Source organism: Argentina anserina, chromosome 4, assembly GCF_933775445.1.
Source record: "Argentina anserina chromosome 4, drPotAnse1.1, whole genome shotgun sequence".
Classification (NCBI taxonomy): domain Eukaryota; kingdom Viridiplantae; phylum Streptophyta; class Magnoliopsida; order Rosales; family Rosaceae; genus Argentina; species Argentina anserina.
The window spans coordinates 3343599-3415687 of NC_065875.1; the positions used below are offsets into that span (position 1 = coordinate 3343599).

At 38.6% G+C, this 72089-nt stretch overlaps 3 protein-coding genes and 1 pseudogene across 7 annotated transcripts; 2 read left to right on the top strand and 2 right to left on the bottom strand.

The window, feature by feature from the left end:
- Window positions 1-1628: 1628 nt before the first annotated feature.
- On the top strand, window positions 1629-3984 carry LOC126790436 (auxin-responsive protein IAA13-like). Of its 2 annotated transcripts, none has more exons than XM_050516665.1 (5): window positions 1629-2115; window positions 2769-3076; window positions 3210-3327; window positions 3422-3507; window positions 3603-3984. In XM_050516665.1, exons 1-4 carry the CDS (start codon window positions 1766-1768, stop codon window positions 3495-3497), a joined length of 852 nt encoding a protein of 283 aa, XP_050372622.1. In that variant the 5' UTR covers window positions 1629-1765; the 3' UTR covers window positions 3498-3507; window positions 3603-3984. The 2 variants fall into 2 exon arrangements, with proteins under 2 accessions (XP_050372622.1, XP_050372621.1); XM_050516664.1 differs by having other exon boundaries at window positions 3422-3483.
- An 11560-nt stretch (window positions 3985-15544) lies between these two features.
- LOC126792722 (3-isopropylmalate dehydratase large subunit, chloroplastic-like) lies at window positions 15545-19404 on the bottom strand (annotated as a pseudogene).
- A 711-nt stretch (window positions 19405-20115) lies between these two features.
- On the bottom strand, window positions 20116-24851 carry LOC126792721 (3-isopropylmalate dehydratase large subunit, chloroplastic-like). Its single transcript, XM_050519184.1, has 15 exons — window positions 24618-24851; window positions 24383-24511; window positions 24131-24301; window positions 23814-23966; window positions 23624-23692; window positions 23419-23535; window positions 22953-23027; window positions 22719-22796; window positions 22535-22630; window positions 22018-22067; window positions 21476-21530; window positions 21240-21371; window positions 21015-21062; window positions 20762-20920; window positions 20116-20527 (listed from the first exon to the last, which is right to left on the bottom strand). Exons 1-15 carry the CDS (start codon window positions 24699-24701, stop codon window positions 20387-20389), a joined length of 1557 nt encoding a protein of 518 aa, XP_050375141.1. The 5' UTR covers window positions 24702-24851; the 3' UTR covers window positions 20116-20386.
- A 31814-nt stretch (window positions 24852-56665) lies between these two features.
- Window positions 56666-61644, top strand: LOC126791058 (uncharacterized). Of its 4 annotated transcripts, XM_050517456.1 has the most exons (4): window positions 56666-56814; window positions 60071-60502; window positions 60858-60947; window positions 61392-61644. In XM_050517456.1, the coding sequence occupies exons 1-4, from the start codon at window positions 56752-56754 to the stop codon at window positions 61500-61502; spliced, it is 696 nt and encodes a 231-aa protein (XP_050373413.1). In that variant the 5' UTR covers window positions 56666-56751; the 3' UTR covers window positions 61503-61644. The 4 variants fall into 4 exon arrangements, with proteins under 4 accessions (XP_050373413.1, XP_050373416.1, XP_050373414.1 ...); XM_050517459.1 differs by lacking the exon at window positions 60858-60947; XM_050517457.1 differs by lacking the exons at window positions 60071-60502; window positions 60858-60947 and adding an exon at window positions 57559-57648 and having other exon boundaries at window positions 56752-57246.
- The last annotated feature ends 10445 nt before the right edge of the window (window positions 61645-72089 follow it).

Here is a 72089-nt window from a genome sequence, read left to right on the forward strand (position 1 = left end):
CGCTGCCTCTTAGCACGCTAAACCACAATAGTTGTAAATTGTAATATCTCCTATTTTGTTTGAAGTGTAAGGAGCAATCCTTATTCCTTAGCAGCAATATTTAACCTAATGGACTGATATAGCCAACGAACTTATTGCTCATCAACCAATTTTTGTCTTAAAGAATCATAGATGGGACTTAACCCAACAAATTCTTGAGCAGTGGCCCCCTAATTCCCATAATTCTTACTCATAAACAATGTCTAATCAAATTATGCTTTTGTTATTATTTTCATGAAGGCCCCACTATCCACTGTCAGTGCTTCTGTTTAGGTCTCAACTTTCTAAAACAAGGTTTTGTGCCCTTTGTCTTCCAAATAGTAGACAGCACATAAGGAGAAATATAAAGTGTGAAACAACAAAATAATATGCTTTATTTTTTTCTCTCTTTCTAAAAAGACTCAACCTTTAAACTTTAACCCTAAGCCGCTTTTTATACTTTAAGCAAAGGTTAAGAGACACTTAACCACAATTCAACAGTATAATTGTCAATTAGGTCTACAAGTTCTGTCTAACCTTTTATCTAGTTTTATGCTTTGTAGTTTTTATGACTTTGTAATCTTTATGACTACATATTCAATTCTTTTAGTTATTACATGACACAAAATCGCATTTGATGTCTTTTCACTCCATCTCTACATGTGTAGAGAACAAATATATGACGACCATGAATGTCAAAATTACTATTTGAACGAACATAATTGTCTTAAAATGTGAATGATATTATGGTATTTTGGTTGTATGTGTTGGTTTTTATAGCTAATTCATTTTCAGTTTCTTTTTCAGTTTGCCTCTAGAACTCAAATCTACGTTTACTCAAAAAGCACTGCGATAACTTTCTTCTACGCTTCATTCAAGACCTAAACAAGAAATGCTATAAAGAATTCTCCCGGACCTTCTTAGGTTTGGTTCAATGCTTTGAATATAGAAATGCAATACGACCCAAAAACAAGTAACCTTAGGCATTAGGCTACATGTTTATTTTTTTGCTTGTCTATGGAACTAGAATGCCCATCTTCCTCACTGTCCAAGTTAAAAGTTCCGACATACCAAAGTTTTAATATTATCACTAACCATCATACCAAGACCAAAAAGCCAAAAATACCATCATACTCTGCTAGGAACTTCAGAACTTGTATCATTTCCAATCTCCAATCTTTCATCATACCATTCTCCCCCCACTTATTTTTAATTTTACCCCATTAATCCTCTCCTAAACCTTATCATAATCCCACAACAAAGTAAAAGATAATCTTTGTAATTAGAGAAAAAAACACAAGAACCCCCAACTCCATTTTTATAATATGATGATTCTCTCAAATCTCTTACCATCATTTTCTTTCATATTAAAATGAAAAAATTTCAAGTCTTTTTCTTTGGTTGTTTTCTTTTACCAGCTCCAACACAGGAACGGATTCTTGAAAGATATGAATCATGTCAAGGAAACAACTCAAGGGTGGGTGGCGAGTTGAGAGTGCTATGCGCACTAGCAGACATAAGGGCCCACATCATCACTCTCTCCACCATCTCCCCCCAACCTACTTCTTTGCTTTGCCTTTGCCTCCCTTCATTTTCATTCTTGTCTATTTCCCTTCCTTCTATACTAGTCCTAGTTCTCAAACTCCCACAAAGAAAATCCCATTTACTCTCTTTCTTAGTTTCTCTATCTCTTTCTTAACTCCCAACTTCTTTCATCCTGTCTTGAATCATCTCTCTTCTGGTTTCAATGGAAGGCACTCTGGGATTACTTGGAGGTGGGTCTTCTGGGTGCTCAACTAATGAGTCAGCAATGTCAAAGGTGGATCATCAGGTGGTGGAGCAAGACTATGTGGGCATGTCATCTGAGGTGTCTTCTTACCCAGCTGAGCTTGAGCTGGGCCTCAGCCTCGGTGGTGGTGCTGCACAGAAGCCTAAAGGGTGTGCATGGGGTGAGCGTGGAAGAATCTTGACTGCTAAAGACTTCCCTTCCATGGTGTCTCATGGTTCTGCAAGATTCTCACAGAGAGCAAGCAATGCTTCCAATGTTTCTGGGAATAAGAGGGCTGCTGAAGAAGGTGGATCTCCCACTGCTGTAAGGTCAGATTATTATAACATCATGCAAAAGGAAGCTCCTTTTTTATTTCTCATAACTATTTCATTTGTTTGGTTGATGAGAAAAACTGAGGGAAAATTAGAAATTTAGTTCTTTGAGAATATATGGATGTTTTACTGACTGGAAGCTTGGTGGTATTGAAATGATTTTAGTCTTAATCCCCCACAGAATTTTAAAACTTTGTCTGAAAATTAAAGCAATTTTTTGTTTCCATATACCAGTTGATTGTTCTGCTGATCTCTGCCATTTTTGTCTGCGTTATTTTATATTCAACATTTTATTTTTCTAGTTGTCTTATTCCTGATAATGCAAAGATTAAATCTCTTTTGATTTCGAGTTTAATATTTCTCCATCTGTGGTACACATAGCTTTTAAGTACTCGACAAAATACAAATAGTATACAATCTGATGAACACTATTCTCTTTTTGTAATACACTAGTACTGTAGTATTAATGTGTTATGTTAGTCTATAATGTAAAATACACAAAATCATACATTTTATGTATTTGATAGAAAACATTCTCAGAGGAAAAAGAAAAACAGATGTTTAAAAATTCTGAGAATGAAGTGGTGAATACTCTGCCCTGTTTTTGGATTCATCCTAACATGTTTTATTAATTGATTTTTTGAATACAGTCAAGTTGTGGGATGGCCACCGATCAGTGCTGCAAGGATGAACAGCTTGGTTAACCAGGCAAAGGCTGCAAGGTCTGAAGATGACAAGACAAAGGACAAATCTAAGGACACTTTTAAGAAGAAAATGAATACTGGTAATAATAAGTCAACTGTGAAAGAGAAAGGTCATCTGGGATTTGTGAAGGTCAACATGGATGGGATTCCTATAGGGAGGAAAGTGGATTTAAATGCTCGCACTTGCTATGAGACTTTAGCTCAAACACTTGAGGAAATGTTCTTCAGCAACACTACTATTATGAATTCAATCGGTTAGTTTCTTCGCGTTTGGCACATATATAGCTCTTGAATTAATAGTAGTCATAGATCATATGATAATTTTATGCACTTCATGTATGAAGTTAGTATTCGTGTATGGCATTGACTCTGATGTGCTTATGTTAGGTGGAGACAAGGAACAAGCAACAAAACTCTCAAGGCTTCTGGATGGATCCTCTGAGTTTGTACTCACTTATGAAGATAAAGAGGGAGATTGGATGCTTGTTGGAGATGTCCCTTGGAGGTATGCTGCTGACCCTGATAGGTTTTGTTCAGAAGAAGTTTGTAGAAACACACCAAAACCAAAATGTGCTAATTGTGTTTGCTATGGTATTCAGGATGTTCATCACCTCAGTTAAAAGGCTTCGAATCATGAGGACATCTGAAGCCAATGGACTTGGTATGCAATTGTAAAAAAATCAAGGTTGCATTTTGCTTCCCGAATTCCAATTTGTCAACTTTGCTTCCCTAAATGTTCACTAGGAACTTCCTAATGCTGATTGATTTGTGAAATTGCAGCTCCGAGATTTCAAGAAAAGAGTGAGAGACAAAGAAACAAACCTATCTAAGACACAACTATATTTACAGTCCGGTAGGACGACAATGGAAACCTAGAGTTTGACAACAACAGAAGGAAGCAAAATCTGCTGGGACAGGAGTGCTAAGAAAGATTGGCTTCCGCTGGGCTTTGTTTGCTTTTCTTTCACAACCATCCTCTGGTTCATGCTGGTTTTCTTTTTTGGTTAGGCGATATTTCTTTCTTTCTTACATAGTGCTAGCATACAGGCCCTGCATACTCGGCTAATGCTGCTTTCTCATACTGTAAATATGGGAGCACTTCATATCTAGAGTGTTTTGCTGCAAAATCTAGTGGACTCGTTTTTCTTGATGATAGAAGAAAAGCTTGTGTGGTTTTTTTAATTTATTAATTATTTATTTGGTTTAAGTTGACTGCCTTTGTTGATTCTTTCTTATCACTATCACCCAGGTCCGACTCATATTGAAAATAATTGCCACAAATATAAAAAAGTGGCAACAACTGAAATCTGGAAAATTATGTATCCGGCAGGTTTTGTATTCACAGAAATCACCTGCTTTTTCATGACTACAAACTGGTCCAACTGTGACAACAATGGAGGGGGACCCCAATCTTCTGATTTCTTATCAGTCTAAGAACCCTAGTGATTGCACAATCTCATATAGATAAAGCCCCTATCTGGTCCATCTATATCATTCCCCGAAAGCTCAAGCTGTTATGAAATGAAATAGACCAACAATGTATATGCAAATACTTTCGTCAAATGGAAAAACATGCTTGTATAGTTTAAATAGTTTATAGTAAGCTAATTTCTTGACTAAGGTATTACAAAAACTACAAAAAAATTATGTCTTACACATGCCATATTGAAAACTCATTCAGAAACCCAAGTGATTTTCTTAAAAATTTGGATACTTGATCCATGAAGTAGACTACTGCTAAAGGAGTAACCATCACTCCTGCTGACTTTGGATTTAGCAAATCTGTTTGGAGTCATCCTTTGTTAGCAGCAATGCTCAGTGAAAGTGCAGAGCCTTCACATGAGAGGGTAAATCTTATGCAATCATTTTGTTTTTGACTGTAGATTACTACCCAATTGATGATACCGGCCAAGTGTGGTCCTTGTGGAAATCAAATGCCATTGGCATAATTAACTTCTTTCAAATAAATTGTGGGACAACTGTATCTTATTATTTCTGGCCAGACTCATGCTTTCTGATATGACTTGCATGGCTTTTCTTGCTGGTTTCCTTTGCATATCTTGTTGGAGAAGTTCCTTGGTGAAATTGAGTAACTAAAAACGGTTTTATATTATTTTCTGCGTCTGTCTCAACTTTAATTCCTTAATTTGGCTACATAATTGTTTAACTCAGTCATCATCATTAAAAGCTCTGGTTAGCTTTCATCAGAGCTTACTTATTATCATGTAGCCTAAAGAAGAGCACTGATATATAATTGCATTGGAACCCAACAGCTGGAAAGCTCTGAGGAATTACCAAATCCTTTATCTGGGTGGAAGAAAAGGATAGTCACATTTCTTAGCACTTGAAAGCTTGGAGTCCTGATGTTATATGAATTTGGTGGAGCATAAGTACATAAATTGAGGATCACAGCTGTGACCTGTGAGACCCCTAAAAACTGTTGGTAGCTTTGGCATGTCAATTATGTGATGCCTATTAATTGATTGTGATATTTGGTCTAATGGGTTCTTATAACTATTGAGACGTGTTTCAATACTCATATGTGTGAATCAAGGCATTCGCACTATCCCTCGAGAGCTAGGAGAGGCTTGGCACCCAAAGTTTAGGACCAAATCCCATTAGGAACATAATATATGCACAAACGTCAATCTAGCCGGGAATAATGAGGATTCCGACATGCCAACACGTCTAAAGACAGGTCCGAAGACAACAAAAACGTTTTAACATAACTCAAGTTAAAACCACATACAAAACAATCATCACATGTTATTGTCACGACCCCAAAATTTCAAGTATGAAACTTAAATTTCGATGTCATGAAAAACTCTAAAACAATCTTAATAATTCGAAATCATTTTAATGTCACAGCGGATCATTACTGAGTTCATAGTACAACTCAATTAAGTTGATTATTACAAAATAAATTTATAATTCATGCATTATATCAAATGGAAATGCAAAAATCCTCTCAATTCTCACCACAAGATAAAATAAAACAACTTCAAGGTCTTCAGTGTTGTCCGTCGATTCCTCTAATCCACACATGCGGAATTATCTCCTACACCATCGAATATGTGCACCGAGATTGTAAACACAAACCCGGTAAGCTTTGCAGCTCGTATGAGTAACATCAATCATAAATGCACTCATGAGTCATTGGACGACCCATCTGACTGTCCAATAATAACATAAAATATATATGCTCATGAGAAATCGGGCAACCCCTCTGTTTACCCAAATGCATTTATAATACGGGTACTCATGAGCACTGATACACCTCTGTTACCCCTCATGTTAGTACGCCGCCCGACATTGGGCAACCACTTGCTACCCAATATCCAAAATATAAGTACTCATAAGCGCTGGTACACCACTGTTACCCCTCATGTTAGTACCCGGCAGACAGACTAGAGCTCTAACTGTATCGTAACTGGCGCCCGGCCAAGGCTAGGTTCCGACATGCCAATACGTCCGAAGACAGGTCCACAGACCACAAAAACGTTTTAACATAACTCAAGTTAAAACCACGTACAAACAATCATCACACGATATTGTACAAATCAAAGTGACATGCTCAAATAAATAAATATCCATGCTATAATGAACTTATTCGCAAACGTAAATTATGACAGTATATAATATATCAAACCATATATATGTATTTATTTTACCATTTATACACATACACAATCCACTATATTATATACATATCTTAGTTCATTCTTTTTAATTAAGCGTAATTATGAATCTCTGCAAGGGTAGATTCGTCACTGTGAGATTTTACTCACCTTATATTGCTCAGCGTAAAATTTCCACGATTCCGAACCCGAATCCTTTACTCGTTGTGTTGATCACCTAGAATAGATAAGAAGTGAATTTGGAAGCGTTACGTAAAACCTTAAATGCCGAAACCGTAATAATGTTTTACTGTTTAGCAATTTCTGGTTTTTACGAAATTACAGTTCACATAATTACTATTCACGTCTTACTGTACAAATACATATTAATTACGTATTCATGTATGAGTACATACTATTTACGTATTTCTATGCATATACATACTATTTATGTATTCATGTACATCCATGTACTATTCCATTATAAATACTGTCTCAGTAAATAATAGTTACCGATTTATCCTTCAGAAATTATTTTTACAATTACTGCACGACCATCAATAGATGATCCTCTTGAAATCTAATAATGTTCTCAGCATAGAGACGTTAACATACCCTGTTGTCTGATTCACCAATCCCTTGCGATTAATAGGTTGTACTCACGTCATGAGCTAGCCCCTACCACTATGCATGGTCAAAAACTCTCGACATCTAACATGAGTCAAATCAATGATTAACAGATGCTTACTACTTACATCACACACATTGGTTTTCAAAGAAATCGTACTTTATCCACAACAGTATCTTCATGACTTCACCACAATGTATCGCTAGAACCACGAACCTACCATTCCGTCCAATCAACAAAACAATCTCTTTTCATGATCATCTCATTATAAATCACAAAAGTTGTCATGCGTGATGCCCACACAAACACCTCATTCGTAAAGGCAACATGATAAGAATCCTAACTCAATGAGTCCACGACCACAACAAAACACCACCTTGGACTAAGAATTACTCTCGAGTAGTTCACCAGAGAATTGACTAACACACACACAAGACAGATGAGAGCCTCTTCCGCCACCACAAGACAGATGCATCACGCACCCTATCACCCTCATCAATTCTTATAGTTGGAAATCAATTACAACTACATGAAAATTAGATGGACTTTCCAGCACAAATTCTAACACGACCACAACTGGGACATACCCTACCCCCTGGTTCATGCATGCCTCAAATGCATGACACATGGCCCCACACAAACACCCTAGTGACACCATCTAACGTATTGGTTTCCCCACTGTTGTAGTACTAAAAAGTTCAGTAACCACTTCAACATAAATATGATGTTGGGTCCACCATCTCTTCCAGACTCACCCAGAATTATCGATGCACTACCACTCTAAGCAATTGTTTCTTTACTTTCATGAAAAACCCCTAATGGCCACCTAATTATTTTGAGAAGCCAATTTCTCATGTTCAATTGTCAAAGCATTTGGCCAAAATAACTGCTATGCAAGCAGCAATTAAAGGATCACTCCCTTATTGTAAAATTTATCTATTGTTGAACTCTTAAGTAAGCAGCAATTAAAGGAACACTGTTCATAGTACTATTCATGCGGTGCCACTATTCACCGACCGCCACCAATGACCACCAAATTTAACCACCATAATCTAAATGACATTCCTAACAACTTCCTAGTTCACCACAAAGTCTAATTCTGAGCCTAAACACCTGAATTTAACAAAAACCGAAAAGTCCCAATTTAAAAACCTAAGATTTATGTTCTTTGATTCTCCTAGCACACAACGATTTGGGTTAAATATTTTGGAGGGTTTGTAGTATGGAAGGAGACCTTCAAAATGGGACAAGAATCTTACCGATTGGTTGCCGGAGGAGGGAGATCTGACGAGTTGAAGTTCGGCGAAATATGCTTTTTCGGGAGAACTTTCGGGTTTCACCGCTCTTAAATCGACAGGGGACGCAGCAACCTTTCAAACTTGACCAGTGTGCCGCTCTATGGTGGCCGGACGGTGGAGATCTGGCGGCCCAAAGTTGGCTGCTCGGGAGAGAGAATTTCTGGATTTTTTTCGGGGTGAACAGTATCTGTGAACAGTACCGATCCGAATTTCTGATTTTCTCCCCCTTTTTCTCTTTAATTCCCCTATTTATACTATTTTCCAAAAATGTCCAAATACCTTTTGATTCGTAACTTCTTCATACGAAATCCGATTTAGGCGTGCCGCGTGTCCACGAATTCGTATCGACGAGCTCTACGACTTTCATGTAAGAAGTTTTCTAAGAAACCTAGTGAATCAAAAGTCAACTCTTAGACTCGTCAAATTGAACGTTCCCGAACAATTAATCTTTCGAATTCTTTCATTTTCATCCTCGTGAAATAAAATTGGACAATGACCAACTTAATAATACCAAGGAACTCATTGGAAATTAGATGTGAATTTTCGAGGTATTACAATTCAACCTTGTTAAAGATCTTTTTTTTGTCTGAATCCTTGTTAAAGATCATAGAAGTGTAATCTATCGTTTCTCTTTAAAACCATTTTTTTAGAACTCATCAAACTCAAGTACATAAAGTGCAAATATTTGTTCGTTTTAGCTAACAATTTGTTACAATGTACGTTCAATCCCAGTTAGAACAGTACTTACTTTCTGTTAACCATATCAGTCTTTCTTCTCACAATCATGACATCAATGCAGCAAAGTCAATCACAAATCAAGAAGTAAATGCAGCACAGTCAAGCACAGATCAAGGATGATTTCAGGTTTCCTAATAAAAACGATCTGATTATGTTTTAGCAAGAATCATTGATTGTAATTGATCTTGTAGCTATGCAATCTCCAAAACTTCTGGATCTAAATTGTGTAATAATCTGTATAAATTTGTGCAATTCATGAATGAAATTATCAAGCTTTACCTCTCAATATTGAATTGTTCATGGTCATCAGAGCCTCTGTCTAACGACAAGCTTTTCTTTTTCCAATCCCATCCTAAGCAGTCCCTCCTCCCCAATGGCCGCTAACATCATCCCCCCACTGATTCCAATCCATCACCTCCTCCTCCTTCCGAAACACACACTGCTCACACCACCACTCCCACCACCACTCAGACCACCACCACCACCATCTCCAATTTCCTCACCATTAAACTAGACCGAACAAAATACTCCATATGGCTTGCCCAAATCACTCCTCTTTTGAAAAGTAGGAATCTCATGTGTTTTGTGGACGACACACATCCCTGCCCAACTGTGTTTTTCTGAAATCCCGATAGCACCCTGACCGATTGCGTCAATCTGGCTTATGAAGAGTGGCTCTCTACGGATCAGATGATCCTTGGGTGGATCAACGGGTCGCTCACACCCTCTGTCCTGTCCACAGTGGCGCGATCTTACTCCGCCCACACTACCTGGACCTCCCTGGCTCGCAGATATGCCTCCACAAATCAGAACCGTATCCTTCAGCTTCGGAGTCAACTTCTTCACCCCACATGCGGTGATCTGTCCATTTCTGACTATCTAGACATGATCAACCAAATTGCTGATACTTTGGCTCTCTCTGGACATTCGGTTGATGACTCTGATCTTATATCTACTATTATGAATTATGTTGGTCATGTTTATGAGAATACTATTAGTGCAGCACAAGCCAGGGATACCCCGATCTCATATGATGGTCTTGAAGCTCTTTTGTTAAGTGCAGAGACGCAGATTAACAATCAAAATGTTGCAGGTCTAGATGCTACTCCTACTGCTCTTGTGTCCCACCTACAACGCACCTCTATTGGTGGCACTCGGGGTCGGGGAAACACTTCAGGAGGTCGTGTCCGCCCCAATAATTCTGCTAGGCCCTCTTTTTCTGGACCATCTACTTACTCACGTGGGTCTAGTTCACGCACTCCATCCCTCGGTGGTTCGATCTTGGGTCCAACTCCATTTAATCGCACTGATTCTAAGGGTCCTTGCCAAATTTGTAATAGGAATGGCCATATTTCTTTGGATTGTTTCCAGAGAATGAACCTTGCATATGAAGGCCGCACTCCTACCTCTAGGCTTTCTCCCATGGCTGCTGGTACAACTTCTCCCCATAATTCTTCGGCTTGGCTACTTGATACCGGTTCCAATACCCACATCACCAACAACTCTCAGGCCCTTAATGATGCTCGTCACTATCAGGGCAATGATACAGTCAACGGTGTTGACACTGGTCAAGGTTTACAAATTTCCAAAATTAGAACTCTCACCCTTCCCTCATACTCATCTCCTATTACTTTGCATGATGTCTTTTATTTTCCTAATGCCTCTGCCAATATTCTCTCTGGTCACAAGTTATTATCAGATCATTCTTGCTATATACTAATGTTTCCAAATTTTTTCCTTGTTAAGGACATGCAAACCGGGATGACGCTTTTGGAGGGGAGGAATAACAATGGTTTCTATCCGGTCGTCTCTAGTCCATCGTCATCAAATAAATCCAGGGTTCTTCAGTCTTTCTTAGTCAAGCGGGTCACTGCCGATGTGTGGCACACTCGTTTAGGTCATCCATCCACCGATGTTTTTCGTCGTTTAGCATCTGGTCTTTCATTCGAAAATAAACGATTGCCTCATTGTCATGCTTGCCCATTAGGCAAATCACACAAGTTACCCTTTTCCTTGTCAGAGTCAGTCTCTCTTTCTCCATTTGAAATAATACATAACGATGTTTGGACTTCACCACATCTTTCACTCTATGGATTTAAATATTATGTGATTTTTATTGATGAGTTCACGCGATATAGTTGGCTTTTTCCAATGAAACGCAAATTTGAAGTCTATACCAACTTTGTTGCCTTTTCCAATTATGTGGAAAATCAATTCTCATCTTCTATAAAACAGTTCCAATCTGATGGTGGGGGTGAATTTAACAATCATAACTTCACCAAGTTCTTTTCTCATAAGGGTATTCATCATCGTCTTTCATGTCCTCATACTCCAGAACAGAATGGGTTGGCCGAACGGAAACATCGTCATCTTGTTGAAACCACTCTCACACTTCTTGCTCAATCTTCTGTGCCCAAATCATATTGGGTTGAAGCTCTCACTATGTCACTTTATCTCATCAATCGTTTACCCACACATGTCGTCCAATTTAGTTCTCCATGTGAAAAACTATTTCGGTGTCCTCCAGATTATTCCTCTCTACGTACTTTTGGGTGTGTCTGTTTTCCTTATCTGCGTCCTTATAATAAAACCAAACTTGACTTTCGTTCATCTAAGTGTGTCTTCATTGGTTACTCATTAAATCACAAGGGTTATAGATATTTAGATTTATCCACTGGTCGGGTCTATCTCTCTCATCATGTTGTGTTTGACGAGTCTTCGTTTCCGTTTCAGGAGTCAGTCGCTACTTCTCCTCCTCCGGCATCCTCACAAAACCTCTCCCAAACAATTGCCATCACCACCACTACTACATCCACACCAGTCCAACCTTCAGCCCGTAATCCCAGCCCACTTTCTCCTCCTTATCCTCTTCAATCGGCACAAACACCATAACCTCCGCCAAATTTACCCGATCCCAGATTCATCAACACATACTCACACTATCCCCGTCCTCTGCCCACCTAACCGGCCGACGCATCACCGCTGGCTGACCAACTCCAATCACCAAACCGGTCCTTAACCCTCATTCTCCACCGCCACAAAATCCCAATCCTATGCCGCTACAACATCCTCCACTGCAAATCCCTCAGCCCCCTCGTCCTCTCACCCGTAGCCGCAATGGAATTGTAAAACCAAATCCAAAATATGCCATTCTTGTAACCTCTGTCACTCATGATATTGTGCCCTCATGCTACACCCAAGCCGTAAAACAGAAGAAATGGCGTGATGCCATGGCTATGGAGTTCAACTCTTTACTCCAGGCTGGGACCTGGCAGCTTGTACCACACACTGCTCATATGAATGTTCTTCCCAAAAAATGGGTCTATCGTATCAAAAAGCGGCCTGATGGTTCGGTGGAACGATGAAAAGCCCGATTGGTGGCCAAAGGATTTAGGCAACAAGAAGGCATTGATTATGGTGAGACTTTCAGTCCAGTGATCAAACACTCTTCTATTCGGTTGATTTGAGCTATTGTTGTTTCTTATGGGTGGCCTATTCGGCAATTGGATGTTCAAAATGCTTTTTTGCATGGTTATCTATCAGAGGATGTTTATATGCTACAACCATAGGGGTTTGTTAATTCTAATTTTCCAGAGCATCTCTGTAAGCTGCGCCGTTCTTTTTCGAACTATTTGGAAGACTTGGGATTCATTGCTTCTCAGGCTGACTCATCTTTGTTCATCTACATGTCCAATGGTGTCAAGTTATTCTTGCTTATCTATGTTGATGACATCTTGATCAGTGGTACTCATCATACTCACATTCAAACTCTTATTGGTAATCTGAACAAGTTGTTTTCCATGAAGGATTTAGGTCCCTTGCACTATTTCTTGGGCATCGAGGCAGAGCGTAGCCAACAAGGATTGTCACTTTCTCAGACCAAATATACAATGGATCTCCTTCATCGAACTCAAGTGACAGATGCTAGTCATGTTTCAACTCTATCCAGTGGTAAGCGGCTCAGTATCAAAGATGGGGCTCCCTTGGCTGATGGAACTCAATATCGTAGTGTTGTGGGTGCCTAGCAGTATCTTACCCTCACTCATCCAGATATTTCTTATGCGGTCAATCAAGTATTCAGTTCTTGCATTCTCCTACTACTGTGCATTGGGTTGCTGTGAAACGGATTTTACGGTATCTCAAACATACTCCCACTGATGGTATGTTCTATGCTCCTAGCTCTATTTGTTTGGTTGCTTATTGTGATTCTGATTATGCTGGTGATCCTGATAATCGTATCTCCACCGGTGGCACTTGCATCTACTTGGGTTCTAATCTTATCTCATGGAGCTCAAAGAAACAGAGTGGGGTTTCTCGGTCCAGTGCAGAAGCTGAATATCGTCAATTGGCCTATACTGCTGCTCATATTTCTTGGTTTCGAATTTTGTTTCGTGATCTTGGTATCCCTTCTAGGACTCCTAATTTATGGTGTGACAACATTAGTGTCATCTCTCTTGCCTCTAATCCTGTCTTTCACACTCAGACTCATCATGTTGAAGTGGATTATCATTATATCCATGAGAAGGTGACTCGGAAGGAGCTTACAGTTGGCTTTGTCTCTACTGAGGATCAACTCACTGATGTCTTCACCAAGGGTCTTTCCAAACAGCACTTCCAACGCATTCTTGCCAAGCTTCCTGTCCATCGTAGGCCCATCAACTTGCTGGGGGGGGGGGTGTTAACCATATCAGTCCCTCTTCTCACAATCATGACATCAATGCAGCAAAGTCAATCACAAATCAAGAAGTCAGCACAGTCAAGCACAGATCAAGGATGATTTCAGGTTTCCTAATATAAATGATCCGATTATGTTTTAGCAAGAATCATTGATTGTAATTGATCTTGTAGCTATGTAATCTCCAAAACTTCTAGATCTAAATTGTATAATCATCTGTATAAATTTGTGCAATTCATGAATGAAATGATCAAGCTTTACCTCTTAATATTGAATTCTTCACTTTCTTTATACTAAGGAATAACAACATGGTTTTGTTGACACCTAAAATTTTGGCTATCAATTTGATTGATAGTATATTTAGCTGCAAATAAAACCCTGTTGTTATTCAATACTATAATGCAAGTAGGGGGTCGTTCTAACAGAGGATTAAAAGCACTCTCTCACATCATAAATGTGCCAATAATTTTGTATGAATGTCTCTGGATCCTAGACAACAAATCATCTCCAATTCTCCATCTGCAGAATCTCATTCGCATACACAATGACCAGGGCTAAATGGATGCTAGTGGGGACTCGGAGTAAGATAGTAAGCGTGAAATCTTGTAAAAGAAGAAATCTAATTTCAGGATCAGAAGATGGACAAGGAACTGATTAGGTCCAGAGCCTTCCAATTGAGGGAGACCTTGGAAGAACAGCCACTAGTCTAACTGCTATTTTGGAATTGAGACTTGCTCAGAAAGTTTTACTGCGTCTTGGCTTTCAGTAGACTTCATCTGAAAGGTTTATATGCTGCATTACTGGCAAGTGACAACAACAAGCAGGATTTTTTGGGTAAATTCTTCCTATGGTACCTGATGTTTGGCTACTTAAACAATTTGGTACCTGATGTATGAAAGCGGACAATTTGGTACCTAAAGTTCTCAAATTTAGGCCATTTTGGTACTTATGTCAATTTTAACCATATTTTCAGGGTTATTTCCGTCATCTTATCTCAACTTTACTTTATTTTTTTATAATACCTCCAAATTGCCTTTAAGTTATCACTAAAAATTTGATAACTCATCCACTTAGTATCTGTGATGATTTATGTATATAAGTTTTCATAATGTAGCTATCAATCTAAATTAATTTTAATTATAAGTAATTAAAATTTTTTTTGATAAAAATTACAATTGCATAAAGGCAATTTATTTTCTTTGCAGAAAATAATTAGGATACAATAAGTATATTAAGAAAAATTTATTTTCGATATATGCGAAGTAGATGCTAAGTGGAGTAGATATATCAATTTAATTATCTCCAAAGAGAGGCAATTATAGGAAGAAATGAAGAAAAATGTGAATTTAATGAGTTTAAGACTAGAATGACGGAAATAACCCTGAAAATATGGTCAAAATTGATAGAGGTACCAAATTGTCCAAATAGCCAAACATCAGGTACCATAGGAGGAATTTACCCAGGAATTTTTCGTACAATTTCACGTCTTATGCAGGATAAATTCAGAAACATGAAAGGAATTGTATTTAATGAAAGTCAGCAGAAGTTGTCAAATTATGTTTATAAACTTTATATAGATTTATGTTTATATTCTGGTCAGCATTCTAAGCACTCACACTCAAACTTCACAAGTTCACATACAATACAGACGGTACTGTCCTAGTAGGTTGATAATCACTGCATACATAACCATAGAGATTTATGCTATGATCCATTACCTAAATTACATCAGCAGAGTACATGATAAACTATTACTGATAGGTTGCTTACTGCAGAAACTCTCTTGGGTCCGTACCGGTTAAAGCAGATGCTGCAGCTGTATATGGTGAAGCAAGATATATCTGGCCTTCTTTGTGTCCCATTCTACCTGGGAAGTTCCTGTTGGTAGTAGAAACACATACCTGCAATGAAAGAAATGGAAATGGTGATTCAATACCACTACGTGTATCTTCAAACAAGATGAACATAGTTTCAGAAGTACTAACTTCAAATAACAATATACATTAAGGACAAGATGTTTTGCAATTGATTCTGAGGTTTAGTGAATCCAAAACGTGTGCAGGTGAAGAAATAGACTTACCTGTGGGTCATTCAAGCGGGCATACATGTCCCTAGGACCACCCATGCAAGCACCGCAAGTTGGACTTGCTGGTGTGTCACAACCAGCTTCCTCAAATATCTGTGAGCAAGTTTTGCCACCAGATCCTGGAACTGGAAGACTGTAAACGTCCATCCAAACCTACATATAGCAAACGTAATATATCAAATTTTCATTTATTAAGAATTTTGTTTGTGAAATTTCTATTACATGACAAACCTTTTGTGTAGCAGGTACAAGACAAGTGGGGACTTTGACCTTTTTCCCTGCAGTGAAGCATATAGTTCAGTTAGCTTAGACCAAAGGTAGATTAATGTGCAAGCAAGTTAGACAAACAAATGGATGGAAAATACAGGAATGAGATGTAATATAAAGATACAAGGAAGTGAGGGAACTGAAGTTGCCAATCTGCTTATACTAAGTTAATGGATTCCTTACTGAAGCTAGAAAAACTTTAGCAGCAGCCATAAAATCCTCTGGTTTCCCACCAGTACAAGATCCAATATAGACTCTGTCAATTTTTACATCTTTGCAGTCTCTTGCTAAAGCACGGTTATCTGGGGAATGAGGCTGCAAAACATTTCAAAAAATTACTTGCAGAAGAGAGGTTAAAAAACAAATTGTTCGACACATAAATAGTGAACATATGAGGTATGTATGTGTTGCTCACCTTTGCCACCTATGGTTCCAATTTTGAGATATCAAATCTGTACTCGTTAAGAAATCTAAATCAAGGAAAACAAACTTGATCATTAGTGGCAATATAAAGTATGCAAATGAAGTTTAAACAATTTGCATGTTCTTCCTGAATATGACTTGAAGGTCATATGTGGAGACCAGCATGAATTGCTCATTTTAATATTCTATTCCTTCGCATCTGTATATGTTTATAACTCATAAGGTTACAAATCCTTGACAAGACCAAGCGAAAGTAAAGAATTACCATCTGTATATGTTTATATTATTATATTGGTAAGATCTGAAAGCTTAAGGATGCATTCCCCATAAAAAAACTTAAAGACAAATTTCTGTGTTAATTTATCTTTAAGTTGAATGCAATATCAATGTAAATACACAAAAGAGTATGATACAACTTATAAATATCGAGCTATGTCCATCCTCTTTGCTTGAGTACCGACTTATGAACCAGATAATGAAATGGCTAGGATAATAAAATGCATATATCTATTACCTTGCTTTATCATCACTGTACACAGGTTCATAGGGCACAGACGTTTTATCCTGCAAAACCAAATTTGCATCTTTTAGCCTGTGCTACAGAACTGAAATCTGTGCAACATACAAAGAGAAATGGGAGAATGATGTTCATGTTCGCATCTGCTAGACAAAAAAGAACAGCCATTGAAACATCTAACCACATCCATTTACATGCTAATGATGTTTATATACATATGCACATCGTGCAAAAAGATTTGATAATTTACAGTACTAACCTCAATGTACTAACCTCAATGTATTTGTATGGCTATCAGCAGGGACGATACCGTTTTTACCCCCAGCTTCAATAACCATGTTGCATAATGTCATCCTCTCTTCCATCTGTCCATTATAAGTAAAACAAATAGTTAATGCAACCAAATGGATTGCAGTTCTATAGTACTCGTAGTAAGTTCACTTACACTTAATCTTTCAACAGTATTGCCAACAAACTCCATAGCTTTATATGTTGCACCAGCAACAGATATTTCACCAATAATCTGCACGATGAAAATTAGTTTTTTTTAAGGCAAAAAAAAAATTAATACTGAATTATATGTCAAGAAAAGAACTGCAACTACAGGCTGTATCGGATGTAGCTTTAAGCTTCCAATGGAAAAACAATTGGATTGGGAGTTGATTGATCTCACCTGCAAAATCAAATCTTTAGCAAGCACATAGTCAGGCATTTCACCATCCAGCACAAATCTCAGAGTTGGAGGCACCTGCGTTTTTTAAAGAGGTGAGAAATCAGATTCTTGATATCAACAAATCCCCCATAAGCTTTGGCATACTTTGATCGATCTAGTACCTTGTCTTAAAACTTCCAAAAGTAAAATCACTCTGACACTCATTCAGCATATGTACATAAGGAAGACGGTATCATAAGATCACCAAATAATATCAATGAACCAGAAAATTGTCCTTGTTCACCAATAAAATATTATTAAGAAATAACGCCTCGGAACTACTCATTTGCATGAAATCTATCAGAATGATATGTGCATGACATTAAGAGTTATAGAATGAAACAAAATCCAGCATCCGTCTGACCTTCAGTAAAATTTTTCCGGTTCCCAATACGAAACCTGCATCAGTAATCCCAATTCCGGTTGCAAATTGTCCAAAAGCTCCGGCAGTGCAGGTGTGAGAATCTGTACCCAGCAGCACCTGAAGCCAACAGAAAATGTCTAATTGCTGTTTCGGATCATAATGCCATAAAACAATAGTTGGTTTCTGGAAGAAACTAAAATGTACCTCTCCAGGCCTGCAATGACCTTCTTGAGCAAGAGCAACATGGCATACACCCTTGTAATCTGGGTTAGCCTGCCAAATTGTGAACTAAAGTTAACCTCTCTTGCAAAAACGATATAACAGAACATGCACAATAGCATATCAACATAAAATAATACTTTAAATCCACACCTTAAAGTCCCCACGATCTTTTATATCATAGAAGTACTTGATGTTCTGCTCCATGCAGAAATCCCTCAAGATATCCACATTACGATTTGCGCGCTCATCACTAGTGAATATATAATGTTCAGGTATGATAACAACCTTTTCTTTATCCCAAACCTACAATGTCAAAACAATGAAACACTACTTAACCCCTCCGAAATACATGCAAAAACTTAAATAAACATGCAGAAATACATAAATAACGAACACTATGAGCTAAAAAGAAAGAAGGAACAATTATATACACCATACATTACCTATATGTTGATAGTTGCTATGATGTTCTTAGCTGAAACAACGAAGTTACCTTAGGATTTTGGCCAAACTCTCTCTTAAAGATTCCAAAGGAACCGGGGTCACACACGTCATGTGTCATCAAAACATCAATATTAACCCAAACATTGTCACCTGGACTCAAATGAGTTTTCTCAGAAGCCCTAGCCAATATCTTTTCCGTCATCGTCATTCCTGTCCTGGCCTGCAAAGTCGATCAATGAACAATATCATAAACCGGAAAACCAACACAGCTCCCATTTAAATCTAGAGCACCAACTCAATGGAAAAGGCTAACCAAGCCAGTAGTGGCTGGTTTCCGTTCTGATGGCGACATGACGGCACATATTTTCTTGGGGAGTGATCTCTTGCATAGCTGAAATGAAGCCGGCGATGTGGAAGAGAAGGCAGAGACATCCAAATCCTTCAATAAAAAGAAAAATATATATATCAAAGATGGGAAACTTAGAGCTATAGCCTAAAGGTGCAACTTATTGGGATTAAATGAGATAGACTGACCTTGATGGTGTTGTTGATGAAGGTGGTGGAGGGTGAAGCAACAGTGGAGTGAGCCATGTCTGCTGAAATGTGTGTTTACTTCGACTGTTTGTTTGTGTTTATGTATTGTACGTGGAGAAGAGAAATCGCATACGTTTGTTTTGTGGAAAATGGTCAAATTGGGCGGCAAGATAAATTATCTTTTTGTAGAGCAAATGAAAGTAAAATACTGAATCATGATCCTGAAAGTTTGGTTTTGCTATAATAAATTGAAGTTCGAGAGTCCAACAAAATGGTTGCTGCCTGGCTGGACCAGTATGAGTCCAACAAATGAAAGTCGATTATTAGTTGCTTGGGGAGCACGAAACATATTTACTAGTTTAGACCAGTCATAATTTTTGTACGCCATTTACTGACGTGCCATCCTCAGAAAGGTCGTGCCATCCTCAGAAAGGTCGTGCCATCAGCTTGGATTGCTTTAACATTTTAGAATTGAAGTTTTACGGAGTTAGTTCAGCTCTGTTTCTTAGTCATCAACCAAACCTGTTTGTTGAGACCATATCCATCAATAAGGTGAGACATGGCACAATATAGCTGCTATTTCGAAATTGAGAACTGCCCAGGAGCATTCACTGTATCATGGCTTCCAGTAATGTCTTGCATCTCACAGGTGCAGAGGCTAAACTAGTGTCTAGTGAAAAGTACAGGACGTTACTTGTGTTGAGAGATTTTTTCCTAATATCTAATGACTTTCTGAAGCTAATCTGATGATTATTGAAACAGGACAGGTTGAGAAAAAAAGGATGTGATTCTATCCAATAAAATAAGATGTCGTCAAATTATGTTCACATAGATAGACGCCTCATTTTCTGGTTTATACTCGTTCTACGCACTCATGCTCACAATTCACAAAATACATATGGTACTGCCCCGATAATCACAGCATACAAAACCATTGACATGGGTGTGACGACCCATTATTTCCTTTAATTTCGGCTACCTAACTAACAACGGAAGAGTTCATAACAATCTAGTAATAATCAGTGAAGACATCAGTTGCTTACTGCAAAAACTCTCTTGGGTCGGTGACATAACCGGTCAAAGCAGATGCTGCAGCTGTATATGGTGAAGCAAGATATATCTGGCCTTCCTTGTGGCCCATTCTGCCCGGGAAGTTCCTATTTGTAGTAGAGACACATACCTGCAACGAAATATCAGGCATGACATCAGAAATGGAATATAGTGATTCAGTACCAGTGGATGTTCAAATGATAGTTTCAGAATAATTTAACTCAAAACAATAGAAGTTTCTTTCGGAGAAGATTATCAACAAGTGGGATTCTGAGGTTCAAAGAATCAGTCCTACACCAGTGGACAGTCGACTATCATGAGGTCCAGCAGCCTTAGCATGATTAAATGTGAAGAAAACATTTACCTGTGGTTCATTCAAGCGAGCGTATGTGTCCTTTGGACCACCCAAGCAAGCGCCACAACTAGGACTTGCAGGTGTGTCACAACCAGCTTCCTCAAATATCTGTGAGCAGGTCTTCCCACCAGATCCTGGTACTGGAAGACTGTACACGTCCATCCAAACCTGTATGTAGCAAATGCAATAATCAAATTTTCATTATAAGTTTCTGAATAAATTACTAGCAAACTAAAGCATTTAATTTTGTTGCAAGACAAACCTTTTGCGTAGCAGGAACAAGAAAAGTGGGTACTTTAACCTTTTTTCCCTGCAGTAAGGCAATAAATCTGTAAGCTTAAACTGAGGGCAGAAAATATGCGTACAGAAATTTTATTAACACATGTATAGAAATACAGGACAATGAGATGTAATACAAAGATACAGGGACCCAAACTGTGCAATTTGAAATACCAAGTAAAATTATGACAAAAAGTGGATTTCTTACTGATGCTAGAAAAACTTTAGCAGCAGCCATAAAATCCTCTGTTTTACCACCAGTGCAAGATCCAATATAGACTCTATCAATTTTGACATCTTTGCATTCTCTTGCTAAAGCACGGTTATCTGGAGAATGAGGCTGCAAAACAACAACAACAACAAAGTTGCAGAAGAGAGGCCAAAAAAACAATCTTCATGACCTAAAACTTATAGATCATATGAGGTTATATATGTGCCGCTCACCTTTGCTACCAATGGCTCCAGTTTTGATATATCAAATCTGTACTCGGTAAGAAATCTAAAATAAAGTAAAACAAACTCATTAATATCACCATTCTTAGGGACCAATAGTAAGTAGCCAGATGCAGTATAAAACAAGTTGTGTATTTTCTTTCTGAGTATGATAGAAGGTCATATGCACCTGGATGAATTGCTCATTTTACAATTGAGTTCCCTAATATCTATATACGATTATAAGGTCGTAAATTCCTTTCCAGACAAGTTAAATGCTTTAAGAAGAGTGTTCTTTCAGAGTGTCAAAGTACTTATTTGTAAGGCCGAACATGCATAAACATTGAATGCAAGTAAAATTGTTTTCTGAAAACCTGACTTTAGTCTTGATATTGGTAAAATAAGACCAGTTTTGAAGATAAATTCACCGCAGACCAATAAAAATAAAGTGTAGTGTTTATCTCCAAGTTCAATGCAATATTAATACAGATGTTCAAAGTTGATACACAGAAGTCTAGGCAAACAAAGTGAAGATATCTAATAGAACAATTTACCTTGCTTTATCATCACTGTACACAGGTTCATAAGGTACAGACGTTTTACCCTGCAATATAAAATTCACATCATTTAACCTTTGATATAGAACCTAAATGTATGCAACAAAATGATATGTTGCAAAAAAACCCACAAAAAAAAAGGTTCACGACATAGCAAAAGAAAGCGTAAGACATGCTTGTTCCTAATCTGTTCTGAGTTGTGAACTGAACCTTTGGGGCTGCCACCACAAGGTGTATAGGATAATGAAAGTCGATGTCCTCATGCACATGCTTTAAATCATTTGTACAAGTAACATTCCAAACCCAGCATAAAAACCACCGAAAAATGCTCATCAATGCATCAGCAGCATGCACCAGATAAAACAATTAACAGCTATGGACACATACATCTAACAAATCATATACTGTGCAAACAGATATTCATTTATGATATCGATGCTAATATACATAGATATACAAAACGTTATGCATGTGTGTAGCGGTTCGAGAGGATTTGATGATCTGCAGCACAAACCTCAAGGTACTTGTATGTAGTGCTATCAGCAGGGACGATACCATTCTTACCCCCAGCTTCAACAACCATGTTGCATAATGTCATCCTCTCTTCCATCTGTCCAGTATAGGATTAAACACAGAGTAATTAAAAGCTGCAACCAAATGAACCGTATGTCATACATATGTGCAGTATATTTACTTACACTTAAGCTTTCAACAGTGCTGCCAACAAACTCCATAGCTTTGTATGTTGCACCAGCAACAGAGATTTCACCAATAATCTGCAAGATGAAAATCAGTTTTAAATGCAACATAAATCCTGGATATATTCACCAAATATTTATCAGAACTGCATCAACGACTATCTGATGTAATTTCAACTTTCCAGTATCCTGTGGACATTAGAAAAACAATTGGCTTGAGTTGATTGAACTCACCTGCAAAATCAAATCTTTGGCAAGCAAATAGTCAGGCATTTCACCATCCAGCACAAATCTCAGAGTTGGAGGCACCTGCAATAATAAAAAAAAGTGAGAAATTATTGATGACCAGAAATCTCCCATAAGCTTTGGCAAACATGGGCCAATTCAATGACTCATTAGCCTCAGATTTGTAACAAACTTTCTGAAATCAATCTGATACTAATTCAACATATGTACATAAAAAAAAAAAGCTGCCAAATCCTTGCATTAAAATAGTATCATAAGGTCAGCAAGCACTGGTACTGAATCAGAAAATTTTTCAATGGAAGGTTAAGAGGGAGAGAAATTTAAAATGGGGAAGGGGAACCTTATTCACCAATGATATATTGTTGAAACTAAAGCTGTGCAATTATGTCAACTGCATAAAATCTATCACAAAGGATATTATAGAGAATTAAAACAAACTGCAACATCCACAAACCTTAAGCAAAAGCTTCCCAGTGCCCAATACGAAACCTGCATCAGTGTTCCCGATTCCAGTGGCAAATTGTCCAAAAGCTCCAGCGGTACAGGTGTGAGAATCTGTACCTAGCAGCACCTGAAACCAAAATAGAAAGTCTGATTGCTGTTTCGGATCATGGTACCATAAGAAACAAAAAAATAGTGGGCTTCCCGAAGGAAAGTACCTCTCCAGGCCTGCAATGACCTTCTTGAGCAAGAGCAACATGGCATACACCCTTATAATCTGGGTTAGCCTGCAAAATTGTGAATTAGAGTTAGATTCTGGTGCAAAAACAGAATAACAAAACACAAAAATACACACACACACACACACTAGCAAATGAACATAAAATGAAAAACACTCCAAATCCGCACCTTAAAGTTACCAAGATCCTTGATATCATAGAAATACTTGATGTTCTGCTCCGTGCAGAAATCCCTCAAGATATCCACATTCCGGTTTGCACGCTCATCAGTGGTAAATATATAATGGTCAGGTATAATCACAATCTTTTCTCGGTCCCAAACCTACAATGCCAAAACAATGAAGCATTACATAACCACTACAAAACTGCAACTAATCAAGCAATTACAGAAACTTCACATATGAACTAAGAACAATGGAAGCACAACTACATTGCCAATATGGTGATCAATGCAATGATGTTCATAGGTCGAAAAAATTAAGCTACCTTGGCATTCTGTCCAAACTCTTTCTTGAAGATACCAAAGGAACCAGGGCCACAAACATCATGGGTCATCAAAACATCAACGTTAACCCAAACATTGTCACCGGGACTCAAATGGGTCTTCTCAGAAGCCCTTGCCAGTATCTTCTCCGTCATCGTCATTCCAGTCTTCACCTGCCAAAACCCAACGCCAATACTAAGCTTCCCAATAAACCCACATGAAAAAAAACCAATCAAAAACAAAACTTGACTAACCGAGCCAGTAGTGGCTGGCCTCCGCTCCGATGGGGCCATGACGGAGCAGATTCTCTTGGAGACTGATCTCCGGCATCGCTGAAGCGACACCGGCGATGTGGGAGAGAAAGCAGAGAGACCCAAATCCTTCTGCAAAGAACAAAAAAAACCATAAAGGTGAGAGCTTTGGAGGTAAAGATGAGAACTTGAGAAGTAAAGGTGGGAGCTTTGATGGGATTGAAGATGAGATATTGACCTTTGTGGTGGTGGTCGTTTTGTTGATGAAGGAGGTGGAAGGTGGAGCAACGGTGGAGTAAGACATGGCGGTGGAGTAAGACATGGCGGTGGAGATGTGTTGTGGGTTTATTTCGACAGGTTTTGATATGTTGTGTGTTTTGGAGAAGAGGAAGTGAAGACGTGTTTGGGGTTGTGGAATGTGGACAGTGCGAGACGGCGGATGAGAGCGTGAAATTACGCAGGCAGGTGAGGAGGTGGAGTGGGGGGCGTGTGGTTGGCGTTGTTTTACTTGTTTAGTTAACGGCAAAAGGTTAACCTTGTCTGTTTTTACTGGTGAAAGTAGAAGATGGATCGATAGTTATCGAGTCTGTAGTTCGCCGAATTATTATTTCTTGTTGAAATGTAGGCCTAAATCTATTTATTGGATGTGTACATCACGGTGAGAGATTTTATTCACAAAATGGACTAGATAAGGTTTTATAGAGGAGGTGAGATTGGTTATATGGATGGGGTAATTATAGACCAAGTTTCGGTGACATAGTTTAATTGTTTTGCCAATTGTTTTTTAATAGTTGAAATTAGAGGGAAATGAAAGATGAAATCGAAAGAAAATAAAGTGACAAAAATACCCCTAAAATTGGTAAGAATAAAACCACTAACGGTGTTAACTGACTGAATGAACTAAAATTAGGTTAAAACAGAAACTTGAGGCACTAATGCGATAGTTTCTAAATGTGAGGTACTGTTTATTAAGTTGCAAATAGAAAAAGAAAAAAGATAAAAGTATACTTAGTCACTTCAGATGTGCAAATAGAACTCACTATTAATATTTCTTTCATTCTTTCAATAAGAAATCATGAAAATAACGGACTCATGTATTGATGACATGTTCTTAAAAGAAGTTTATCAAACACACTAATTTGGCACAAGAGGAATCCGCGTTAGATTGCTTAGGATTGGCGGCTATTGTGACCTAGGGTGTGTTGATTGTCATTAAAGCTCCAACACCCTACTAGTAGCGAGGTCGTGGTTGTTCTGGCAACTGCATGGCAGCGAGGTCTCACTAGTTTTGGTTTAGGGGTGGTAATTGATGTTGCGGTTCTGATCAAATTGTGGTGGCGGCATGGCTAGGAAGTTATTTTGTGGCTCGCAACTGAAGTTTCTAACAAGTCACGGACACTGGTGACTGAAGATGGTTGTTATTTTTATGGTCTACCCTCTACTACAGTTCAACCTCTATATATTAATAGCCTCAGGATCGATAAAATTTATCAAAAGAAAACTTTCTAAGATATTACTTGGTTGCAAAGTGAAAATCTTTAGTTGTGCAAGCAAACAAATTTTGATCAAAGCAGTGGCTCGAACTATGCCAATCTATGATATGAACTGGATATTGTATGTTGCACAACGTACAACTGCTCAAAGATGTAATTGCATTATTACTTTCTTCTATGGACTATCTGAAAGAATAGAAACAATGGGTTACGGCAGGGGAAGACGCAATTTGCACAAACTTTTATCAATAGAGTTGAGCCTATACCGAAAGAGAATCCACAGAAGCATTGGAAGCCACCGGCCAACACAGTAATTTGCATGCTTACAAGCTTACAATGGATGCTACTTCTTCCAAATCATACTCGTTGAGGAGTAGGAGGAATTGTTAATTAGAGATGTGCAAGGAGGCTTTGTTGACGCTTCTTCTAAACCAATCACATATATTGCATCTCTTAAGCAATGTAAAATGGTAGCTATGAATCAAGATATGCATATTGCACACTCGAAATCTCCAACATGTCAGTATGGAAAGTGACTCAATGGAAGCTATCATTGAATCAAAGACCCCTCTACGACAGCAATTGGAGAATTGGCTTGATGGTGAGAAAAGCCAAGAAGTTGGTGGCTGGCTTGAATTTGGTTGAATAGAACTGGGTTCCATGTGAAGCAAACCACATGGAAAATGCAACGGTAAAGCTTGCTATTGTGAGGCTGCGCTCTTCGGATTAGCCCGGAATACCTCTTACCTTTCTTGTTTATGTCATGAGAAATGATGGCCTCACAGAACCCCCTCACATTTAGCTTATGTTCATCTACTTCACTTATTTTGTGCAGTGGTTGTTGCTTATTACCTTTGTTCTTGTTGTATTTTTTGCTGGCCCATGGCCCTATGGCCTTTTATTGGAATTTATTCATTGACAAAAAAAAAGAATCAAATACTCTGGATTATAGCTAGCCTATTAGCAAATAGCAAATGAGGGACTCATTGATGATTTTCATCAAACTTGGTTACTTGGTGACAACTGGAGGGTGTTAGTTTACAACATTGTCCTAGAACTTGTAATGGGATTGCCAGAGTGGCAAAACAAAAAATTTAAGGTCATTGGTGCATGAAAATATTATATATATATATATATATATATTACTGTGTTAGCTCCTCGTCAAGGTTTTGTGACATTTATAGTTTGAACAAGCATTACTTAATATTTTAACAAATAATTCAATGTTAGGACTAAGATAAGAAGAAAAAAAGAAGAAGATAAGTAAAAGGTCTCTTGAGAAGAGAAGTAATAAACAAGGGGTATTTAGTTTTATACCCATTTTTGGTACATGTTTTTAGAATAAACTCACATATCATTTAATTATAATTTTTACTCAGATATTGTCAAATAAGATACTAGATTGTCCTCTGCCGCTAGGAGAAAAAAAACAAATCGTGTCTTTCTCCTTGTACGACGGCGAGCTATCTCGTCGTCATCAGACAAGACTGGTTGTTGTTTTTGTCGTGCTCCTCAATTAGCTTTATTGATTGGGGAGTTTGCGGTTGAGGTTGTGTGGGAGAGGAGGAGAAGAAGACACCGCAGTTGCTGTAGTGCATGGCGGCAAGACTTTCACAGCGTGGAGGGCGACGAAGCGATCAAGCAGACTCCAAGAGCGGGGATCTCCGATCTGGTGAGGTTGAGTCTTTGGATCTGGGTGGGTTTTGTCCCATCAAGGTTCGAGAGATGGTTTTGGTTTCCTTGGTGGGGTGATGTGGTCTTTCTCCAATGTGGCCTTGACGACAGAGTGTGGCCCGTGGCGGTCTGGCAGCCCGGAGGTCCGGTGGTCGTGACATGGTCGTCGGTGGTCCCTTCTCCTTTCTCCTCTGCCTTAGGTTGGGCTTGGGCCCCATTGTGGGCTGGGCTTGGGTCAAGAAAATAAGCCCACATATAGCATTTATGGTTTTTGCATTATGTTATTTTTTTTCTAGATGTTAAGTGTTTACTTGTCTTAATAAGTGGAAGTGGGCATTGTCCAGGGTTGTGCACTCATTGTGTCATGGTTGCTCTATTAAGGCGGCGAGTTTCTTGTTTTGTCAAATAGTCGTAGCCTCCTAGTGGCAGGATGAACTTAATGTCACTGGTATGTTCTAGTGACAACATAGTAGGAAAGCTGATAGAATTAGAAATTTAGGGCTCCACATGAGCATCGTCTTTCCGTTGTATAGCCAAATTTGTAAAGCAATTGGTTGTGTTAATGATGCACACCTTGCTAATTGGTGTTTGCTAAAATACATAGGTTATGTAGTAATGTCTGATATTATTTTGGGATGTTCTTACAGTATGGGGTTTAGGCTCAATGTCTCCCCTTGTATTATGCGGTTTCATTAATGAAAACTGCGTGAGGGCAGCCGATAACCCATTTAAAAAAAGAGATACTAGATTGTCTTTCATTTTAACAAAAATTATATATTGCCACTATTTAATTCTGATTAGTCAACTTTAGTATTAAATTCTATTTACCTTAATTATAGATTATAGATTGCATGTGATTTTGCAAATTTCCTTTTAACTCATCATTACTGTTAATATATTAAATTCAAATTAAAGTAGATAATGAATGTAAGACTTATATTTTCGTGATTTAAGATTTCTAGCTTGAAAGTAATTTTTTGTGAAACTTGAAAATTTTTAGGTTGTTATATCATAGTTTTTTGCACTAATTTTTTTAGGTTTCATTCTCTCCTTATAACCTAAATTAAAGGTATGTAGGAGGTTAAGTGTTTAACATAGTAAATAAGTGTATCTCTTTAATTACAACTTAAGGATTAGAAACATCTATTTATAAGCTTCACTTAGAATTCCTAATATATATATCTATGATTCTCATCTATAGAAATCTACATTTTATTGAGGAAGACATTTATATAGGAGAATTTTAATATATTTCTTTATTAGATTTTATAATGTACGTATATACATATGATTCTAGTCCAAAAACTATATTATACCTCTTACAACAGATTAATGTGACAATATACCTAACAAAAACAAAAGGAAAGATAAAAGATGTATATAAATCACGATAAGAGACACTTACTGAATCAACATCTTTTAGTACCTTATACACCTTCATATAAAATTCTCATATAATCTTCATATGACTAGCTCATCTTGCTTGAAAAAGTAATAACTGTGTAAAATTTTACAAAATTGAATCGATAGAAGAAGAATAAGAACTACAAAATACTTTACAAAATGTGATGAATACACACACACACATTGATGATAGCAATATGAATTTAATACAATGAAATAATTATGGATGGTATTGATTTATTTCACATTCAAAATAGATGCACAAACCTAAAATTAGGAAAATTATTTAATATTGTTAGAGGAGGAACAAAACGAGAATAATAACAACATAAAAGAACATAACCGAACTCTTTATTGATTGATAATGTGACCTATATATAGACATTACATACAGAGTATTCCGAAGAATCAGAGATTCATATATATATTACATAAAGTATAATCTACTCTAATAAGGAAAGCTAAATAGGCTAAGATACACATAAGAGTATAATAATAATTCTCCCGGAACACTCCCCTTTCTGTCGCATGCCTAGGTTGCATGTGGTACATAACGTTGCATCGGTAAAAACCTTGTCAACAAAATAAAAATGTCTTGGGTGAAAAATAAACGCTTGATCGAAAGAGAAAAAGAGCACAACGCGACGTCTACATTTGATAGCATCATGTGAGATAGACTCACTCTGAAGTCTACGAACCAACCCCCCTGATTAGTGTCATAATCATGGAGTACAAAGAACAACGTATACACATTCATTACATGTTTCTCAAAAGTAGTTTTGAGATAATGATTAATCATTAATCTAGCCACACATCCTTATACCATACATGTTATACTTAGACAAACTTAGATCTTAGGAAACAAAATTGCATAACAACTCAAAACAAGAGTTTACAATGAAAATCAGATTCTCGGGTAGAATGATCTTCAGTCACTTAAACGGCCATAACTTCTTTGTCACAATAGGTATTAGTGAACCGTAAAATGTTTTGGAAAGTAGACACATGTGGCTTTCCAATGACATAAAGTTCACAACCTAACTCGACCAGAGCAGTTCACATTGCTCTGTCTAAGTTGACTGACTTGCAAATTTCCGGACAGAACTGTCATATAGGTCTTATTGAAGTTGACCCACGAAACTGGACAGATTCTGATTTGTCATATTCAATGTATCCTTCATAATGGAATGGGGGAATGGACCAATGAATGACTGATTTTGGTCCGAGACAGAATCATACATATCCTCTATGCTACCTGTGTCAACAACAACACTAACGCGTATGCTAGTGTGTATGAGCTTCTGGTGGCGTTGGTGTGGGAAGGAATGTATTGATTCGCTAAATGTAGAACTATACTCATGTCAATGGAACAATTCAAGTCCAATTACGATATATAAGTGCATAGTTAATCACATCATAATGAAAGCAATAGTGTCCCAACAACACTTACATTTATGAATCTATACCTCATTAAATATCTTCATCATCTATACTATGATGGAATCGAGAATCTAGAATTGGCTTTCATATGAACACATATGGGCATTAGCTCTTGCAACCGATTGTACTATGTTCTTTCGAACATCGCAATCTGACTGCATACGCTCTTCGTGGTCTGGAGACATTTAATTGAGCAATTATGGTCTTTCATGCACTTTTATATCTATGTCAAGATCCCTTTACAGTATGCTATGACCACTATTATATGCTGCAAATCAGTTTTCATGAACACTACTACTGATTAAGTAGCAGAAAACAATTAGGTCCATAACGAGAGAATATAATTCATCGTAGTCAATACTGGGATACTGAGACAATCTTTGCGCCATAAGTCCTGCAAATATCGCATGACTTCATCTTTCTCATTATACTTGCGAACAATGACTAACATAACAAATCTAGTTCACCATGTATTGATTATTTCCACTTCGGTCAAGTTGCTCATTGTTGATACTTTACAACGGAATAAGAGCATAAACGAATACATCATCAATCATGGGAGATCAATTCATCAACACACGTGCTTGCTTATATGATCAATTGAGATTTCTTTCGTCTCACATCAACAAAGGGAGTTTGTAGCGTTCCACAGAAACTTAGTTGATACACATGTTCAGAGAATATCTCTTGATGATGGGCAGAATACTTGTGCCTACGCACCTCGCTTCTTTATGGTTTTGATTCCAGAGAATAATGGTATCCCCCTCATCTAGGTAGGAGTCAAGACCGAAGCTATGACCATTACTAATCCATCTTTGCGTTTGCCGCCCTTGTTTTGTGGTGCAATACCACAGGCGCCGACAACACCACATCGTACAATGGTGCCAACGGTGGCTTCCTTCTCACTATCAGGGATGGTGCCAACGGTGCTAGGAACAAGATATGTGAAATTCTCCCATATTTCGGGAGTTTCAACCTTACCAGCACATTACAACATTTATGTGTCATCTCATCACTTTCGCAATATCGGGAAAGTTATTGAGCATTGAATCTTTGACTTTCTGGAGGACGATAATGCGTTGCACTTTTGCTCACTTTGAGTAGTGTGAGATCTTAATGAGACATAGTGTCATACCACGTCCATTTCTGGCATTAAAACTGGAATGCGAGCACTATATATCTCCCCCTAACGATAGGAAGTATGTCTCATCAAAGTGACCGTTTACGGATATCGTAGGATAGAGATCCACAGTTATAGATTGGAAATATGAGACAAGTGTTGGTGATTCGTAATCAATCAAAATATTTAATCATTTCATGTAGACCCATTGAGATAGTAAAATTGAGGCACATAAACAACGTACTTAACCAAATAGGCGTTAGTGAAAAGAACGTTGAGATTGTATCAAGTAACCATATGGTACACACTAAACGCTTGGTAAGTTGTGGGTCTTAAACGTGCAACATCATTACATATCCCCATGTAAATATCGGTAGGTTAGTACCCATAACTAAGTCCGAGCTCTACTGGATCGTACTATGAATGAACATGAGGAATTATATGTTCAACGATGATCCCAGTAGACATGCAAAATGAAATCATCAAAGGTCTTTGAGGTGAGCTCTTCAAAGATATCCAATTGAAAAATTAGAAAGGATGGAAGGGTGCTAAACCATAGTTTGATGAACTTAGCTAAAAACTTAGCAAATGCAGCATTTCTTGTGGATAGCAAAGCGACGTGTGACCAACGCGTCGATGCTTTAATCAATACCATAAAATACTTAGAAGGTCTGCATTCTTGGTTGAATAAGTCCACAAATGTCATCTTAAATATGTTGTAAGAATGGACTATGCTCAATTGAAGCGTTCACATGAGAAGGTTGACAATAAGAGTTATCAATTAAGCAGGTTTTGTCAGGAGGCTGTGCAGGGGAGCCTGCGGGGCTGCAGGGACTGTGGGGCTACAAAGCCGTGCAAGGCAGCTGCGGGGCAGGCAGCTGAGTTGCGTACAACCAATTTTTGAATGTCTGACAAAGATATTCCTCTCCATTATCAACATAAGTATTCAGATGGAAATTATTGGTATGTATGGCCTTTAAAACTTAGCAAGGCACGAAAATATAAAATACAATCTCCGCATGAGATTCGTAAAACAACTACCTGTTTCCCGTAGAATAGTGTGGGTGGTTATGCAATCAGCAATACACTTAACTTCGCTGCGGGACATCATCAAAATAAATTAAGAGAGTCAGCGATACGGGGAACAATTCCAAGCAATACCCCGTAGGATATTGTCAGAAAGAGAATTGAAAAAAATAGTATAATCCTATCGAATGTATCACATGACAATAGAACTACAATCTTCAACTTAAGAGTTGAAAAAACATGGTATTTGAGCAGTTGAATACCAAACAGTTAGGGTGGTAAAAACCATCCAATTAGTGTGGGTGGTTACTAATAATAATAAAATCGTTTGAGGTATGACACAATTTGAAGAAAACCGGAAAAGATAACCGGAAAACCATGTCTAAATAACTCAAAACCGAATGAAACTTTGGAGGGAAAATGCTTCAACAAAGAATGTTGAAATATGCCGGAAAACAACGAGAAAAAGGGGAATAATTTCCGAAAAACTCGCTAGAAAACCTGTGGCCCCGGTGACCGGAAAATCGGTAGCCGACGGCTGAAATCTGGCCGGTTAGGAGGCCAGACTTCATATCCGATAGGGATTGACCGGAACTGGGTAGTGATGCCTAAAACGCTAGAAATAGGCCGGAAGGCGGCCAAAACGGTCAGAAACATCGGCAAAACGTTCCGGAAACGTGCCAGAAACACTAGAGATCATAACGATGTCAAATTTTGACATTCCGAGATTTGTTTTCCAAATGTTAAGTGCCAAATTGACAATGTAGTATAATTGGGGTCCTATGTAACCAAAAAGTGGGCAATTTAAGAGCCATATGCAGTTGCATACGTTGACCATTCATGCTAATTTTAAGGCAAATAAAATTATCACAAAATCATCTTGTAAACAAGCAATACGAGAAATTTTATTGAATATGCTAATATTTAATACAACACAAACAAGTTTCCAATTCTAATAGATGACTTAAGTTAAAGTTGCGTAAGAAACATGACAATGGCAACGTCATACTTGAAAAATATTAAGCAGAAACCATAGTCAAAATAGATTGACTAATCAAATGTCTGTAGCAACAAAATCTTGCATATCGGATCGGGCATAGCCTTAGCTTGAGACTCAAAATCTATTATTTGGAGATTGGAAGAATATTACGTGTACATCTCAAATGTTCCCTCAATAGATATAGATATAGGAGCAAAAAATGGCTTGTGTTTATTGGATGTGGAGCATGTATCAAGGTTGACTCTGGTAAAACAACATCAAAGATATTTATTAAATCACTGTAAAGTGTGTCCCATAGAATTTTGAGATCTTTTATTAGCAAATATTGTTGCTTCAGAGTAGTATGAATTTCAACTCAAAATAAATGAGTACGTAAAAGATATTGAGATTGTCATCTATAGACATGAGTTTGAGAAACTCAAAAATTCATGTAACAGTCTCGATGACAACGCATCTTATAAGAAACGAGGGATACATAGGTTTCGAATGATCGAAACTAGTCAAGTATGTAACTGGAATTAGAAGAGTTGTGATGTATATGGTCACAAAATAATTGATGCATAACGACGATTCTCATGATCGCACCTAAAACAGCGGTGCACTCAGGCAACCACACGAAATCGATTTCTTCCCTTATAATAATGTGACTCCCCCAGGACCATCACACGAAAAACGTTGACCAAGAGGGGAATCAGATCCCTCTTTGGTCTCATCGGCGTTATAAGAAAAACGGGAAAAGAGACATGAAGAAGGCTAATAACGCCCGATAATTTATATATATATGCTCAAAAGCAACAATTTTGAGAAAAACTTACTTGATGGTCTGCCAAATAAACCGCATTAATTTGAAAAAGTCTTCAAATTTATCATTATGCAGGAAACCTGCTTGATGAATCCTTTTTCCTTGTCGATCTTTGTACTGATGGCATAAAAAGCTCTCGAGTAACAACCATCTCTAGTATACATGCCATCACAATGGTACGACGAATGATCATTTTTCCTATATGAGTATGTGAAATATAGTTAGGAGCCAAAACATGCAAATAGACGATTAAAGAATTAAATAGGAAAAGAAATAGAGAAAAGAAAGAAGAAGGTTTAAAGCCAAATGGGTTGTTGGGCTCGGATGGCTTGAAGCCCAAAAGGGGTTGTTGGGCTAGTAAAAGGCCGAAACTTGAGTTGGGTTAGCCAATCATAGGTGGGTCAGGCAACAATGGTCCATATCGAACATATCTGAGATCAAGCTTGGGAGGGCAGCCGAGAGAGGTTGCGAAGCTGCGCTGGACCGATGAAAGCGGGGTCGAGTAGAGACCGGGCTGGGTCACAGTGGTCCTAGCGTCGTCAATGAGCTGCAAGGGGGTTGGGGGGGGGGGGGGGGCTGATCGAGGAGCAAGTGGTGGGTAATCTCCCTTGTCTGGAGATATATATATATATATATAGATATATTTTTTTTCTCAATTAAGGAGGTCCGCACCAATGATTTTGGTGCAGATTTCCATTTTTGAACTACTTTTCGGTCGAATTTCCTCATCTCCACCGTCTAATATCTAGATCATATTGTGTAGATTATCTTTGCAAAATGTCAGCCAATTTGGTGATCGTTAAGGTCGTCAAAATTGACAAACAAATGGACAGACTAAATTCTGTCAAACATGAACCGTTTATGTTTTTAACAGAAAAACACATTTTTGAGGGCCTTAACAATCACCAAATTGGCTGAAATTTTGCAGAGATGATATGCACATCTAGATACTAGACGGTGAAGATGAGAAAATTCGATCGAAAAATGGTGAAAAAATGAAAATCTGCACCAAAAGAATAATGCGGACCTCCGCAGCCGAATGACTGTATATATATATTTTTTATTCCTCAGAATTTTCTTACCAATTATGACCACCAACGACTCCGCGAGAAAGACAAAGTCACAAAGACCTTCCAAGTTGTTCCCCAACAGGAAGTCCCAAGTAGCTAAGAGACGAAAGCCAAGACCGAGATTCATTCAGCTATTATTTGGGTATTTCTTTATTATAATTTTTCGCGAATGTTCTTAACAATGATGCAAGTGTCGTTAGTGTAATAATCTTCTTCATTTTGAGTTCATAGAATCAGTCTTCATATTGTTTGGGCTTTGGACTATTTAACAGAGATAGAAAGGCTAATATTTTGTTTACTTCTGTATTTTCCCTTCTCGTGCTTGTTTTGTTGACAAAAATGCCTGATTAGACGACATTGATGTGTGAAAGTCGACTGAAGGTGGCCATGGAGAGTGGAGTATGTGATGCGATATGATGTGAATCCCATTTTTTTTTGGCTGGACTGTGATCACTATATTTTGTTTGCGTTGATTGCTATGAGTCGACGGTCCAAACTTAGTCGGTTCGTAATCAGTGTGGTGCATGCGGTACTAAAATAAATTCTTCGTTCAGGATAAAATAATAGGTTCCATTCTATTGTTTAAGCATCAACAGTGCATCAACAAAGTAGAAAACTGTAGGAGCAAAAATAAGCCATACATTCTAAATAAAATGTAGCAACATTATACCTTCATTAGCAACACTGTTAGCATTGGAACTAATGTATGTGAGGATCAATTAAGTATTTAATCCTTAAATATATATGAATCAGCTCGTTGGATTGAACTTGATATATATATATATATATATATATATATACACACGTGGCTTTTTAAGTGTGGATATCCGTATTTTAGCTTAAGGTACGGATTTTCATTTTTTACCAACTTTCCAATTGCGTTTTCACATCTCCACCGTCCAGTCCTTAGGTAATAACGTATAGATCACCTCTGCAAATGTTCAGCCAATTTGGTAATAGTTAAGTCACTCAAAACTGTGTTTTTCTATTATACACATGAATGGTTCAAAATCGGCAGATTTAATCCGTTCATTGGTTTAACTTAATTAGATACCTTAACGATTACCAAATTGTCTGAAATTTTACAGAGATGATCTATACATTATTACCTAAGAATTGGACGGTGGAAATGTGAAAACTCGATCGAAAACTCGATAAAAAATGAAAATCCGTACCTTAGCTTAAGGTACGGACCTCCGCACCTGAAAACCTGTATATATATATATATATATATATATATGGATGTAGGGGTGACAATGGTATATAAAACCATCACAACCAATTTGTATACCAACCGTACCAAATACGTTGGTATACCAAATATTCGGTACACAGTATATGGTACAGTATACCGTACCAACATTAAAAATATGGTAGGTAGGTGGTGTAGATTTTTCATATACCATGGTATATCGCACCTACCAACTTATATTATATTAAATTATTTAATTAAATTTATCTTTAAATTTCAACCGTAGATTTATTGAAAAATAAATCCAAACCGTATAAATATACTAACCTTAATCTAATCTCTCTGAGTTTCTTTCTCAATTACACTCTTTTTCTTGTCTTTAATTTTTTTATTTAATTATGAATGAATCGATTCAATCGAATTCCCAAGTACAAATGCTTAGACCTATCAGTAGCACCATCACTGTTTACAACATGTCAACATATATCGCATTTAAACCTATCATTTATTTTTTCAATTGTTTTGAGAAATGAAGTACTTTTTAACAGTTTGACTATTTGGACTTTGGCTTTCTATTTATGACTTTGTATTTGGTAATTTAGTTAAAGTTATATAAGACTTTGAAATTCTATTGCTATTTCACTTATTTGGATTAGGCCTTAAATATGTTGGTACAAGCCCATTACCAACTGTACCAACCGAGTACCAACCGTACCACTTAATTGGTATACCAACGTTATTGGTTGGTATAAATTGTGGATTTTTTATACCAAATATATATTGGTTGGTATATGGTATTGAAAAATTAAGACTGGTATACCAACCAATCCAGCCTTAACTTAGAGGCTAAACAAAACTTATGCTCAGTGGGCTTTTCCCAAGCCACCACCACGTGGATCATGCATACTAACCAAAACAACACTAACAAATTCTAATACAAAAAAAACATAGGTGAAACAATAAAATAAATAATTAAACTGAATATTAAAGAAAAAAATATAATATATTATTTTATAAAACGTATCCAAAATACTACATTTTAGAAAATAACGTATCCCGTGTCATGCCGTACCCGTATCCCGTACCCGTATCCGTACTCGTGCATCATAGGTGAGAGAGAGAGAAGTAACGGTGTTGTGGATGTGAATGTCCAGGGCTGCCGGAGAGCCGCTTTAGCTTATTTCAAGAACTTGCCAGAAGCGAAAAATGAAGAAATATCTCAACGATTCAGAGCTGCAGGCCCAACTCCTGATAGGAGAGTAAGCTTAATTTACTGGTCGAGCAGCTGCAACGTTATGGACATCAAGGGGCATCATCGTCGTCAACCTCCAATGATGTCGTTTACAGGTTTTTAAGGAGATTCTTCGGCACAAATGGAGATGGTATGTTGGATTACGACGATTTTATCACTTTTTATTACTTTGAAAAGAGTGGGAGGACGAAGTTGCTGCGTGAAGGTGGCCATGGAAAATGTGATCGGGATAGATGTGATTACTACTACGTCACTGCTGGAGTCTATTTTGTCTGCGTTGATTGTTTTAATGATTCAAATGAAGAGAAAAGTTTCAATCTTTGTACCTCCTGCGCGGTACCGGGATAGAAGGCACACTCACCAGCACAACAACTTTGTGGACAACTTCGTCTTGCTGGGTTCCAAGTTTGTTCGTAGATCCACCGCACTGACCATAGTAACACGAAAGTTTGAGGTTAAGTACACCATTAATCTTTACACATGCTGATATGCATACATACATTCTTTCTTTCTTTCTTCCTTCTTTTTGTTAGTATATGCTTGCACAGTTACGTTCTGGCTAAATTTTTTTGGGTACAATTATTTGACTAAATTTTGCTGTAGATATATCATTCCAGTTTCTAGTATATATAGAAACTTTGTTGGCATATGCTTATACCCAGCCATAATCAGCGTAACTATTAGCACACTCAGTCTCATAAGTAACCTAACACCGAAGTACCGGCAGAAAGCCAGCCACACCGGCTGTGTAACGAGCCGCCCCGCGGCCCAAGCTGACTACATACGCGCCCTCACATGCATCTCAAAGAGAGCTCCAAAGAGCACTTCAACTGGACTTAGTCCCACATCGGAGGATGAGTGAATGATCTATCTCAACTCAACCATAAAGGTCAAACCCTTGACCTCATAAGATAAGCAAACTACACCACTCACTGTTACTCTGCATAAATTACTACCGACCTAACTTAAGCATCAGAGAGTTGAAGACTACGCCGCCGTGGTCTCCAATCTTATGATTTGTGCTACTTGTGACAGGAACGAGAACAAGAAGCACGACGTATTCATTAAACGAATAGTGAAGCGTATTGCCACAGCGCAATACACTATATTAACATTGGCATCATATGTGGGAACCCGTAATAAAAAGTTCCCATGAAACACATGCAACATCTCACGAAGCAACTGCATTTCGAAATGAGCACCCCCAACTCTCTGACAGTCACATGGAGGATATAACGAACCTCAGCTTAAACCATACCCTACCCTCCACAAACGATCTCATAAATCTCACCCCCACACCCGGGATTGTTGCCAGCACTAGCGCGACACCCGACCCCGTGACTGCTGCAAGGATAGAAAACATGGCAAAGGACCTCGCTTAATGTCAGTAGCGCGAGGCTGCAGCTTTGCAGGCCAAACTCGACAAGATGCGAGCGCAATGGGAAAGGGCTGAACGCAATTGTCAACAAGAGGAGTCACAGCACGAAGGCAGCGCACAAACAAAAAGGTAAGAACAAGTTAACCTGAGCATTAGCTTAACCCCCTATGAGCTCGCTACGAAGAGGCCTCCATCCCCAAGGCACATTCGTAATCGCGAAGAATGAAGCATGAGCGTTACTTCCCTCTCACGACCCCATACTGATGGCCACATTACGAACCCCACGCTGGCCTTAATATTATAGCGGTTGACTGCCATAGAGCAGCGGGATGCCAATCCGCGTTACCAACCAGTATTTGCGGTCATGCCAGGTGCCTTCACCACGCAAATAATGAATACTGTATGCCCACCGCAGTCTAAGAGCCCGAAGATTACTCCGTACACGGGTGAGGGCGACCCGTTTCGGCACATAGATAACTTCAAAAAAGTCACTGCCAGTAGAGAATTTAATGACACCACACTCTGTCACCTGTTCAACGAAACATTGGATGGGAATGCCATGAATTGGTTTTTCGAGCAGCCAGCAAATTCCATGGACTCGCTTGAACAGTTGACTACGACGTTCCTTAACCAGTTCATCCTCATGGCCGGCGCGACACACACCACAGATGGTATGTTCCAGGTGAAGTAAGAGAGCAGAGAGACGACACACACCAAATGCCGCAACCTCAACAAAACACTTGCCTTGGCTGCATTCAAGGAAGGACTGCGGTCTGAGAATTTCATGTTCCACATCAACATGGACCCATGGATGCGTGACGCCACCTACGATGAAATCATGACAGAGGCGGTGCAGTATGCTCAAGCTGAATATGTCACATACAGGGAAAAGCGAACGCCCGTGCCATTAGATAAGAGTAGTGCGCTAGAGTCGTCCATACCTCCAGGAACGATCCCCATACAGCGCGGCCTCTTCCCTGGCACTGAAGACCACAGCAAAGGAAAAAAGAGAGAGTGACACCAATCGAACCGCCATATGGGTGTAATCATGGTCGGTAGAGAGGCCAGGGTAAGCACAGGAGGCTCGGCGACGAACGCTGCGATAGCAGAGACCCTCGTCAAGTTAACACGATGGATCCAGACACCATCGAGAGAAGAAACCCTAGAAGACTTCTTCCACAAACACAAGGAGACGTTGAGAAAGCCAGGGAGGCCATAACGTCCTCAAGCCGAGGCAGAAACTGGTAAGTGGTGCAGGTTTTCATAAAAATGGGAGCCACAACACAAATGATTGTAGAACCCTCAGCGCAATGAGAGCTAACAGTGATACAAGAGTTAGGGCAGCGCATCCAAGGGCACAGCAAAACGTGGTGGCAGCGGTTGAGAACCTGCACCGCATCAATGTAATTGAGGACGGAGCCCCAATGACAAGCATGTCCAACAGTGTGAAAAAACGTTTCGCCCGCAGCCATCACCTAGGACAAGTGTGCGCCATCACGGAGGGAAACGCCAAAAGGTAGAAGGAAGGATGGAAGCAGATCACCTTCACTGAAGAGGAAGAAATCAATATCTCTCTACCCAACGATGACGCATTCCTCATAGATGTAGTCTTGGGTGAATTGTGGGACGTGGGTAAAATGATGATCGATACAGGATCACCAGTTAATGTTCTATTTAAGGGATGGTACAAAAAGATGGAGCGTAGTGGTAAGAAATTAGTACAAGACCATGAACCATTGATCAGCTTTTCTAGAGACATAACCCAACCTCTGGGCTCAGACTGCATGATGGTACGCATTGGAACTGTGTCATCCAAAGTCTGCGTCGAAGCCGAGTTTATCATAGTCGATGCCTACAGTTCTTACAACGGAATAAACGGTCGGCCTACTATCAACCGAATGCGAACCTTCATCGCGGGATACATGATGTTCATCAAATTCCCAACCCCAAACGGAATAATGCAAGTCCGGAGATCAGAATCTGTGGCAAAAGAGTGCCAAGCACGCGCAGTTAGATGCACGCGCAACTGACATGAAATCTTAGTGGTACATGCTATAACAAACTTAACCGACAAGGTTGTTGATGCGCGAGATGGTGAAGTAGCAAAAGGTAAGGGCAAGAAAAAGACTACACCTTATGAAACTAAGACCCCAGCGAATCCCGAATATTCCTTGAAAAACATCACACCCTTCCCGCACCACCCGGAACGAAAGATCAACATCAGCGCTACCCTTAGCCCTATAGTAAAGAGGGATCTAACAAAATTCTTGGGAGAAAGCATGGAAGTATTTGCATGGTCATATGAGGATACGCCTGGCATCTCGCCTGACATCATCATGCACGAGCTACACATCAAACCTTCCGCATATCCAGTCAAACAGAAGCGTCGCAACTTTGACGACGAAAAATGTATGGCAATACGCCAGGAGGTCGACATGTTGAAAGGCATGAAGTTCATTAGAGAGGTTTAATGCCCAGAGTGAATTTCAAACTGTGTCATGGTTCGTAAAGCCAACGACAAATAGCGGATGTGTATGGATTACAAGAATGTGAACAATACATGTCCTAAAGACAGCTTCCCTCTACCCAGAATTGACCAACTAATCGATGCAACAACAGTTCATGAGTTGCTAAGCATGATGGACGCCTAGTCTGGGTACAATCAAGAAGCTACGACCTTTATTATTGACAGAAGCCTTTATTGTTACAATGTCATGCCATTTGGGTTAAAGAATGCAAGGGCTACACATGTGCGTTGTGTCACACAAATGTTCGATAAGCACATCGATAATGAGATTGAAGTGTACATAGATGATATGTTGGTCAAGAGCATCAAAGCCGAGGACCATGGAGCCAACCTCCGAACCATCTTCAACGTGCTTAAAAAGTACAAGATGCGGTTGAACCCATAAAAGTGTTTTTTCGGCGTAACGACAAACAAGTTCCTGGGCTACGTTGTTAGCCAACGCGGCATAGAAACAAACCCGGAAAAAGTAAATGCCATTCTAGATATGGCGTAGCTAGTGCTTAAGAAGGATGTGGAGGCCCTTCAGGGAAGACTTGTGGTATTATCACGATTTATCTCAAGGTTGACCGACAAATGTGAACCATTCTTAAAGCTATTAAGGCGTTCCAAGAGAAAATTGATCGAGTGGACACCTAACTTCCAAGAAGCCTTTCAGGGGCTAAAAGACTACCTCGCCGCAGTGCCATTATTGTCAATCCCGCAACCAGGAGAGCCATTGTACCTTTACCTCGTAGTGTCCACAACCGCGGTTAGTAGTGCATTAGTCCGCTAGGACGAAACTAGAGAATTGTCAGTCTTCTACGTTGGTAGGGCCACGAACGGTTCAGAGATGAGATACCCGACACTAAAACAGTTAGCTCTCGCGCTCATTGTTGTGGCTTGACAACTGCGCCATTATTTCCAAGCTCACAGTATCCACGTATTTACAAACCAACATCGTAAACAAGTACTGCAGAATCCAGAGCACTCGGGTGACTCAACAAGTGGGTTATTGAGCTAATCGAATTTGACATCAAATACAAGCCACAACCCGCTATAAATGGCCAAGCCGTAGATGATTTTATTGCAAAAATTATTCCCCGAGATACGAACGAGATAGCAGCGAGCGGTGTCATGGTCAACACCACAGTTTTCCCATGGAGCTTACAGTGTGCGGTTCCAGCTGCATCAAGTCTAGCGGTGCAGGCATCATTCTGAGTGGACCGGGGGGACTAGAGCTGGAGTACACTCTCAAGTTCAGTTTTCCTGCCTCCAATAATGTAGTGGAGTATGAAGCGCTGATTGTAGGACTACAGTTGGTCTTCAACACTAACGCAACGAGTATCAATATATTCAGTGAATCTCAGCTGGTAGTCAATCAAGTCACCGGGTATTTCACCGCCAAAGACGAGCAATTAATAGCTTACTTGGCATACATCACGACGTTATTGAAACGATTCGAATTCTATCACAGCACCCAGATCCCGAGGGTCAGTAACGAAAGGGCGGACTCCTAAGCAAGGCTTGCAACGGCACAGCCACATCAATGCCATAAGGATACCAGGGTCGAAGTGCTCCACCATCCTTCCATCTCTAAGACCTTATATGAGATATGCCAGATAGAACGACAACAAGACTCGTGGATGGATGAGATCGTAACATTTAAACATAAAGACAAGCTACCCGAAGACAAGGAGGCCGCAAGACAGTTAAAGAGACGCGCGGTAAGATACCACTTGCAAAACGTACACTCTATCGCCAGGGTCTTCTGAACGCCAGCTTAAGATGTGTCTTCAACTGAAGAAGGCAAATAGATCTTGTAAGAAATTCACAGTGGCGAATGCGGTAATCACTACGGCAGTTGCGCACTAGCCGGAAAGACACTGCGAACAGACTATTATTGGCCCACACTTGCCACTGACGCACAAGAGCTAGCCAGATCTTGTCACAAATACCAAATACATGGATTTATACCACGACAACACTCAGAACCACTATCATACATAGTCAGCCCATGTATTTACTGCCTCTGGGGCATGGATTTGATCGGCCCACTTCCCTTCGGAAATTGTCAATTTAAGTGGGTCATCGTGTGCATCGACTATCACTCCAAGTGGATTGAAGCTGCACCTTTCGCCGCAATAACAACTGAGAAGGTCTAACATTTCCTATAGCGCAATATATTTTACCGCCATGGTACGCCGAAGTCTATTATCACAGACAATGGCACACAGTTCAATAACGACATCCTGATCACGTGGTGCAAAGTAAGGGGGACTACGCTCAAGTTTGCCTCTGTCGCGCACTCCAAGACTAATGGGCAAGTAGAGGCTACCAACAAACTAATCAAGGGCATCCTAAGGAAGAAGTTGGATGATGCAAAGAGATTATGGCCCGAGAAGCTTGACGAAATATTATAGGCAATCCGAACCGCGCCAACAGAGGCCGTGGGCGAGACACCCTTATGTCTAATCTATGGCACAGAAGCAGTACTCCCCATCGAAGTAATCCAATCAACACAATGGGTTTCGCTATTTAAACCTAAGACCAATTCGGAAAACATGCAACTAGATAAAGACCTCTTGGAGGAGAAACGCATTGCAGCGCACCATCGCAACATCCTGAATAAGCAGCGCGTGGCACATTTCTACAACTCTAGAATAAAGAGCAGAACACTTCACCTCGGCGACTGAGTCCTCAAGAAAGTTTAAACAAAGGTTACCAGACTACGCCCGAGATGGGACAGACCATATAAAGTTGTCGTGATCGTTGCGCCCAACACGTACTACCTGGAAGACAAGTACGGAGAAAGACTAGCCCACCCTTAGAACATGGAACAACTTAAGTACTACTACAAGTAACGGTCCGTGTGTAGCGCAACACATCGTTGATCCCTCAGGCCGCTGCAATCCTCTGATCCCGACGCATTGGCCTATCAAAACCAACTTGTCCAGGCTCGTTGCGCCCAGTTGGCTGAGAGGACTGGGGTCGAGGGCCGAGAGGTCCTCATACACCTTGTTGTCAGTGAAAGTCAGAGGCCCCGTCTGGGTTGTTTTTTTTTTTGCCTCTTGGGCTGCGGCGCTGCAACTGTCATGCCAATCATATCTTTAGGTACGGGGGTGGCCTTCGCCTTATGTTGAGTGGCGACCACTTTCTGCGCTTTTTTCTTCCTTCCCCCTACAAGGACTCCGTCGGCATGGCCAACCACATATCGGTGTCTATCTGTCCCACCCATTCCACATCGCTACGGCGGGGCACACCTTGCTTGTTTGGCAAGGATGCATGTGTCGGCACTGCGAAGTCTTTGGCATGCGACCCATCCACAACCCACTTCGCGACACCATTCACTTTCTTACTTACTGCCGCAAACTGCTTGGCCATCACTCATTGCAGCATGGTTAGAGCGAGTCTTTTGGTGTCCGCAGTCATGTGAGGATCTTCTTGCTGCAAGAACCACGCGTAACAAACACGTTCTGACTTCTTGAAGTTCTTGTTTACCGAGAGCGTCATAGCTGCACAAACACAATCACGGATCAATACGCCAAAAACAAAAGTGAAGGGCGTAATTGCATCACTTACGGTGGCGGCGCACTAATCCTTGCTCAAATAACAAGTACGGGTTGGTCAACACCTTCAAATCGTGGATCAAGTCCTGGCCTTGGCACCTCCACAAGTACGTCACACAGTTTACACACTCGACTTCGTGCTTTGATAGCATAAACCTTCTCCCTGCTGCACAAAATAAAAACAACCGTACATTTGTACACAACTATTACGCATAACACAATCAATAAAACTGACACCTACAATTAATAGCTTGAAAACGTGAAGGGATGCACTTTTCTGGGAGATACAAATTCCCGTGGATATATCCGTACTCCCACCCACTTTCTGCGACAAAGCTATTCTTTCGCCAGTTTTGCTTCCGAGGAGAGCCAATTCTCTAGCACTTTGAACTCGTTACGCTCATCCCGCCTAACGAATCACGCAGTCCCTCCGTTCTCGTTACATTGATTGTAGGTGTCATTTTAGCTACGTTCATTTGGTTTCCTCATGGACTGACTCCATTGAACTCCTTGACTCGCTACTTTCCCAATTAGCTAACACCTCCGCAAAGACTGCGGCGCAAATAATACAACGCAGCTGGCTATACCTGCTTCGCCGTACTAGTAGTTAGCCTCCAACTCACTCGTCCATGAATTAGACGTTGTTGACGCGGACCAACTTCCCTCTGCAGACGTGAAATCGCTGTCAGTTAGTACATTTATCTTGTGCATTACGCCGCAGCAAGCAACACCGTAGTCAAACACGAACAACATAAACCTAGAAGTTACAGAGTTAATCAGATCTAGCCTAAGAGTATCGCAATGACGAACATGACGAACATGAAGAACACGAAGAACACGAAGAACACCAAACCCAGATTCAGGCGACACTCATCGACAACCACCCACACAAATACCTTACCTAGCCAGAAAACACTTGCCCATAGATCAAACAGACCCAAAAACCATAAATTTTGACGGAAAACCTAAGGCCAAAACCACTGCATCACCCCACAACCCAAAACTCACCAAAACCAACCCAAACATGCAAACAAGAATAAGGGGTTTCGATAGATACATACATTGGAGAATGATTATCACAAACAACTCCAATGAGATTCCAATCAAGAGTGAAGAATATGGTCAAGAGCAAAGGAGGGAATGAGAGAGCTTTCGGGGATTCAAAAAACTTGAAATTGTTGATAATGACAGTTCCTATCTCTATTTCACCTTTTTATATTAACCATACACTTCATCACGCCCGTCGATCTCTCAAAAGAAATTACCAGCCGTTGATGTCGAAATACACTAGCCGCATCGTAGCCATTGAACCAAAAGGCGTCATCCAAAATCTTGCCACGTGGCACGAGTCACCGATGCGACGCCTCGATAACGTACGCAATAATTGCCTCAGCCACTAAAGATTTACTATGCCATGACGGACGCACTACGCTCAAAGACAACATCCAAAGATGTCTTACGCGTAAAGATTTCCTACGCTATAGTGGACACACTACGCTCAAAGACAGCGTCCAAAGACGTCCTATGTGTAAAAATTTACTGCGCTATAACGGACGCACTACGCTCAAAGACGTCCTACGCGTAAAAATTTACTACGCTATGACGAACGCATTACGCCCAACGACAACGTCCAAAGACGTCTTATGCGTAAAGATTTATGACGCTATGATAGACGCACTACGCCCAACGACAACGATCAAAGATGCCCACTGCGCACAGTTTATTACGTCATGACGAACATCCACAACTGAGGTGACATTCCTTAATCGGGGAGTGGGGGTCTCCGAGGGGGGTCCGCTGGATCCCACCACTGACTATGGAAAAATGCTTAATTTTAACTCCCCAGTCAAGAAATTGTCTCCCTAGATTGGGAACTTGGGGGGACTTGTTGGCATAGACTAATGCCCATCCATAATCAACGTAACTATTAGCACACTAAGGCTCATAAGTAACCCAGCCCTGCAGTACAGGCAGAAAGTCAGCCACACTGGCTGTGTATCAAGCCGCCTCGCTGCCCAAGACGACTACGGACGTGCCCCCACACGCATTTCAAAGGGAGCTCCAGAGAACACCTCAACTTGACTTAGTCCCACATCGGAGGATGAGTGAATGATTTACCTCAACTCAACCATAAAAAGTCAAACCCTTGACCTCATAAGGTAAGCAAATTACACCACTCACTGTTACTCTGCATAAATTACTACAGACCTGACTTAAGCATCGAAGAGTTGAAGACCACGCCGTCGTGGTCTCCACTCTGACGATTCATGCTACTTGTGACAGGAACGAGAACAAGAAGCACGACATATTCAGTGAATGAATAGTGAAGCGTATTGCCACAACGCAGTACACATTAACAAACTTTAAGATCAATTTCGGGCACTCCCTTTTTATTTTGAACAGCCCATTAAGTTGATCACTATATATTAGCACTTTGCAATTGGTAAAATTACAAATTTGATCGAGTATGAAAGATCTGAGAATAATTCGAAGAATAACTGTAACTTTATTAATGATGTGCTGGGCATATATATAGGCATTACATAAACAAAATCCCGAAGGATCTAGGATTCTAATTTAATACAGAGATGAAAATCTATCTCTAATAGGAAACCTAATTAGGTTAAGACACATACAAAGGTAGAATAGTAATTCTCTCGGAATAAATATATATTAATTTCATCTCAATTTTATGCCTTGTAGATAGATCCAGTGATGCGAGAAATACGTTCTACTACATTGGCTTAATACGATAATTTGTCACCGGAGAACAAGCAGGAGGAAAATATAATTTTTGAAGAAATGGATACAAATGGTGATAGGCAAATAAGCCTTCAGCAATTTGAGCATAAATATGGCGTCTCCACCAGGTTGAGGAAGTGTTTCCATGAGAAGCATACATATGTACTACTGATAAGAGCACTTTATGCGATATTCTTAACATGTTTTTACCTCGAGTTGTACTTTGCTTAGCTCTTATTGTTGTAGTATTGAGTCATTTAGTCGAGTTAGGAATCTATGGTGGCGTTGGTTGCATTTTGGTGTTAAAACAGGTTGAAAATACAGAAATTGTCGAGAGTCTTATTTAGCGGAGAATTCCTTGTGTAACTAGGAAACCAAATTAAATTAGGAGTCTTCATTAATCGTCATTTCTATAACATTTGTGATATATTGAGAATCTTACTTGCATTAAGAATCCTTTTTGGACTAGGAAATTTACCATTTGCGAAAATCCTACTTGAACTGAAACTCTTATTCTGTAACTTTCCTAATTGTACTTTCCTACTCCGTAACTTACTTGTTTGTATTCTTGTCTTTTATTATTATCAGATTTTAAAGATGAGATTATATAGCTAGAATGAAGAAAAAAAATAGAGGAAAAGAAGCAAAGGAGGAAAATAAAGAAAGAAAGAGACAACTAAAAAGGAGAAAAATAATGAATTTATCAAAGGAGATTGCACCCACCAATGACAAAAATTAGTAAAAGAAAAAGAGAGAAAGAAAAATGAAAACATATTGTATTTGATATTTTTTGAGACTATGCCGAATCTATGTTCTTATCATTATTGAAGTTTGTATTTCTATTGTTGTGTTCTACTCTTTTTTTACTTGCTCTTAGATAATTTTCAGATATGTGCATACGAATTTAGTGCTTGGATGTAGTCTCTAAGATTGTATTTGAGTGCTATTGTATTGGTGTCTAAAAGTATTGGTGCATACGAATGCAGTCTCTAAGATTGTATTTGAGTGCTATTGTATGTGCATGATTAGATATTCTCCTAAGGCTCTAATTGTATTGGTGTCTAAAAGTATGTAATCAAATGAATTATATCGCATGATAGAACCAAACTTGTAATTATGTGGTGCATTGGTGAATTTGGTTTAGTTTGGTAAAGAGAAGTCGATCACCTAAATAATAATTTAGGTTTTATTTTAGTAGTTAATAATCAATCTCATATCCCCCATTATTTGTTAACACTAAAAGTTTAGAGTTCCCTTCAATTTTCCGGACTGAACGATTCCTGCTTTTTCTATACTAACGATGACATTTTACACGGTTAATTGTGTGACGCTCGCGCGCTCTATCAACTACCTTCGCGATAGCGGGAGGCTAGATGTTTGGTGTCGTGGCCATGGATGTGGTACTTTCCTTATGGGAACTTATTTTGTTTGCTTCAACTACTTCAATAAAAATGAACATTTCTACATGTGCATCCTGCTATCGCTATCGCAAGTACAATCACAAGCATACGACACATACAAAAATTATGGATAACTGCATGTTGTTGCAACTCCTACAAAACAAGATGCGTCTTCTTCCAGACCCAATCCAGGTGAAGAAGTATTCAAACATCGACCACCGCCAGCAGCCAGTGGCGAACGCATGTGGGGGCCAGCGGTGGTACCTTCCCCCACTCAAGTTTCGACATTTGGCAACTGACTATTCTTTTTATTTTATTTAAATAATATATAAGGTTGTATATGGCTATTAGGGGTTTATAGGTAAACCCACGATACCAACTCTCTTTTATATAATTGAGAAAGCCTATAATTTATATGTAACAAAATGTCAACCACAAAAGATCACCAGAACCCATTTTCGTTTTCTTTCTTTCTTCTAGGACTCCAAGTCCCAAGTCACCCAAAGTTCTTTATCGAGAAACACAGAAGAAACCTTGATCCAATACAAAGAAGAAAGAAAAGTAACTAAAGTTTAATTCGAATAGCTAGAAAAGTATTCATTCTCCGATCAAATCAAGTTATTCAACCTGTTTACAGGCTTGTTTTTTCTTCATCTCCTTTGTCTTCTTCCCATATTGGTGAATTGTGATTTGTGAGTAGATTAAATGACTCTTTTTAATCATTATTAAAATTACAGATTTGAAAGATTAGAGAAGATGGAGAGATTCTTAAAACGAAAATCATTAGATTTATCTTCCCCAATAATACAAACTGGGAGATCAAAACAGAGTTGTATTGAAATTTAGTTAGGTGATCTTCCTTTTGATCCTAGATTAAGGATTAAAGTGTAAGAGTATCATCCTGATCTCAGGGATCAAATACGAAGGGAATATCTGCTAAGAGGCCCATGTCAGCCTAAAGATCATTTATTTGTCCAAACTCAGAGAGGAGAAAACAAACAGAGGTTATTTTTGTGCTTGGTTTGATGTATTCTCAAATTGGTTAGAGTATAGAAATGCAGCATTTTGTTTGTGTTGCTATTTGTTCAAACCAAATATTGTTGAGCAAGGTGGAGGTGATACATTTGCTGGAATTGGTTTTCAAAATTCTAAGAAAAAAGAGCAATTGTATGCTCATGTAGGGAAGCACAACAGTGTCCACAATCAAGCATTGCAAAAGTGTGAAGCTCTGATGAATGAAAAGCAACATATTCAGAACATTATCAGTCCATTTGTACATCAATATCGAGCAGATTATTGAGTATGATTAGGAGCATCAATTGATTGCATTCGGTTTCTCCTAAGACAAGGGCTTTTCTTTCGTGGTCATGATGAGTCGGAGAACTCAAGCAATTAAGGTAACTTTCTTCAACTTTTACAATTTCTTGCTCATAATGAGGAAGTGCGAGTTGTTGCATTAAAGAATGTTCCCAAGAATCTTAAATTGACATCGTCTAGGATTCAAAAGGACATAGTAAATGTTGCAAACTCTATTGTCAAGAATATGGGTGATGTCTTTTTCTCTATTCTTGTTGATGAATCTAGGGATGTGTCCTTAAAGGAGTAGATGGCTGTTGCTTTTCATCATGTAGATAAAAATGGGTGTGTCATTGAATCTTTCATAGGCATTAAACATGTTCCAAGTACCACTATCACTAAAGAAAGCTATAGATGCAGTATTTTCTAAACATGGACTAAACATCTCTAGGCTATGTGGTCAAGGTTACGATGGAGCAAGTAATATGAGTGGAGAACTCAACGGTTTGAAGACACTTATTTTGAAGAAGAACCCGAGTGCTTTTTAAGTTCCTTGTTGTGCGCATCAGCTTCAATTAGCTCTTGTTGGTGTGGCTAAAAAACATGACATTGTAAGTGCTTTTTTCACATCAGTTGCTAGCATTGTAAATATTGTTGGGCATCTTCTAAACGCTGGGATATTCTTGAGAAAAGCAAGCTTTCAAAGTTGTTGAGGCACTTAAAATTGGAGAACTTACAAGTGGACAAGGACTTAATCAGGGTACGAAATCAAGCGTGCAAGTGACACACGTTGGAGCTCAGATTATGGTACTCTTATAAACTTTACTGTCACGTTTTCTTCCATAGTTGATGTGTTGGATGCAATAACATATGATAATCTCAGTTCTGATCAGAAGCATGAAGGATATATTTCTTTGAAATTGCTGCAATCATTTGATTATATATTCAGTTTGCATTTGATGAGAATTATACTTGGCATCACTCATGAGTTGTCTCAAGCTCTATAAAAAGATGTTCCGAACATAGTGAATGTCATGGAATTAGTGAAAGTATGCAAGGGACGATTGCAAACTATGAGGGAGATTGTTATTTTTTGTGGAAAAGTGAATGTCAGAATTCCAAATATGGATGATCAATATGTATGTCCAGGAAAATCAAGGCGTACAGCTCTTGGAAAGACAAATATGCATTACTACCGTTTTGACTTCTTTTGTGCAGTGATTGATTTCCAACTCCAAGAGTTAGATCGACACTCGTTTTAATGAGGCTAGTACTGAACTTCTTCTTTGTGTGGCATGTCTAAATCCTAATGATTCATTTGTAGCCTATGACAATCAAAGTTTGATGCGTCTTGCTCAGTTTTATCCTCATGATTTTTCTGCCTTAGAGTCGATATTACGAGAAAATCAGTTGGAGACTTACATTGAGGATATGCGATCTAATGAAAAGTTTCAAGAATTGCAAAGAATTGCTGATCTTGCAAAGAAACTAGTTGACACAAGGAAGCATAAGACATATCATTATATTTATTTGCTTATTACTTTGGCACTAGTACTTCATGTTGCAACGGCCTCTGTTGACAGAACTTTTTCTGCTATGAATATTGTGAAGAATCGAATCCGCAATGGTATAAGAGACCAATGGATGAATAATTGTTTAGTTGTATATCTTGAGATGTATATATTCCATTCCATTGATAATGAGTCTATTATTCAGCGATTTTAAAAGATGACACCTCGTGAAAGACAATTGTAGATGATTTTAAGTAGACTACATTTTGTTTCTTACTAGTCTAGTGCTTTGCTTTGCCGAATCTTTTGTGCTATATATTAAATTTTATTTTTACAAGTTGAAGGGCAGAGAATGCTGGTCTGGTCTGGTCTGTAATCTTTTACAGCTTGTATGAATTGATAATTTTGGATTGCATGTAAAGTACATCTCTGTCCAGGTTCATCTTTTTTATGTATTTGCATGGCACCTGATTGAGTGACATGAAACTTGCCCCATGCATAAAATTTCCTGCGTCCGCCACTGCCAGCAGCTGGACGGTTCTATGAGGGTAAAAACTAAAAACGACCTGTATCTTTTAAGGATTGCATGGTGATGTTTAATCGATTACGTACGTAGATATTAAACAGATCAGTAGTGGGGAAATATAAAACCCTTACCAATGAAATTATATATGGATGTTGTCATGAAGTCATGAATCATAAAGTTAACATGTTAATCGATCATAAAACACATCATCGGCCATATATTGCGGTCGATCACTCACCCTTGGATCTCAACTGTTGATTCCAAATTCAACAACATATATGGTCGATCAATTTGTGATACCGTACCTCAATATAACTATGGATTTCATGATGTCATATATATATATATACAGACACACGAAAACAATTAAGAGAGGACGTATGTGTCACGATCCCGAATTTCGAATGATAAAAATTCGAATTCGAAGCCATAAAAACTCTAAAACAATCTCAAGTATATTGAAATCATCTTATTATAACAGCGTATCAAAACTGAGTCCACATCATGACTCAGTCGACTTAAATAATACACAACCAATGGAAATATATAATTCACTCAATCCTCACCACAAACAGCAGAAAGAAATCTCCGACAATCTTCAGCGAAAGCCCTCTAATTCTGTTAATCCACACCTGCAGAATTATCCCTTACACCATCGAATAGGTCTACCGGGATTGTAAATACAAACGCGGTAAGCTTTGCAGCTCGTATGAGTAACAACAATACAACTCGCATATAAATACAAAAGAAAAATACTGAAAACATTTAATAATATCTAAAAATATAAGTGCTCATAAGAATCGGGCAACCCATCTGTTTACCCAAATACATTTATAATACGGGTACTCATGAGACTCAGATACTCATTTGTTACCCCTCATGCTAGTACGCCGCCAGACATTGGGCAACCATCTGTTACCCAATATCCAAAAATATGGGTACTCATAAGGCGGTAACCCATCTGTTACCTCTCATGCCAGTACACCAGTAGATAGACTAGAGCTCTAACTGCATCGTAACTTTCACCCGACCAAGGCTAGGTTCCGACATGCCAACACGTCTGAAGACTGGTCCGAAGGCAGAAAAACACGTCCGAAGACAGAAAACGTTTTAACAAAACTCAATGTTAAAACCACGTACAATAACAATCCACCCATGTTATTGTAGTACAACAAGCGACTCCTCCTCAATAAAATAAATATAGTTGCCATAGTATAATTCATTTGGAAATAAGAACGTAACAATATATAGTATAGCAACTCATATATATGTATCGTATTTACCATTTTATACACATACACAACCCACTATATTATATATATGTTATAGTTCGATCTTTTTAAGAAAACGTAAATATGAGTCACTACCAAGGGTAGACTCGTCATAGTGAGATTTACTCATATTCACCATAGTTCATAATCACAAAAACATTTTCAAAATCATTTATTAAAATAGCGTTTCACTTACCCATGAACCGTAGACGATCAAGTTCATGTAATTTAAATGAAAACATATTTTTAAAATATTTTTTTTATAAACTAGTGATGCAACGAATATGGTGACAACGCAAACTAAAATTAATAATTATAATACTACTTCGATCACAGTACTATTCATGCGGCGCCACTATTCACCAACTGCCACCAAAGACCACCAAATTTCACCACCACAATGTAAATGACATTCCTAACAACTTCCTAGTTCACCACAAAGTCTAAGTATGAGCCTAAACACTTCAATTTAACAAGAACCGAAAAACCCCAATTTAAAACCTAGGATTTATTTTCTTCAATTCTCCTAGCACACAACGATTTGGGATAAATATTTTGGAGGGTTTGTAGTATGGAAGGAGACCTTCAAAATGGGACAAGAATCTTACCGATTGGTTGCCGGAGGAGGGAGATCCAACGAGTTGAAGTTCGGCGAAATATGCATTTTCAGAGGAACTTCCGGGCTTCATTGCTCCCAAACGGCGGCGAGATAGCGGGTGACGCTACCACCAATTGACAGGGGACGCAACAACCTTCCAAACGTGACCGGTGCGCCGCTCTATGGTGGCCGAACGGCGGAGATCCGGCGGCCCAAAGTCAGTCACTCGGAGAGAGAAAAATCTGGGATTTCCGGGTATGAACAGTACCCCATGAACAATACCCGATCCGAATTTCTGATTTTTCTCCCATTTTTCATTTTTAATTCCCCTATTTATACTATTTTCCAAAAATGTCCAAATACCTTTTAATTCGTAATTTCTTTATACGAACTCCGATTTAGGCGTGCCGCATGTCCACGAATTCGTATCGACAAGCTCTACGACTTTCATGTAAGAAGTTTTCTAAGAAACCCAATGAGTCAAAATTCAACTCTTAAACTCGTCAAATTGAACGTTTCCGAACAATTAATCTTTTGAACCCTTTCGTTTTCATCCTCGTCTAATAAAATTGGACAATAATCAACTTAATAATATCAGGGAACTCATTGGAAATTAGATATGAATTTTCGGGGTATTACAGTATGTTCCAGCGATCGGCAACGCGCAACAATGACGTAGATGGTGCTGGTCGTGCTCCTCCTCCCGGCGCTTATGCCGGAGTTCCAACGCCAGCCGAAATCTATAGATTTCTAGAAATTTCAAGTTTCTGAGAAACCTGCAGATTTCGACCGCCGTGGACCGGCTCCGGCTGGCACAGACAACAGCACTGGGAGGAAGAGCATGACCGACACCATCCGCGCTGTCGTTGTGCATCGCTGGTCGCCATAATCGCCGACGTTTGCATTTTAAGGGTTGTGTGGACGTACACTCTCGATCCTTGATTCTTGAGCTGTTTCAATTACTTCGGCTGCAAATAATCCTCAATTTTATTGATCATTGTAGCTGCTACGGGTTTTGGCGGCTTTGGCCGAGCAGGCAAATTCATGGGCCCCTGTCATAGGAGGCATTGCTAGCGCTGCAACTACTTTGGGGAGCTTCCCTGGGTGCAACATTTTGTGATCGATCACATGGCATGGATGTCAAATATTTACCCGTCAAGGCAGTCAATCAAACTGATAAATATGTATATGTCGAGTAACCGTTTTGTTGTTTTGGTTTCGTCCTCTCTATCTAGCGAGCATAACTGCAGAGGTAATACTCTGCGGTTGTGCGAACCATTACAACAGTATTTGAGAGTTTTGTTATAAATAAAGAGTAAGATGTCAAATTGTTTAGTGACTATTGTTCCTAATGTTTCAAAAGAAAAAATATAGTTTCATTTAACAAGTGTACGTATGCCATTATTGGTAATCAAATTCCAAATAAAAATACCAGTGTTGTTAAGTCAAAGTAGTTTCATTAATAGCTGCAGGCCTCCAGCTATATATTCCTTATTAATTGTTTGATCGAACTTGATGCGCTCGTCATGCTGGAGAATTAGGGTGTTGTATCCCTTTGGTCTCTTGATTAGTTATGCATGAGCCCTAGGCCAGGGATTCGTGGGGAGCTCCTATGAGATTTCGAATAAAGAGACAAAAACTAACTTGGTCAAATATAGCGTCCTCCGGTTTCCCGTCGTCCCCAATACAGAGAAGTTGCTCCTTTGCTTCGGTTTATTTTTACCATTTTTGTTTCCAGTTGCCAAACATATTGAACGAAAAAAAAAATCGTCGGATTCCTTTTATTACAAATTTATTCTTTTCGTCTGCAGCCTTGCGATCCATTGGTTGATTTATATAGTCATGTATTTTTAATTAGTCCTAAAATACAGTTCTTGTTCTCCAAAAGATTAACAATATTATAGTCTACTTGCAATTGTTTGTTAAATAAGACCACAAGCTAGGCGCGTTGAACAGATGCATTTGATAAAATATACCAATCTGGCCTTGTTCCTCTGAGTATTATCCCCAATAAAAGGGATTCTATCTCCATATCAATACAGAAGCTAAGCCCTTCAACTTACATAATCGAGAGCTCGAGATAGAGAGAAAGGGAGATCATAAATATGGAAGAAATACGTGAGGCTGCTTTAGCTTACTACCATAATTTGCCAGAGGATCTACAGAAGGTGGCATCTGCAAAATTCAAAGAAATTGATTCAAATGGTAATGGAACTATAAGCATGAGGGAATTCAAGAACAGTATGGGAAGCTCTTTCGACAACGACTCCGTGATCATGAAGAAAAGCTTCAAGGAACTGGATAAGAACGGAGACGGAAAGCTGGATTTCAACGAATACATCACTCTCTACTATCTTGTGGAGAGCGGTAGGGTGCTGATATTTTGTGCAGGTCATGGATGTGAAGCCGCACCTTTTCTCAAGGGACTCTATTTCACTTGTGTCGACTGCTTCCACCATAACGAAAATGAAACTTTCGATCTCTGCACCTCTTGCTACCGCAATGGAGACTTTGATCATGAACATGCCAACTTTGTGGATAATCATGTTCTACTTCTTTCAAAGGCTGCTTGCTGTGATGAATCCACATTTGATGATGAGGTATAACTATAAGTCATCTCTGATCTTAGGAAATTTCTTATTAAAACTTAACTGAAAGGTAGCTCTCTCGTTTAATTGTACTAGTTTGATGACATAATTTATTAGGTTATCTACTCCGTCCATATTATTGAGTCAATATATTATGATCCTATACTTTTGCATGTCAACTGTAAGCGTTACCTGATCAACATCATATAACCTATAGTAATCTGCTTCCTCACCTATTGCCTGAAATAATTGATACGGTTCCTCATTTCTAATGTACAACATCTGAGTAACATAACGGTGATTTCTTTTTGGATGTACGTGTAGTCATGTTCTTCAGGGTCTGATTCTGAGTTCAATCAAGTTAGTCTATCTGGATCAAAGAGAGTTCAAGTCAAACGATCTGGAACAAAGCGGGTGAGTTTGTTCTATTCAAAAGCAGTCAACAATGGAGTTTAGGGAACAAATCATTTATATTATTGACATTTGCCTCTGAAAATATGAGAGACAATGTTAATTAATTATACATAATCGCATGTTTTTAGTATAATTCTTTGCTTTCTAAGTTACATATTATCAAGATGATCAAATTTGACTTCAGCTAACAGGCATCTCCTAGATCGATTAAAAAAACACGTACAGTAATATACAAGACAAAAACGAACATTGATGACGACAAATTATCTTACATTTTTACTAATTAATTAGTACGTAGTTAGCTTTTTCGTCTGAGTACAAAATTAAGTTCTACATATTTTATTAGTTATGATGTAACATGTCCAGGTAACTATGCTCATATTTTTACCGTAATAACTTACTAGGGTAAACTGCATGTAATTTATTGGTTGCAGAAAGTAGTATTTGGAGCAATCAAATCTGGAGCGAGCGTTGCACGTGCGGTAGGAAGTGTTGCTTCTGATGCTGCCTCGTGCAGGATCATGTGATCGAGATCGATGTATCTGTAACAGCTTCATCGTATTTTCAAATACGTTCTCGCGGTACTGCTTTCAATAAGTAGTGACTAATGAGAGAATAAAGATTGTTGTTGATCCATTGTGGTAGCAGTGTGATTTATTTTTTGGGTGTTTTTATTTTTATCTTTGCTAGGGTTGTAATACATAAATAACAAGCACCCATGTACGTTTTTGTAATTGTTCCCTACAAAGCTTCTGTCTCCGTGCTTCCAAAATATGGTGTCATTTGTGTCTTGATCAATTGACAGACAAATGGCTAGGAACTACCATATTTCGCTGGCTATCTGTTAATATATCTTCTTCTTTAACTAAATTGGACACCTAAGTTCAGATTCAATCTTTTTGACATGAAGTTTGTTTTAAAGGATGTACCATATATTATTATCAGTAGCATTCATGGAATGTAATAATTCGTTAGCATAATCTGAAACTTCCTAATTAGGTTGAATATTACATTACAATGTCCAAGTCTTTTATCGATCAATTTATGTGATGTACATGCATTACATTAAATGATCTTATAATAAAGAAAAGTAAACAACTCCCAAGTCTTAAATAATGTCGATCAAAGTCTATTTACCTAACACTGGTGACATACATCTTTTTAGTATTATGAACGGAACATAGAAAATAATAAAGTCGGACCATCCAGATAAGAACTTCTAGGTCAATGAAAGCTACTATAATACAGAACAAACATAAAAAGATTAAGAAAGACTGTGTTTGAAATAGAGAAAAAGCTTGTTGGGCTCTTTGCTTTGTTTTATTCAAAGGCATTCGAATATCAACCTGTGGAAATAGTTACCAGCACATACAATTCTTAATTGATTTCAAAACATTTTTTTTTATTAATTAGAATCCGTTTGAAAGGAAGTTTTCGAGGTATAGAAGCAATGTATATGCTTTACGATACATTGCAACAAACATAATATGCATCTTACAAGCTTAAGATGGATGCTAATTTTCATCCCAATGATACTCTTGGAGGAATAGGAGGAATTGTTAGGGATGTGCAAGGAGGCTTTGTCGACGCTTCTTCTAAACCAATCACATATACCGCCTCTCTTAAGCAATGTGAAATGGTAGCTATTGATCAAGGCATGTCTACTGCACACTCGAAATCTCCAACATGTCAATGGAAGCTATCATTGAATCAAAGACTCCGGCCGGATCATAGCTAAGTCTATTAGGAAATGAGGGAATCATTGATGATTCTCATGGTGACAACCACGAGGGATTTAGTTCACAGCATTGTCCTAGAATTTCACCGTGGTAAAGCCAAAAATTTAGGTTTACTTGTGTACGAAAAAATATTATATATATATGGACAAAATACTTGTTACTTTTTAAATTTTATCTTTAAAAACAGTTTTGTCCTTCCTATTTCAAATTAAACTTGTTAGTTAGAGAGATTTCAATTTTTAACAATAAGGTCTAAAGTACCCAAACTGCCCTTTTAGCATAAATTATTGACTATCATATATTTTTTGGTCTGCAGCCTTCCTATTCATTGGTTAATTTCTATAGTCATATAATTTTAATTAGTCTTAAATTATATTACACATCCTGTTCTCCAAAGATTGACGATATATATTATACTCTACTTGGTGCAATTGTCTTTTAATTAAGACTACAAGCTAGGCGCGTTGAACAGATGCATTTGATATAGTATACCAATTTGGCCTTGACCGCTGCGTATTATCTCCAATAAAAGGGATTCTATCTCCATATCAATACAGAAGCTAAGCCCTTCAACTTACATAATCGAGAGCTCCAGATAGCGAGAAAGGGAGATCATAAATATGGAAGAAATACGTGAGGCTGCTTTAGCTTACTACCATAACTTAACAGAGGATCTACAGAAGATGGCATCTGCAAAATTCAAAGAAATTGATTCAAATGGTAATGGAACTATAAGCATGAGGGAATTCAAGAACGGTATGGGAAGCTCTTTCGACAACGACTCCGTGATCATGAAGAGAACCTTCAAGGAGCTGGACAAGACCGGAGACGGAAAGCTGGATTTCAACGAATACATCACTCTCTACTATCTTGTGGAGAGCGGTAGGGTGCTGATATTTTGTGCAGGCCATGGATGTGAAGCCGGACCTTTTCTCAAGGGACTCTATTTCACTTGCGTCGATTGCTTCCACCATAACGAAAATGAAACTTTCGATCTCTGCACCTCTTGCTACCGCAATGGAGACTTTGATCATGAACACACCAACTTTGTGGATAATCATGTTCTACTTCGTTCAAAGGCTGCTTGCTGTGATGAATCCACATTCGATGATGAGGTATAACTATAAGTCATCTCTGATCTTAGGAAATTTCTTATTAAAACTAAACTAGAAGATAGATCTCTCGTTTAATTGTACGTACTAGTATAATAACATAACTTACTAGGTTATCTACTCTGTCTATATTATTGAGTCAATATATTATGATCCTATACCTTTGCGCGCATGTCAACTGAAAACGTTACCTGATCACCATTTATCTTCTTTTTTGTACCAGAAACGTAAATAGCCTATAGTAATCTACTTCGATTCCTCGATCACTTTTGCTTGAAAAAATTGATACGATTCCTCATTTCTAATACAACATATTTGAGTAATCATAACGGTGACTTCTTTTTGGATGTGCGTGTAGTCATGTTCTTCAGGGTCTAGTTCTGAGTCCAATCAAGTTAGTCGATCTGGATCAAAGAGAGTTCAAGTTAAACGATCTGGAACAAAGCGGGTGAGTTTGTTCTCTTCAAAAGCAGGCAACAATGGAGTTCATGTGCACATAATTTATATTATTGACATTTGCCTCTGAAAATATGAGAAACAACAATGTGATGTGTTAAATAATGATATATAATTTCATTTTTTAGTATAATTCTTTGCCTTCTAAGTTACATATTATCAAGATGATCGAATTCCACTTCAGCTAAACAGGTATATAAATATATCCTAGATCGATGAACAAACACGTACAATAATTATATAAAAGACAAAAACGAACATTGGTGCCGAGATAACAACTTACATTTTTACTAATTAGTAGTTAGCTTTTTTCCATATGACTACAATTTAAGTTCTACATATTTTATTAGTTACCTGGTAAATGTCCAGGTAACTGTGCTCGTATCCTTACCGTAATAGCTGACTAGGGTAACTGCATGTAATTTATTGATTACAGAGAGCAGTATTTGGTGCAATCAAATCTGGAGTGAGCGTTGCAAAAGTAGTAGGAAGTGTTTCTTCTGGTGATGCCGCTTCTGATGCTGCTGATTCGTGCACCATCATGTGATCGATCTACATGTATAATGTATTTGTAACAGTTTCACGTACCGTATTTTCGAGTTCTGCTCTTAATAAGTAATCACTAATGAGAGAATAAAGATTAATTGTTGTTAATTCATTGTGGCAGTGAGATTTCTTTTTTGGTTGTTTATATCTTTTTATCCTTGCTAGGGTTTTCATACATAAATAACAAGCACCCATGGTACATGTTGGAATTCTTCCCTACAAAGCTTCTGTCTCCGTGTTTCTAAATTCCTATAAATATATAAATATATATATATATATATGTAAAAGTGAAAATGGAATTGGTCTACTCGTATTATTACGAATCCCCTTTATATAGGGGAAATATTAAATGGAAATATATCAATCAGTTTAATGACAATGAATAAGAATTGATCCGTTACATAATTCATATCCGCAATTAACTACATATTAATACTGATTGCTCAATTGTCTCCGTCAGTTACTTTGACGAAGGCACACTAATAAGGAAATAATGTTTTCCTTTAACACTCTCCATTGTGCCAAGTCAAAGGCACAGTAGTGCGTGAACTGTTGTCTCATCAAAAACCTTGCCAGATGATTAAACCCAATGGGACAAAATGAATCTTGGTCGAAGGAAAAAAGAGTACAACACACTAATGACATGTTTGGGTCTAGACTCCCCCTAAAGTCTACCCCTCCCTATGACTCTTACTTTAATCAAGAGAGTTCGGAAAGCTTTTGCATTCCTATATCTTTTACATGTTTCTCAAATATAACTTTAGGCAATGACTTGGTGAATAGATCTGCCACATTCTCCTCAGATTTGACTTGGTTCACTTGAATCTTGAGGAGAGCTTGTTGTTGCTGATTGTAGAAAAACTTTGGAGATATATGTTTCGTATTGTCACCCTTGATATAACCTAGCTTCATCTGTTCGATGCAAACTGCATTATCTTCATAAATGCACGTAGGCTCTTCAGTGGTAGAATTTAAACCACTAGTTCATCGAATATGAGTAATGATGGACCTTAGCCATACGCACTCACGAACCACCTCATGTAGAGCAATAATCTTTGAGTGGTTCGAAGAGGTAGCCACAAGGATTTGCTTGGTTGATCTCCAAGATATTGCCGTTTTTCCAATAGTGAATACATAACCAGTTTGGAAACGGCCTTTATGTGGGTCAGAAAAATACCCAGCATCAGCGAAACCAACCAAAACATTATTTGGGGTTTCAGAGTAGGGGATAGTAATTTTTTCATCGACCTTTTCTTTAGGAACTGCAATTCTATTCGCGGATCGTCCTATCTTACTATAAGGAAAGAATAAACCCAAGTCAATGGTTCCTTTTAAGTATCGAAATATGTTCTTGACACCACTTCAATGACGCTGCGTAGGCGCTGAGCTAAATCTAGCTAACAAGTTCACTGAGAATGCAATAGCTGGTCGAGTACATTGGGCCAAGTACAATAATGCGCCTATTGCACTTAGGTATGGAGTTTCAGCTCCTAATACCTCTTCGTCCTCTTCTAGTGGGCGAAACAGATCTTTCTTTACATCCAAACTTCGACTGATCATGGGAGTGCTAACAGGGTGCACTTTGTCCATGTTAAATCGCCTGAGCATCCTTTGGACATATGCAGACTGGTGGATTAGATTTCCACAAGCTCGGTGCTCTAGTTCAAGGCCTAGACAAAACCAAGTTTTCCCAAGATCTTTCATCTCAAATTCAGATTTCGAATAACTCGTGGTTTCTCTTATTTCATCAAGAGTGCCTCTTATGTTCATGTCATCAACATATACAGCTACAATAGGAAATCCAGAACTTGTTTTCTTTATAAATACGCAGGGGCACAATTCATTATTCTTATATCATTTCCCAATCAAGTAGTCACTTAAACGGGTATACCACATCCACCCAGATTGCTTTAGTCCGTAAAGTGAGCGTTTCAACCTGATTGCAAACGCACTCCGTGGTTTAGAGTCACTTGACTTGGGAAATTGAAGGCCATTAGACACTTTCATATATATCTCTGAATCTAGATCCCCATAGAGATATGTTGTAACCACATCCATAAGCTGCATGTCCTGTTCTTCGGAAACTACCAAACTAACAAGGTAGCGAAACGTTATGACGTCCATTACGGGAGAGTATGTCTCCTCATAGTCAATTCCAAGGCGTTTTGAGAAACCTTGCGCCACAAGGCGAGCCTTGTACCTTAGGACTTCGTTATTCTCATTACGCTTTCTGACAAATACCCATTTATGTCCTACATGATTTACACTTGGTGGGGTTAGCACTACCGAACCAAATACTTGTCTTTTTCCCAGTGAATCTAATTCTACATGGATTGCCTCTTTCTATTTAGGCCAATCTGCTCTTTGTTGAGATTCTACAATAAAGCGTGGTTCGATATCATCATGCTCTATTATTTCATGAGAAATGGTATATGCAAATGCATCATCAATGTGTATGGAAGATCTTTCCATCAACTCATGTGCACTCTCATAATTCATTGAGATTTCTTTGTTCTCTGGAATCATACCAAATATCGGAGCGTCCTCCAGTAATGATTCATTGACATAACTATAATCAGAGATATTCTCATGAGAGGGATTCTCCACATCGATGATTAATGAATCTGGTTGTGCCTTAGTTGGCCTTTTCGTCCTTGGGCGAGTATCAGTCGAACCAAGTGGCCTCCCCTTCTTCCTTTGAGGAGCCACGGCCTCAAACACACCTCCACTAAGTGTGGTTGCAGTGCCTCCTACTACGGCACCATGCCCCTTTTTGGGGACTTCTAACCTTGCAGGCACATTTGCAGTTGGTATATGTGATCTTGTCACTTTAGCGATACCAGAAAACGCATCAGGCATCGAATCTGCTACGTTCTGAAGATCGATTATTCTTTTCACTTCACTTTCACATTGTGGAGTGCGGGGATCTAAATGAGATTGAGTGGGGACAAACCATGACAATTCCTGTCGTTCCCTTTGAAAATCTTTTTTCTTATCTCCCCCTAACGACGGGAAGACTGTCTCATCAAAGTGACAATCCGCGAATCTAGCGGTAAAACAATCGCCTGTCAAAGGTTCCAAATAGCAAATAATTGTTGGGGATTCATATCCAACATAAATACCTAGTCGTCTCTGAGGACCCATTTTTGTGCGCTATGGGGGAACAATAGGCACATATACAACACAACCAAATATGCGTAAGTGTGAAATGTCACGCTCATATCCAGTAACCAACTGGTACGCAGAAAATGGTTGGCTAGCAGTAGGTTTGAAACAAATAAGCAAGGCTACGTGCAATATTGCATAACCCCGTGCACTGATAAGTAAGTTGGTGCGCATAACAAGTGCCCTAGCCACCATCTGTAATCTTTTGATGGTGGCTTCAACGAGACCATTTTGTGTATACACATAGGGAACAAGATGTTCTACATCGATCACAATAGACATGCAATAATCATCAAATTCTTTTGATCTAAACTCTCCAGCGTTATCAAGCCTTATAGACTTAATAGGGTGATCAGGGTGGTGAGCCTTTAAACGAATAATCGGTGCTAGAAGTTTTGCAAATGCAGTGTTTCGTGTGGACAATAATGCAACATGTGACCAGCGAGTTGAAGCATCTACCAGAACCATAAAATACTTAAATGGCCCGCATTCTGGATGGATAGGTCCACAGATATCACCTTGTATCCTTTGTAAGAATGGAATGTTTTGTTTCGTATCTTTAGCATAGGAAGGTCTCGATCCTGTTTTTGCCAAAGAGCAGGCTTTGCAAAATGACTGATGTGCCTTGGAAATAGTCATTGAGATAGAGGGAGGGAACACTTCTATTACTTTAGAAGGTAATGACTGCATTGGAGAAGTGTAACGAGCACTGTGTATCATATTGGGTTGTTGTCCCCTTTTATTTTTCCCTCGAAAGAAGGGATGTCCGTGTGAATTCTTTAGAATACGAACCATCATGTCCCAACCATGATGTCCTAATCGGTCATGCCAAAGCATGTATAAGTCAATGTCCCAAATTTCATCATTGGTGACAACATAGGATTCAATAATCCGAATGGTAGTAAGATATAGTTCATTGTCTTGACTTTTCATCTTCTCTAAAATGCGTGTCTGTCCACATTCAAGAGAAGTAAGACACAAATATTCACTCCATTCTCACAATAAGTGTTCAGATGATAACCGTTGGTGCGAATATCTTTAAAGCTTAACAAGGTTCGAGGGGCTCTAGGTGCATATAGAGCATTGGTGATTTTTAACAATGTGCCATTTGGCAAGAAAAATTGGGCAGTTCCTCGCCCTTTTACTATTTGGTCGGATCAAGTCATAGTAGACAAACATGAATTATAAGGAATTAATTCAACAAATAATTGCCGATTCCTTAATATAGAGTGTGGGTAGTCGCACAATCTACTAAGCACTCTATTTCTCCTCGATTCATTCGTACAATTAAATTTTGATATGATCATTAAAATATATATCTCATATGCAGTAGAGTATTCTAGTGTAGGTCGAATGATATACTTTTCATTCCAATTTTTTTTATGGATGTATTGATTTACATCATTAATAGTGCTATTTCTGAACCATGTATAATAATTTTAAAAACTTGAACAATCTCAATACTTCAGAATAAAATCTGAAATTTTATTAATAATCCAACAGTAATCAAAATAAGTCTCATACATAGAAATCCAATTTCAACAAAACATTATTGAAAAATAAACTTTAAGACCAAACCAATAGAAATAAATGAAAAATGAAAAAGATTAATCAAAATCTGGAGTATCGTTTGACTTGGCATGGTCCATCTTGCCATTAAAGTCGAGGATTGTGAGGTCGACATAGGTTCAGGACCTTCTTCCTCCATATAGTGAGCCTCTTGTTCTCTAGACTATATATACCTCTTGTAATTGGCTGCTACTCTGTTACTTGCCTGGCAGTTCTTATACCAATGAGCAGTATCTCCACACCTATAGGAAGGTTCATTGCCAACTCTTTCCCTTTTTGCTTGGGGGTTTTTCGGTGCCTTTTGCACTTTGTGACCACTAGGTCCAGTGCTACCATGGCCACTAGGACCTGCACCACCATCTTTGTGTCATACATTGGAAGGACGTCCACGGCCCATTCCATGGCCCATACTACGGCTTCCATATCCTTTTCCACGTGGTGTATTTCCCCCACGTGTGTAAGGGTCAGCATGTCCAATCCCCTTTACTTTAGGGTTCTTTCCATCCTTCACCTTGTCATAGTTAGCCTCGGGAATTTTCTTTGTCCCAATAGGTATGACATTATTGTTCAGAAGAACTTGATCATGACACTCAGATACTTGCAACATGGTGATCAATTTATGGAAGGTAGTGATTCTTTTGTTGTCATACTCCAACATATACTGGTTCGCTAGTATAAGGGCCGAAGTAGGGAAAGTGGATAGAGTTTTCTGGATCATATCATCTTCTGTGAGTTCCTTGCCACAGAAATTGAGACGTGCTTTCAGGTGCAACATATCACTGTTGAAGTCATTAACCCTTTTGTAGTCAAGTAAGCGGATTTCATTCCACTGGACAGTTAATTCTGGGAGCAAAGTGTCATGAATATTCCCAAAACGTCCCTTTAGGGCATCCCATAGTTCTTTGGGTGTTTTCAACTGAAGGTACTCCCATACCAAGCTTTGATCAATATGCCGCCTCAAGAACATTAGGGCATTGGCTTTGGTTTTTTCCAACAGTTCATCTTTTTTGTCGGTGGGAGGATAAATGGTGGTTGTGTAGTCCTTTCCCACAAACGTGGTTTCAACATCAGAAACCCAACGATGGTACTCAATTCCTTCTAAGTCCAAAATGGCGAATTCGGGTCAAGTTTGGTCAGCCATCTACAAAACAAGAGTAAATGTTTATTAATTTCCAAGAGTGTGCATTGGATTTTGAGACCAAATTTCATGGTGGTCACATATTTTCTTCCGATGCTTTTTGTGAAAATGCTTTATCACATAGTTACTTTATAAAACTTCGTAAAGCGCATGATTTTCATTATCATGAAAAAATATATAAGTCGTGCTAAAATAATAATATTTATGTTAAGAACCTATGAAACATGCATATATTTAATTCTTAAGCACGTTGTAAAGTATAACACATTAATTAAATATGCCACAATCGTAAAAAATAAAATAAAATAATAATGTCTAAAATTTACCATGCATAATTGAAAACATTACAACATAGCATATCCGCGTGTAGTAAACCCGACAAACAAATCATCTTGTAGACATGCATATTTACTTACTTTAAAATAACTAACACATATGGTAAAAAAAAGCAGTAACCAACTTTCACATTTACTAATTAAATTTCTAAAATGGTAAAAGGAAATGATGACGATAAATTACCAAAAAAACAAACAAACAAAAATTGTAAAAAAAAAAACTAACCATGATTTACCCGAATGGTAAATATTTCAGTTTTTTTTTTCGAAACGGGTCGCTGGTCGGAGTTCGCGGGTCGCGGGTCGTGGGGCACGGGTCGGACATCGCAGATCGCGAATCGGAGATCGCGGATTGGAGGTCGCGTCGCCGATCTTGCTTGCGGCGTGTGTCCTGTCGCGTCGGAGATCGGGGGTCGGCGATTTGGGTGGCGTCGGAGATCGGGGGGGTCGGCGATCTGTTCCGCGTCGGAGGCGATGTCGGGGCCGGGAACAGGAGTGATGTCGCGGCCGGGAAGAGAGACGAGCGCGTGGTGGGAGCGGGGTGCGAGCGCGCGGCGGGAGCGGGAGGCGAGCCGTACCGATCTGGGCTGCTAGTCTCGCCGATCGGAGGCGAAGATACTGCTAGGGAGCGGCGACGGGGCTAGGATTTTCAATTTTTTTTGTGTGTTTTGGCCAGAATACTCAGAGTAAAACTAACGTGGTAATCACATGTAAAAGTGAAAATGGAATTGGTCTACTTGTATTATTACGAACCCCCTTTATATAGGGGAAATATTACATGGAAATATATCAATCAGCTTAATGATAATGAATAAGAATTGATCTGTTACATAATTCATATCCGTAATTCACCACATATTAATACTGATTGCTCAATTGTCTCCGTCGGTTACTTTGACGAAGGCACACTAATAAGGAAATAATGTTTTTCCTTTAACAATATATATATATATATATATATATATATATATATATCAGTTCCTATCCAGAGTAGAGGTTCAATTTGACTTTACATAACTTTGTTATTTGACTCACTTTTCGGTCAAATTTTCATATCTTCATCGTATATATCTTAAAACAATAATGTATAGATCACTCCTGCAAAGTTTCATCCAATTTGATCATCGTTTGGCCTTCCGGAATCGTGATTTACACGAATGGTTCAGTTTGAATAAATTTAGTTCGTTTAGTGATTTAATAATGTTTCAACGCCTTAATGTTTATCAAATTATATATAATTTTACATGTGTGATACATTATATTCTAAGATATATACGGTGAAGATGTGATAATTTGACCATAAAGTTAGTCAAATAACAAAGTTTATTCTGTAATTTGAAAATAAACTTTCACCCTAAATATGGACTACATATATGTATATATATATATATACAGTCACTATCCATAGTGAAGTTTCATTCTAAAATTACAGAGTAAAGTTCCAATTTTGACACACTTTTCGGTCATATTTTTTCACCATAAGCGATTCAATATTTAGGTATGTTATTCAAGATCATCTCTACAAAATTTCATCAATTTCGGACATCGTTAAGGTATTGAAATTAGATTCAATTAATGAATGAATTAAAACTGTTCAACGTGAACCGTTCGTGTAAATCTCAATTTTGAAAGCTCAAACCATTGTCAAATTAGATGTAGCTTTGTAAAGATGATCTTGAATAACATACCTAAATATTGAATCGCTTATGGTGAAAAAATTGGACCGAAAAGTGTGTCAAAATTGAAACTTCAATTTGTAATTTCAAAGTAAAACTTCACTATAGATAAATACTATATATATATATATATGGTGTCATTTGTGTCTTGTTCTAATGACAGACAAATGGCTAGATAGGAAGTTAGGAACTACCTTATTTCGCTGGCGATCTGTTAATATATGTACTAGCTTCTTTAATTGCAGTCGGACACCTAAGTTAAGATAAAAACGATGAATGCCCATCTTTGACATGAAGTTTTTTTCGGTCCCGGTGGATCGATGTACCATTGTTAGCATCTTGATTCTTCCTAATTAGGTTGGATATTACATTACAACCTCCAAGTCTTTAATTTATCAGTTTTATGTGATGTACATTACATTAAATGATCTTATAATAAAGAAAACTCAACAACCCAGAAGTCGATCTTAAAATAATGTCGATCAAAGTCTGTTAACCTAAGATTAGTGACATACATTTTTTTAGTATTACGAAGGGAACATATAAAATAATAAAGTCAGACCATCAAGATAAGGACTTGTCTAGGTCAATGGAAGCTACTATAGCAGAAAACAAACATAAAAAAATAAAAAGACTGTTTGGAATATAAAATAAGGATTATTGATAAAAAAAGAATATAAAATAAGGATTATTACTTAAGCTTGTTAGGCTCTTTGCTTTGATTTTTCAATGGGAATGGAATATCAACCTGTGGAAATAGTTACCAGCATATTTCTTCACTAATTTTAAAACATTTTTTTAGTAATTAGAATACGTTTTATAATAACCCGATTTTTTGGAACGATGTTTGGTTTGTTTAATTTCTATAAGTTGTGAAATTCATTTAAAATGAAAATTTGGATTACTTACGACATTATGAAACAAGAACGGAAACGTTTTCGGAACGTTTATTTAGAAAAACGTTACATTTTCGCGACGTGAATATCGACTTTTATTTCGTCACTCGTTTGCGAAAACTTCCTTCATCGAAGTTGTAGAGCTCGTCAATACGAGTTCGTGGACGCGTCACGCGTTCGAATAAGACGTTGTACGTAAAAGCTATTAACGATGAAAGTAAGTTTCCGATTTTGGAAACGAGTATATAAATGAAATGTTTCAGTTTAGGGTTTCCAAATTTGGAAACCCCTCACTCTCTCTCTCTCTCTCTTCACCCCGCGCGCCTCCCTCTCTCTCTCTTTTCCTCTCTCCCTCCCCGATCTCACTTCCTCACCGGCGATTTGCGCCTCCAGCCCGTCGTGTCGTGCACCACCGGCCCAGAAAGCACCGCGCGGCCCTCCGCAGTCGACCCCGAGGTTGACGCACCTTCTCGAGCCGCCGTGAGCCATCGCACTCCGACCCAAGCTCGCGTGATTCTTGTTGCTGTTCCTCCGGCGATAATCCGACTTCCTCAAGCTCGATTCGAGGTGAGATTAGCCTAGGTTGGTTGTTGTGATGTTGTTGTTGAAATTTTGGGTTGATTTGTGGAGTTTTTGTGGCGAAATCGGAGGAGGAGGATGGGGGGAGATCCATCGCTTGAGTGGCGCGTGTGGGGGCGTGGAGTAGTCTAGGGGCTGCGTGAGGTCGTGAGGAGGAAGAGGGGAAAGAAAGGAGCGGTTTGGGGGCGGTGGTCGCATGCTACGCGCCAGACTTAGGCTCGGCGCGTGTGCCGCACGCGCTGCCACAGTGTGTGGCGCGTGAGCGCCACGCACGGCCTGCCGGAGGTGGAGCGTGTACCCCACGCGCCGCCACGTGCGGCGGCGCGTGAACAGTAATTTCAAACAGTAAATTGTAAAATTTATTTTTACGACGGTGAATGTAAAAATGTGATTTATGTACGGTAAATAAAAATTTTATTTTACGTACGGTAAATGTAAATGTAAATTACTTTCAGTAAATGTAAAAAGTAATTTCATAAGGGTAAATCAGTAATTAATATTTACTGAGACAGTATTTACATTTAAATAGTATTTATATGTACAAAAATATGTAAACAATATGTATAGAGATACATAATTAATGTGTATTTGTACAGAAATACGTTAATAGTAAATACGTGAAAAGTACTTTTGTAAAACCAGAAATTGCTGAACAGTAACTTATTATCACTGTTTCGGAATTTAAGTTTTACGAAACGATTCTAAATTCTTTTCTTATCCTTTCAAGGTGATCGATAAATCAAGGAAATGAATTACCTTCAGAAAATTGTGGAATTACGTTCGAGTTGATAAGGTGAGTAAAATTTCACATATTTACGAATCTACCCTTGCGGAGAGATTTTGCAGAGTTTTAAAGATTGAAATACGACATGTATATGATATAGTGGAATATATATATTTGTATAAAAGGTAAATAGGTATATATATATATAGTTTGTTATATTATATATTGTTATGAATTCGTTGTGAATATGTCATTTGGATGACGAGAATTATATATTGAGCATGTTGAGTTAATTTGTACAATATGAGGTGATGATTATTGTATGTGGTTTTAACATGGAGATTGTTAAAACGTTTTGTCTTCGGACGAGTTTTTGTCTTCGGACTTGATTTTGTCTTCGGACTTGATTTTGTATTCGGACATGATTTTTGTCTTCGGACGTGTTTATGTCTTCGGACCAGTTTTCGAACGTGTTTGCCATGTCAGAACCTAGCCTTTGGCCGGGC

Bases quoted from the DNA above. Each gene is read 5' to 3' on its own strand.
- LOC126790436 (XM_050516664.1), top strand. From the start codon at position 1,766: ATGGAAGGCACTCTGGGATTACTTGGAGGTGGGTCTTCTGGGTGCTCA. The intron at 3,077-3,209 runs GTTAGTTTCTTC...TGCTTATGTTAG, and splicing joins TACTATTATGAATTCAATCG to GTGGAGACAAGGAACAAGCA. The intron at 3,328-3,421 runs GTATGCTGCTGA...TATGGTATTCAG, and splicing joins GTTGGAGATGTCCCTTGGAG to GATGTTCATCACCTCAGTTA.
- LOC126791058 (XM_050517456.1), top strand. From the start codon at position 56,752: ATGGAAGAAATACGTGAGGCTGCTTTAGCTTACTACCATAATTTGCCA. The intron at 56,815-60,070 runs GTGGCATCTGCA...GATCTACAGAAG, and splicing joins TGCCAGAGGATCTACAGAAG to ATGGCATCTGCAAAATTCAA. The intron at 60,948-61,391 runs GTGAGTTTGTTC...TATTGATTACAG, and splicing joins AACGATCTGGAACAAAGCGG to AGAGCAGTATTTGGTGCAAT.
- LOC126792721 (XM_050519184.1), bottom strand. From the start codon at position 24,701: ATGTCTTACTCCACCGCCATGTCTTACTCCACCGTTGCTCCACCTTCC. The intron at 23,536-23,623 runs GTACTTTCCTTC...TTTTGGTTTCAG, and splicing joins GTCATTGCAGGCCTGGAGAG to GTGCTGCTAGGTACAGATTC. The intron at 22,068-22,534 runs GTTTGTGCTGCA...TTTATATTGCAG, and splicing joins CTACATACAAGTACCTTGAG to GGTAAAACGTCTGTACCTTA.